This window comes from Microcaecilia unicolor, chromosome 1 (assembly GCF_901765095.1).
Source record: "Microcaecilia unicolor chromosome 1, aMicUni1.1, whole genome shotgun sequence".
Taxonomy (NCBI): domain Eukaryota; kingdom Metazoa; phylum Chordata; class Amphibia; order Gymnophiona; family Siphonopidae; genus Microcaecilia; species Microcaecilia unicolor.
The window spans coordinates 740508247-740580335 of record NC_044031.1 but is presented as its reverse complement, the minus strand read 5'-3'; the positions used below and the strand labels follow the sequence as shown (position 1 = coordinate 740580335).

The 72089-nt window shown below is 44.2% G+C and overlaps 1 long non-coding RNA gene across 1 annotated transcript; it reads left to right on the top strand.

Moving 5' to 3' along the window:
• The first annotated feature begins 42001 nt into the window (after window positions 1-42001).
• Window positions 42002-62121, top strand: LOC115460675. Its single transcript, XR_003940535.1, has 3 exons — window positions 42002-42067; window positions 60479-60531; window positions 61809-62121. It is a non-coding gene; the product is annotated as an uncharacterized LOC115460675 (long non-coding RNA).
• The last annotated feature ends 9968 nt before the right edge of the window (window positions 62122-72089 follow it).

The following is a 72089-nucleotide window of genomic DNA, read 5'->3' as shown; positions in this document are numbered from 1 at the left end:
AGGCCCATCCCCCCGTGTGATCTCGGCTTTTGAAGTATTTGGACTGGGAGCCTGGGTCTCTTCCCATTCCATAGAAAGCTTTGCACTGCGCGATGCAACGCCTTCTCTTCTCTCTGTTTCAAATAAAGTGGTAGCATCTGGAACAAATACAACCATTTGGGAGCTATCATCATGTTGAACAGACCTATTCTGCCTGAAAGCGATAGTGGGCATGCTCTCCACAGTTTCAACAGGCCTCTGGTTTTTGCCAATAAAGGCCTTACATTTGCATCATACAGTGTGTCCAGGGCCCTGGGGATGATCACCCCCAGGTATTGCAGATTACCTGCCGCCCATTGTAGTGGGAATTCTCCTCTCCAGTCTGTTTGCAATGTGTCGTCCAGCGCTAGGGCCCTAGACTTGGTTCTATTAAGGGAATAGCCCGAGAGGGCGCCATATTCTTTGATGGTGTGTAGGAGAGACTCCAGGGAAGCCTGTGGGTTACTCAAGAGAACTACAACATCATCTGCATAGGCTAATACTTTGAGCTCCCTCCCGCCAACCTCTATCCCTGTTATCTTGCGTTGCGCTCTAATTCTGGCCAAAAGGGGCTCCAGCGTCAAAAGAAAAAGTAGTGGGGACAAGGGGCAGCCCTGTCGGGTTCCTCTCCCGATGTCGAACCCTTGAGTCTTGATTCCATTGATTCGAAGCATTGCTTGTGGATTTGCATACAGTGTTTCTATTGCCTCTGTAAACCACCCGTGCAACCCTATGCCCCTCAGTGTTTCGAACAGGAATGTCCACTCTACCTGATCAAATGCACGTTCTGCATCTAAACTGACTACCATTTGTTGTGTTCTTTGGGGGGAGTTAGACATTAATGTTAGTATCATTTTCCGTGTATTCAAGACCGACTGACGACCCCGGACAAAGCCCACCTGATCCTCCTGAACAAGACGGGGCATCCAAGGTGCCAGTCTCTCTGCTAGAATGCGTGATAAGAGCTTAACCTCCACATTTATCAGGGAGATGGGTCTGTATGAACCCGGGTTCAACGCATCTCTATCTTTTTTGGGAATAAGGCTTATAAGTGCTGTATTTGCGTGCAGGGGGAAATGTCCCAGTTCTACCACTGCGTTTAGATAATCAGTCAGGGACCCCACAATCTGTGCGCTCAATAGCTTGTAAAACTCTCCTGAGAGACCATCTGGCCCCGGCGCTGAATAGAGCTTTAATGCGCCTATCGCCTTCTGTAATTCTTTGGCTGACACCGGGGCATTGAGGAGGCCGACCTGATCTGTGGGTAGACTCTCTAATCCCGCCTCTTTTAAGTAACATTTTATATTCTCCCGGTCTTCTGTGTGCCCTTGTTTCCCTTTGTATAGCTTTGCAAAGTGTTGGTAAAAGGTGTCTGCAATCTCTCCGGGGTCATGCGTCACTCTACCCACTTTGGTGCGGAGTGCTGTGATGTGGTGTGGTTTGCGCGCACCCTTCACCAGTCTAGCTACCATCCCTCCCGTTTTATCTCCAAATTTGTGTAGCTTGTATTTTCTGTAAAGGAGGGACCTCATTGTTCGCTCATGCAGCATACTATTAAGTGCTACTCTAGTGGACATTAGTGTGTCATAATTCGTCTGCGTCGGTGTCCCTGCGTACGCCCGTCTCGCTTTTCCAAGCTGCTTTTCCAAAATTATTATTCTCCGGGCAATTTGTCGATTCCGCTTAGTGACGTAGGCTATTGTCTCTCCCCTAAGCACCGCCTTCGCTGCGGACCAAAACAAGATCTCATCTTCCTGGTGTTCTCGGTTATGTGTGACATATTCCTCCCACTTTTGGTGTAGGTATTTTCTGAAGTCGTCTGACTTGTACAAATATGCCGGAAACCTCCACCCCGGGGATTGTTGGAAAAAGGGGGCTGGGTCTAAATCCACCCAAATTAACGAGTGATCCGAGATTTCTTCTGGGCCTATAGAAGCATTTGTTACTCTGGGGAATTCTGTCTGTGATATGAGAATGTAGTCGATTCTAGACTGTGTCTGATGTACCCTGGATGTGTGTGTATAGTCCCTCTCCTCCCCATGTAATATTCTCCAGGGGTCTACCAGTCCCATCTCATGACATAATGTTTCCAGTATCGAGGGTGGAGCCGAGGGTCGCGGTGGCTGGGATTTGGAGCGATCCAAGGCCGCATCCATGACTTGGTTCATATCTCCTGCTAGAATCAAGGGAAGTGTATCAAGCCCCTTGCATTTCGCCAAGACCTCTGCGAAGAAGTCTGCGCCTGCTGCGTTGGGGCCATATGTTGACACTACAAGCATTTCTTTTCCTTGCGCGTTGATCCTAATTCCCACTAGCCTCCCTTCCTGGTCTCTAAATTCTAGTCTAGTAGAGCACATGAGTGATTTGTGAATTAATATTGCTGTTCCTCCTCTCCTACCCGTGGCTGGTGAGCAGAACATTTCTCCCACCCAGTGGCGTTTCAGTTTCTCATGTTCCTCTTGGGACAATCTCGTTTCCTGGAGACAGGCTATCCCCACCCCGTGTCTCTGTAGGGCTGCGAGAATCTTGGTTCTTTTGACTGGGGAGGAGATCCCTCCCACATTCCAGGATATTATACGTATCTTATTCTGCGCATGAACAATGCACTGTTAATGTGTTGTGATGTGTTGTCCACCTTTGTCCCCTGGGCTCCCAGCCCACCCATGGGACTAACCATACTTGTCTCCTTCTTGCCCATCGTGTTCCCAGTTTCCAAAGTATGAGCTGCATGACTCTGTCAGAACCTCTATATCCTGTGTGCGACTCTCGTGTGTGTCCCTCTTTTATTAAGCCCCCCACCCCTAGCTTCCCTTTAGTTCCCTCTTCCTTCTGTGTCCCATCTAGTTTGTGATTCCTAAACATCTAATCTCTTACTTAATAGGGAGCCCCTTCCATGCCCGAAGCCCCCCGCCCTCAAAGGTGCAACGTACTTTTACTCCCTTGTCCCTTGAAAGAAAGCCAACCTTGTAGGAGCTCACTCTTCCTTTCTTTGTTCATTTTGGTCAATCGGGCGTTGTTCCAGCTCTGTAATATATTCATGTGCCGCTTCTGCTGAGTCAAATGTTTTCCAGCGGCCCTCCTGACGAATCTTGAGCACCGCAGGATATACTAGCATAAATCTGGCCTGCAGCGCGTAAAGCCGTCGACATAACGGTGTGAACTTCTTCCGGCGCTCTTGCAGGGAGACCGAGTAGTCCTGAAAAATTCTAATTTGGTGTCCTTCATATTTGGTATCATCGCGTTTTATGCGGTATCCACTCAGTATCTCTTGTTTATGTAAAAAGTTATGCACCTTCAAAATCACCGCGCGCGGGGCCTGGCGACCATCTTGCTTTCGGCCCACGCGATGCACTCTCTCCAGGCACAGGCCGCCCGCGTGGTCTGACAAGGCGAATTCTGTTTTTAACCACTGTTCCACGACTGTTGCCAGCACCGAGTCCCCAATCGATTCAGGTAGGCCGATCAGCCGCAGGTTGCTGCGTCTGCCTCGGTTTTCTAATTCGTCTACCTTATCTGTGAGCGTTGTTATTGTGCTTTCTAGGTGGCGAATCTGCTGTTGCATTGGGGGGTGAATGTCTTCCACCTCGGACACCCTGTGCTCTAGCTCTCCAATCCGGTGTGACTCCTCTGCTAGTCGGGTCTCAAAATTTGCAATTTGCGTCGAGATTCTCTCTAATCTGGGTTCCAGAGCCTGTACCACCGCCGTATTTAGTTGCGTTAGTTGAGCTAGCTGCACCTCCGAAAAGGGCGGGCCACTCTGTGTCTGCGGCGGCTCCATGCCTGGGCCTGTGGCTTTCAGCGAGTCTTTGTCTTTTTTTACTCCTCGCGGCGGCATAATTTTCGCTGATTTTTCCACGTACTTGTCCATCACCCAGTTAGCCGCTGTTTTTGCTTTTTAACTGCACCGGGGCAAGGCGAGATCTCAAAATCTTTGACGATGTCGGGCGTTGGGCCTCGGAGAGCAGGAACTCGCGTCCTACTCTCTCAACGCATCACGTGACCCCCCCGTAATGTTGTTTTATATTAAATTTCTGATTGTCGCAATGATGTAATTGTGATATTAGTATTGAAATAAATGATATAAACATCTAAAAAATAATGGTTGATGGACTTTTCTAACCCCTGCTATGCTAACTGCTTTTACCACATTCTCTGGCAATGAATTCCAGAGCTTAGTTGCATGTTGAGTGAAGAAATATTTTCTCTGATTTGTTCTAAATGTACTACTTAATAATGGCCTTACATGCCCCCTAGCCCTTGTATTTTTCAAAAGAGTAAACAAGTGAATCACGTCTACCCATTCCACTACACTGAGATTCTATAGACCTTTATCATATCTACCCTCAGCCAGCTCTTCTCCAAGCTGAAGAGCCTTAGGGCCCTGATTACTAAGCTACGCTGTAAGCGTGCAAACCTTTTAGTGTGTGTTAAGGTTAGCACACGCTAATGTTTTGCAGGCCTAAAACGTTTGCTTGCCTACAGCGTGGCTTAGTAAACAGGGCCCTTAGCTTTTTAGCCTTTCTTTGTACGGGACTCATTCCATCCCATTTATCATTTTGGTTGCCCTTCTCTGTACCTTTTCTAATTCTACCAACCTATTTCCACCTCTGTTGCCTCTAGGAAATCAGATAAAGCCAAGTGTCTATCTCAAAAATCGAGGTATCTAATCTTAAAGGGACCCTTTTATCAAGCTGTGGGAAAAGGGGCCTTGCAGCAGTGGCGTAGCTACGTGGGGCCGTGGGGGCCTGGGCCCCCGTAGATTTGGCCCTAGATCCCCTGCTGACAACCCTCTTGACCCCCCCCTCAAGCCGCCAACCCGCCCTCGCCTACCTTTGCTGGCGGGGACCCCCAACCCCCGTCAGCCGAGGTCCTCTTCTTCCTTCGTTCTGTTTCTGAGTTTGACGTCCTGCATGTACACGTCAGACTCACAGAAACAGAACGAAATCTTGCGCCGGAAGAAGAGGACCTCGGCTGGCGGGGGTTGGGTGGGGGTTGCGCCAGCAAAGGTAGCCCACGGCGGCGGTGGCGGGGGAGGGTTGGCGGCGGGAGGGGGTCGAGAGGGTCGTCAGCAGGGGGGGGGTCAAAGTTGGTGGTGGTGGTGGCAGCGGTAGGGGGGTCGGCAATGGCGGCAGGGGGTCGGCGGCGCCGGGAGGGGCTAAAATGTGCCCCCTCACCTCAGGCTCTGGACCCTCTCCCGACGAAGTCAGGCTACGCCCCTGCCTTGCAGTAGCATCAGCGCATGTATTTGCCATGCGCCGAAGCCCCTTTTACTGCAGCAGCTAAAAAGCCTGAAAAAAGAAATGGCTGTGCGGTAAGTAAATACTTGCTGCACAGTCATTTCTGGGGAAGCCCTTACTGCCACCCACTGAGGAGGTGGTAAGGGCTCCCATGCTAATCCGGCGGTAAAAATTACAGCTAATTTCCAGGAGCACCGGCAATGGCACACACTGGGGGCATCACTACTGCCAGGGCCCACGTAAAACCAGCAGTTGTGCCGGATTGCCACGTGGCAACCCTTTAGTAAAAGGGCCCCAAAGTTAGAATCTTTTTTACCTAAGAATATAATCTGGAAGTCCAATTGCATTCCATTTTATTTTTTTTGTTGTTACATTTGTACCCCGCACTTTGGGCTCAATGCAGCTTACATGGGGCAATGGAGGGTTAAGTGACTTGCCCAGAGTCACAAGGAGCTGCCTGTGCCTGAAGTGGGAATCGAACTCTGTTCCCCAGGACCAAAGTCCACCACCCTAACCACTAGGCCACTCCTCCACTGTTGCTACTATTTGAGATTCTACATGGAATGTTGCTATTCCACTAGTGTAGAAGTCAGCCCTTGCAGATCACCAATGTGGCCGCTGCGCAGGCTTCTGCTTCTGTGAGTCTGACGTCCTGCACGTACGTGCAGGACGTCAGACTCACAGAAACAGAAGCCTGCGCAGTCCTTCTACATGGAATGTTGCTAGTGGATTAGCAACATTCCGTGTAGAATCTCCAATAGTATCTGTTTTATTTTTGTTACATTTGTACCCAGCGTTTTCCCACTCATGGCAGGCTCAATGCAGCTTACATGGGGCAATGGAGGGTTAAGTGACTTGCCCAGAATCACAAGGAGCTGCCTGTGCCTGAAGTGGGAATTGAACCCAGTTCCCCAGGACCAAAGTCCACCACCCTAACCACTAGGCCACTCCTCCACAGAAAACGATAAACTACTTTTTGATTTCTTAGTTTCTGTTGCATTGAAACTAATACTATCGCATTGGAAAGACGATTCTCAAGTCAATGCTATCCTTTGGTGGAACTGGATTTTATACAAAAAATATGAGCAGTCCGTAATAAACTCTATACCTGGACATAAAATTAGTCATCAGAAATGGAAAACTTTAGATCTTTTTCTCTCATCTACGGCTTAAACTTATAGAACTTTTTTTTGTTTGAACTCAGCTTTGTGTATCTTATTATATTGTACAATACTATATGTTGTTGTTTGATGTGTCTTTCAAAAATTTAAGAAAAATATTATTTAAAAAAAACAGCCTAATGTAAATGCTAGAATCCCAATTGTTTGCAACACAAAGATCTAAAACCCATTCCTACCTGTCATTGATGGCACACCAGTACTCTTCCGACATCCAGAATTTCACACTATCCTACTGACTTGTTGCTACATCCGATACTGATTTCAGCATAAATAATTTATTTAATGGTTTGATCAATTTGTTTCTGAGAAGCATGTAGAAAATATAAAACAGTGAACAGAGCTTAGGGGCCCTTTTACTAAGCCACTTAGGCATCGACACACGCCCCAACGTGCGTCAATGAGGAGTTACTGCCCGGATACCGCGTGGCCCGGGCAGTAATTTCATTTTTGACGCGCGTCCGCTACGCGTGCCAGGAAATCTATTTTATTTTATGGCGCATGGTGAAAATCGGGCGCTAACTCCGACTTGAACATGGGCGATTACCACACGGTTAACGTGAGAGACCTTACCGCTAAGTTAATAGCTGGCGGTAAGGTCTCAGTCCCAAAATGGACGCTCGCCAATTTTTATTTTGCCGCGCGTCCATTTTCGGCCAAAATATTTTTAAAAGGCATTTTTTTTTTACAAGCGCGCTGAAAAATGGATCTGCATGCGCCCAAAACTGGCGCCTACACTAGCGCAGGCCATTTTTCAGCGCCCCTTAGTAAAAGGACCCCCCAGGAGTCTGTTATTGTTTACAGCAAATGTTTGTTGTCTTTGGATTCAGGGACTTGAAAGAAAAAAAGAGTTTGCATCATCCAGAATCGTTGCAGGTTCTTTTGAACGGTGATAATTATTTTGGTGGATTAACAAAACTCACTTTCTATTTTCTTAATATACAAAAATTCCCTATAAACATAACGATACGGCCATTGAAGATAGCTTATGTACTAAAAATGGGATACAATCCTAATTGAATAGATTGAAGTTCCATATCACCAAGAACTGGGTGGTCACCAGAAAGAACTATTTTTCACTATCTTACTTGATTTATATTTCCTTGGATAAGTCATGCTGCGCTGTTCTGTTAGGGAGAGAGAGAGAAATAAAGTGACGTTACGCTACAGAGAAATGAAGCCATCAAAAGCAATTGCAAGGTGCAGCTTTGGTCCAGTGCATTTCATTCTGGACATGGAGAGAGAGAGAAAAAAATGAATCTGTCTGCTTAAAGAAGACACATGAAATGAAAGTAACTGTTACGCTGCTGATTTCACACTTTGTCACTGGAAGCAGGGATGATAGGAATCAAACTATGTAATGGAAAAATGGCTAAAGATCTGATAAACAGAAATCTTTTCAAAGTGAGCCCTCTAGAATCAGAAACAAATCTTGTCTGAGAATTAGATACACCTCTGGATTCATCAGCTTAGAAGACAGCGTTGCTAATCTTTTTCGTATTGGAACCTGATTGTAACTAGGGAGAAAATAAATTTTAAAATGGACTGTGTGGTTTCGAGGGACAGAAATCAGACTGTATCATGTATAGTAACATGGAGGGGGATAATCGAATGAGACGAGCATCTCTAACGGCGCCCATCTCTGAGGACGTCCCTGCGAAAGGGCGGGGCATCCCGTATTACCGAAACAAGATGGACGTCCATCTTTCGTTTCGATAATACGGTCGGGGACTCCCAAATCTCAACATTTAGGTCGACCTAAGAGATGGTCGACCTAAATGTCGAGATCGTCAACCTTAGAGATGGGCGACCTTGGTTTTCGCTGATAATGGAAACCGAGGATGTCCATCTCAAAAATGACCAAATCCAAGGCATTTGGTCGTGGGAGGAGCCAGAATTCGTAGTGCACTGGTCCCCCTCACATGCCAGGACACCAACCAGGCACCCTAGGGGGCACTGCAGTGGACTTCACAAATTGCTCCCAGGTGAACATCTCCCTTACCTTGGGTGCTGAGCCCCCCAACCCCCTCCCAGAACCCACTCCCCACAACTGTACAACACTACCATAGCCCTTATGGGTGAAGGGGGGCACCTAGATGTGGGTACAGTGGGTTTCGGGTGGGTTTTGGAGGGCTCACATTTACCACCACAAGTGTAACAGGTAGGGGGGTATGGGCCTGGGTCCGCCTGCCAGAAGTGCACTGCACCCACTAAAAACTGTTCCAGGGACCTGCATACTGCTGTGATGGAGCTGGGTATGACATTTGAGGCTGGCATAGAGGCTGTAAAAAAATGTTTTTTATTTTTTTTTTGGGTGGGAGGGGGTTGGTGACCACTGGGGGAGTAAGGGGAGGTCATCCCTGATTCTCTCCGGTGGTCATCTGGTCAGTTCGGGCACTTTTTCGTGGCTTGGTCATGAAAAAAAAGGGACCAAGTAAAGTCGGCCAAATGCTCGTCAGGGACGCCCATCTTTTTTCCATTATCGGCCGAGGACGCACATCTCTTAAGCACACCCCAGTCCGGCCTTTGCTACGCCTCTGACAGGCCCCCGTGAACTTTGGTCATCCCCGCGATGGACTGCAGTTGAGGGCACCCAAAATCGGCTTTTGATTATGCTGATTTGGGCGACCGTGAGAGAAGGATGCCCATCTCCCGATTTGTGTTGAAAGATGGGCGCCCTTCTCTTTAGAAAATGCCCCTGATAGTAACATAGTAGATGATGGCAGAGAAAGACCTGTACTGTCCATCCAGTCTGCCCAACAAGATAAACTGATATGTGCTACTTTATATGTATGCCTGACCTTGATTTGTATCTGCAATTTTTAGGGCACAGACCATAGAAGTCTGCCCAGCACTAGCTCCGCCTCCCAACCACTGGTTCTGCCACCCAATCTCTGTTAAGCTTCTGAGGATCCATGTCTTCTGAACAGGATTCCTTTATGTTTATCCAACGCATTTTTGAATTCCATTACCGTTTCCATCTCCACTACCTCCCGCGGGAGGGCATTCCAGGTATCCACCACTCGCTCAGTGAAAAAATACTTCCTGACATTTTTCTTGAGTCTGCCCCCCTTCAACCTCATTTCATGTCTTCTAGTTCTACAGCCTTCCCATCTCCGGAAAAGGTTTGTTTGCAGATTAATACCTTTCAAATATTTGAACGTCTGTATCATATCACCCCTGTTTCTCCTTTCCTCCAGGGTATACATGTTCAGGTCAGCAAGTCTCTCCTCATACATCTTGTAACGCAAATCCCATACAATTTTTGTAGCTTTTCTTTGCACCGCTTCAATTTTTTTTACATCCTTAGCAAGATACGGTCTCCAAAACTGAACACAATACTCCAGGTGGGGCCTCACCAATGACTTGTACAGGGGCATCAACACCTCCTTTCTTCTGCTGGTCCACCTCTCTATATACAGCCTAGCAACCACCGCCTTGTCACACTGTTTTGTCACCTTCAGATCCTCAGATACTATCACCCCAAGATCCCTCTTCCTGTCTGTACATATGAGACTCTCACCGCCTAACACATACGTCTCCCATGGATTTCTACATCCTTAGCAAGATACGGCCTCCAAAACTGAACACAATACTCCAGGTGGGGCCTCACCAACGACTTGTACAGGGGCATCAACACCTCTTTTCTTCTGCTGGTCACACCTCTCTCTATACAGCCTAGCAACTTTCTAGCTACAGCCACCGCCTTGTCACACTGTTTCGTCGCCTTCAGATCCTCAGATACTATCACCCCAAGATCCCTCTCCCCATCCGTACCTATCAGACTCTCCCCGCCTAACACATACGTCTCCCGTGGATTTCTACTCCCTAAGTGCATCACTTTGTATTTCTTTGCATTGAATTTTAATTGCCAAACATTACACCATTTTTCTAGCTTCTGCAGATCCTTTTTCATGTTTTCCACTAACTCTGGGGTGTCCACTCTGTTACAAATCTTGATATCATCTGTAAAAGGGCAAACTTTACCTTCTAATCCTTCGGCAATGTCACTCACAAATATATTGAACAGAATCATCCCCAGCACCGATCCTTGAGGCACTCCACTACTCTCCTTTCCCTCATCCGAGTGAATTCCATTAACCACCACTCTCTGGCATCTGTCTGTCAACCAGTTCCTAATCCAGTTCACCACGTTGGGTCCTCTCTTCAGCCTGTCAAGTTTATTCAAGAGCCTCCTGTGGGGAACCGTGTCAAAAGCTTTGATGAAATCTAAGTAGATTACATCTATAGCACGTCCTTGATTCAATTCTCTGGTCACCCAGTCAAAGAATTCAATGAGATTCATTTGGCACGATTTACCTTAGGCAAAACCAGGTTGTTTCGGATCTTGCAACTTATTGGCTTCCAGGAAATTCACTATCCTTTCCTTCAGCATCGCTTCCATTACTTTTCCATTAACCGAAGTGAGGCTTACTGGCCTGTAGTTTCCAGCTTCTTCCCTATCACCACTTTTGTGAAGAGGGACCACATCCGTTCTTCTCCCATCCCACGGAATCTCTCCCGTCTCCAAGGATTTATTAAACAAATCTTTAAGGTTGTCATGAATGTACCCTGGTTAAGGTAGAGCCATATGTAAAAGATTGGGCTCCACCTAAACCAGGGTCAAACCAACGACAAAAAGGAAAACTTAGAATACCCCAATAGAGGGGTTGCCCTAAAGGCTAGAATAGCTGAGGTACATTTCAAAAATAAGCTGACAGATATGAATCATTCAAGAATTTTGAACAGATTGTGAATACAAATGAAAAGCAGACTTTTAATTGTTTGTATGCAAATGTGAGAAGTCTAAAAAAATAGATTGGAGAGCTAGAATGCATGACACTGAATAAAGATGCAGAGGTAATTAGGTATCATACAAGGGATTTCACTACAAAAAGACTTTCTCAAGCCTATTTCCATACAGTTGCCAAAATCTGGAACGCCCAACCCAAATGTATGTTCAACATTAACTGCTACACAGTGTTTTGCAAAGCCCTAAAAACTATCCTCTTCAAGAAACATACCGTCATAAGCCACCTCATGAGCCTATTTAAAAAAATACAATACACACACACACATTGCCGCAACCCAAAATGATAAGGCATATCAAATTGGTTGAGGATTGGAGCTATGTGTCAAGAACAGCATAGATTTATCAAAACCCCAAGAAAAGCTGAAGACAATGTGTGAATTTAAATGTCAAGAAAATGATCTTCCCTTGTGCTGCAAAATAGATGAACAGTAAAATTTAATAGCGTGCATACAGTACCTACACCAATATACCATTAATAATAATTAGTGTGTACTGGGACTCTCAGAGTGCAACACTATATTGTGAATGCTTGTTTAATGAAACTGGTTGTAAGTGACATCACTTCCTTTTCTGCAGATAACTGAGATGGCGTCTTCTGTAGGATCAGCTGCCATTTTGAAACAGTCCACGCATTTGAACAACATTGGCTTGTCCAGCCTAGAGAGTTCTTGAAGAAGGATCTTAACTCCAAAATGGGGCTCTGTTGGACCCACACTGGTGATACGATTGAAGAACACAATTTAAGATGTCTAGTTAACGAAGGACCTAACCATCTTCCGAAGGCTACTGAAAACAGATCTTTTCAAGAAGGCATACCATAAACTTCCATCTTAAATACTAAACAACAACGCTATACACGATCTATACATAACCGATCTTTTACCTCATGACTGATTAACCTCTTTGATATTTATGATCAAGCACTACCACTTCAACCTTATGCTGAATAGGGACTCTATAATCGATGACCTAATGTATGTTACAATCCAACTTATTCGCAGAAACCTTCATGCAATACCATAATTTATTTTTCTTTAACACATATGTATGCACACGGTATATATATATATACCATGATCTGTTCCATATATGCCATGTTCCATGTATGTTACCATGTATGTATGCACCTTAACACAATACCATTTGTAATTCTGTTACCCGGAAATGGCAACCGCCATTACGGCAAATGTAAGCCACATTGAGCCTGCAAATTGGTGGGAAAATGTGGGATACAAATGCTACAAATAAATAAATAAATAGTTCTCTCTTATACTCCAGATTTATCCTCAGCCTTAGAGTTTCAACTGATGAGAGATTGTTTGTGGACTCTTGATCATTATGTAGCGACATTGTAATTTGCATTAGAGTGACAGTTCAATTTCTTTTTTTTTTTTTTGATTTATTGCATATTAACTCACTGTTACCCAAATTGGAGGCTCTACGATTGAGTAAAACAATGGTATGAAAACCCTTGAATTCAGAGCCATATCAATTATAGGCCTGTTTGGGTTGTAATAATGCCGTAGAATAAATGCTGCTTTATTGACTGCACAGCTTTTTAGAGCAAAAAGAAACTTTGATGTTCCCATCAAGGACAAAACTGGAAAAATTCTACTTACAAGTGAAGAATGAAATGCCAGTTGGGTTGAACATTTTAAGGAAACACTAAATCAGCTGAGCCTGACCATGAGCCTTCATTGCGATCCCTCCACCGATATCAAAAATGTAGACATAATTCTGAGCAACATAACAGAAAAAGAAGTCACACAGGCAATAACAGCACTAAAAAATAAGCAAGGCTGATGGACTAGATCACATCTCAGTCAAGCTGTTGAAAAACAGTGATGATGACATGGTGAAACAACTAACATCATTGTTAAACATTGACTTGGAAAAGGAATGTGTCCCTGAAGACTGGAGACATTACTACTACTACTATTTAGCATTTTTATAGCGCTACAAGGCATACGCAGCGCTGCACAAACATAGAAGAAAGACAGTCCCTGCTCAAAGAGCTTACAATCTAATAGACAAAAAATAAAGTAAGCAAATCAAATCAATTAATGTGTACAGGAAGGAGGAGAGGAGGGTAGGTGGTTACGAGTCAAAAGCAATGTTAAAGAGGTGGGCTTTCAGTCTAGATTTAAAGGTGGCCAAGGATGGGGCAAGACGTAGGGGCTCAGGAAGTTTATTCCAGGCGTAGGGTGCAGCGAGACAGAAGGTGCGAAGTCTGGAGTTGGCAGTAGTGGAGAAGGGAACAGATAAGAAGGATTTATCCATGGAGCGGAGTGCACAGGAAGGGGTGTAGGGAAGGACAAGTGTGGAGAGATACTGGGGAGCAGCAGAGTGAGTACATTTATAGGTTAGTAGAAGGAGTTTGAACAGGATGCGAAAACGGATAGGGAGCCAGTGAAGCGACTTGAGGAGAGGGGTAGTATGAGTAAAGCGACCCTGGCGGAAGATGAGACGGGCAGCAGAGTTTTGAACTGATTGGAGAAGGGAGAGGTGACTAAGTGGGAGGCCAGCAAGAAGCAGATTGCAGTAGTCTAAATGAGAGGTGACAAGGGTGTGGATGAGGGTTTTGGTAGAGTGCTCGGAAAGAAAGGGGCGGATTTTACGGATGTTGTAAAGAAAGAAATGACAGGTCTTGGCGATCTGCTACATATGAGCAGAGAAGGAAAGAGAAGAGTCAAAGATGACCCCAAGGTTTCGAGCTGAGGAGACAGGGAGAATGAGAGAGCCATCAACAGAAATAGAAAACAGGGGGAGCGGGGAGGTGGGTTTGGGGGGGGGGGGAAATGAGAAGCTCGGTTTTGGTCATATTTAATTTCAGGTGGCGTTGAGACATCCAGACAGCAATGTCAGACAAGCAAGCTGAAACTTTGGTTTGGATGCAAGGTGAGATATCAGGGGTAGAAAGGTAGATTTGGGAGTCATCAGCATAGAGATGGTAGGAAAAGCCATGGGATGAGATTAATGAACCAAGGGAAGAAGTGTAGATAGAAAAGAGGAGGGGACCAAGAACAGAACCCTGAGGTACGCCGACAGGCAGAGGGATAGAAGTAGAAGAGGATCCACCAGAGTGAACACTAAAGGTGCGGAGGGAGAGATAGAAAGAGAACATGGCGAGATCGTTAGATTGCTAAAAAAAGAGAGAGACACCACTAGATTCAATAACTAGAGGAGCATTATGTTTTTTTTATCAGACCCAGAGAAGGTTTTTGGCATTGTACTACCCCATCGCCTGAGAGACAAGGTTGAAGAGATTCTGTGAGAGTAACAGTGTGGATTCCTTACAAGACAATCATGTATTGATCAAATTTTCACACTGTTTTACATCATCGAACAAAACATAGAATTCCAAATTTCAAGAAGACATGTGGCAGTGTCCACTGAGAATCAACGTAGAAAATCTTAAGAATATACAGCATCCCATGGTGGTACATAAATATCTTCAATAATATGTATGAGGGATCCCAATGCCGCATTAGAACAGAGGACGGCATAAGCAATAGGCAATTACAGCAGTAAAAATATTCAATGAATAATACAATGTATGGCACAGTATGCTACATTACAATGTCAACACAATATGCAATAAAACATTTTAATAGACAAGCATAGGGTGTAAGCAAAGATGGAACATATACATAAGATAGAATAGCAGGAGTAAGAAAATAAGGGAACTAAATTTAAAGAACGTTGCGCATGAGGATAGAAAAGTGCTTGAATATTATCTTAAGCTAAGGTTGGAGTGGATAAACATGTCCTGCTATAGTATGTGTAGCCAGAGTTTGCACAGGATGGAAGATCAGAGGAGAGACTAGAACTGGAACTGCAGTGGGAACGAGCTTGATGAAGGGGAACTAGTCAGGAACTCAATCTAAGATGAAGCAAGGCAGGAACTAAGAGCTGTAGCTGGAACTGGATGTTGAGCAAGAACCCGAACTGGAGTTTTGGCAGAGACTGGAACCAGAATAGGAACATGGAATTACAGACAGGCAAGAGGAAGAGTTTAACAATGAAAGAAGAGTGGAAGAGTGGCCTAGTGGTTAGAGTACTGGTCTTGCAATCCAGAGGTGGCCAGATTAAATCCCACAGCCGCTCCTTGTGATCTTGGGCAAGTCACTTAACTCTCCATTGCCCTCCATTGCCTCAGGTACAAACTTAGATTGTGAGCCCTCCTGGGACAGAGAAATATCCAGAGTACCTGAATGTAACTCACCTTGAGCTACTACTGAAAAAGGTGTGAGCAAAATCTAAATAAACAGTTGAGATTCTACATGGAATGTTGCTACTATTGAGATTCTGTTGCTACTATTTGACATTCTACATGGAATGTTGCTATTCCACTAGCAACATTCCATGTAGAAGCCTGCCCTTGCAGATCAGCAACGCGGCCGCGCAGGCTTCTGTTTCTGTGAGTCTGACGTCAGACTTACAGAAACAGAAGCCTGCGCGGCCGTGTTGCTGATCTGCAAGGGCAGGCTTCTACATGGAATGTTGCCAGTGGAGGAGTAGCCTAGTGGTTAGTGCAGTGGAACATTGAACGTTGCTACTATTTGAGATTCTACATGGGCTGTTGCTGAGTGGAGGAGTGGTCTAGTGGTTAGAGTACTGGTCTTGCAATCCAGAGGTGGCCAGTTCAAATCCCACTGCTGCTCCTATGTGATCTTGGGCTAGTCACTTAACCCTCAAGTAGACACTTAGATTGTAAGCCCTCCTGGAACAGAGAAATATCTAGAGTACCTTAATGTAACTCACCTTCAGCTACTACTGAAAAAGGTGTGAGCAAAATCTAAATAAAAAGAAGAGAGAAATCTTCTAGTTGCTATGAGCAGCTTCCTGTTCTCAGAGCCCCCTTTTAATTTACTAAAGGAGTACCCATATTCTTCATTCTTAATCCTTTATACTATGGACCTGCTAGCCTCCAGCTTCCTGATTAGCTCTGTTGCTAAGGTTTTGGTCTTTTGACTTCTGGTTGTTACTGGTTTGAGCCCTTTTGGTGCTTCCCCATACACTCATGCCCTGGTGCTCTTGTGGGGCTGCTAACTTCCTCACAGTAGAATGTCGTGCAAAATGTATTCACAAGTTATGCTACTAATTCTTATGGTAATGAGTTGCTTTACATAAATTTACATGCAGTGCAACTCATTACAATGGCTGCATTGTATCTAATTTACGAGCTAGAAATTAACTCATTGAGTATTTGGTAAATAGGCTTATTAATGTGTCTCAGCCACGCTATGCAGCGACCATTTTTTTTGTGGATGAGAAGACAGTTGAGTCTTCATGTCATGTGTCATCAATATTTTCAACGTTGTGTTGAAACTGTCAAACTACAAGGCTACATTAGGCTGCTTTATTTCTAGCATGTTCACCACCCCCTTGACAGCCGAGACAGCAACTAATTTTTTTGCAGCTAGCATCGAATGACAGCAATTTCATGCTGCCAAGAAGTTTTTGTCTAACTTATAGTTCAGTAGCAACAAAGCACAAGTTTTCCACATTGCATAGTAAAATGTTAAAGGAATACAAATGTCATGTACTTGGAGGTACAGGTCCTGATATTCACAGTTTATAGATTGTGGGAAGTTTTAAAAATTAAGAGATAAGGTGCTGTTTGTCACTGTATTGGTGTACTCAGTTTGATGCATAATTCACACAGGGGGCTGTGAGTAGTGCTACTAGAAGTGTTAAACTGTGAGCTGTGAACTATTTAGACTGATACAGAAGCTCCAGAGCCACCAAGAAACAGAGCTGGGCCTGGAACAGGGCCACCGCTGCTCCTGCCCCCCGTTTGGGCCACCGCTATCCCCTTACCTTCTTGCATCTTATCTTCTCCTCCCGCAGTCTGTCACTGTCGCTGTTCCTGTGTGCCGGGATTCAGGTTATCGCATTAATGCAATCACCTGGATCCCGACATACAGCAGCAAGAAAGAGACAGACCCTGGTGCTGAGCCCCCCTGGGAGGCCGGGCCTGGGGACTCTTGCCTGCCTCTGCCCTCCCCTCTCGGCGGCCATGAGAAGATCATCATTTTAGAAGACATATGGAAATAGCAGCATTTACACATGTAGATTGGCTTTGTGTCTAAATGACTACTTTAGAAAAACACTATCTACACATGTATATGGCGGGGATGCAGAGATTTCAAGGGTAATATAGTCTAGGTGTGGTTTGGGAGTCCAAAAATCTATACAGTGGGGGAAATAAGTATTTGATCCCTTGCTGATTTTGTAAGTGTGCCCACTGACAAAGACATGAGCAGCCCATAATTGAAGGGTAGGTTATTGGTAACAGTGAGAGGTAGCACATCACAAATTAAATCCGGAAAATCACATTGTGGAAAGTATATGAATTTATTTGCATTCTGCAGAGGGAAATAAGTATTTGATCCCTCTGGCAAACAAGACCTAATACTTGGTGGCAAAACCCTTGTTGGCAAGCACAGCGGTCAGACGTCTTCTGTAGTTGATGATGAGGTTTGCACACATGTCAGGAGGAATTTTGGTCCACTCCTCTTTGCAGATCATCTCTAAATCATTAAGAGTTCTGGGCTGTCGCTTGGCAACTCGCAGCTTCAGCTCCCTCCATAAGTTTTCAATGGGATTAAGGTCTGGTGACTGGCTAGGCCACTCCATGACCCTAATGTGCTTCTTCCTGAGCCACTCCTTTGTTGCCTTGGCTGTATGTTTTGGGTCATTGTCGTGCTGGAAGACCCAGCCACGACCCATTTTTAAGGCCCTGGCGGAGGGAAGGAGGTTGTCACTCAGAATTGTACGGTACATGGCCCCATCCATTCTCCCATTGATGCGGTGAAGTAGTCCTGTGCCCTTAGCAGAGAAACACCCCCAAAACATAACATTTCCACCTCCATGCTTGACAGTGGGGACGGTGTTCTTTGGGTCATAGGCAGCATTTCTCTTCCTCCAAACACGGCGAGTTGAGTTCATGCCAAAGAGCTCAATTTTTGTCTCATCTGACCACAGCACCTTTTCCCAATCACTCTCGGCATCATCCAGGTGTTCACTGGCAAACTTCAGACGGGCCGTCACATGTGCCTTCCGGAGCAGGGGGACCTTGCGGGCACTGCAGGATTGCAATCCGTTATGTCGTAATGTGTTACCAATGGTTTTCGTGGTGACAGTGGTCCCAGCTGCCTTGAGATCATTGACAAGTTCCCCCCTTGTAGTTGTAGGCTGATTTCTAACCTTCCTCATGATCAAGGATACCCCACGAGGTGAGATTTTGCGTGGAGCCCCAGATCTTTGTCGATTGACAGTCATTTTGTACTTCTTCCATTTTCTTACTATGGCACCAACAGTTGTCTCCTTCTCGCCCAGCGTCTTACTGATGGTTTTGTAGCCCATTCCAGCCTTGTGCAGGTGTATGATCTTGTCCCTGACATCCTTAGACAGCTCCTTGCTCTTGGCCATTTTGTAGAGGTTAGAGTCTGACTGATTCACTGAGTCTGTGGACAGGTGTCTTTCATACAGGTGACCATTGCCGACAGCTGTCTGTCATGCAGGTAACGAGTTGATTTGGAGCATCTACCTGGTCTGTAGGGGCCAGATCTCTTACTGGTTGGTGGGGGATCAAATACTTATTTCCCTCTGCAGAATGCAAATAAATTCATATACTTTCCACAATGTGATTTTCCGGATTTAATTTGTGATGTGCTATCTCTCACTGTTACCAATAACCTACCCTTCAATTATGGGCTGCTCATGTCTTTGTCAGTGGGCACACTTACAAAATCAGCAAGGGATCAAATACTTATTTCCCCCACTGTATATGCATTTCACATTTTACAGTGGAATACACATTTATGTGGCATAATTTCCTTATTAGCTTTTGCACCTCATCTGAGTCCTGCATAAATGTCATAAAAACTGTTCATTCCAGGGGTTAAGAGAATATTTGATGTTAAATAAGGGGAGGAGTTATCAAGGTGCAGTAAAAGGAGAGTTTTTACCACACCTTGATGTACTATGGGTATCACCAACCTGTGAGTTCTTAGTACTGCAGGTTACTAACTCCTGTGGTGAATGAATAACTCTGCTTGTGAGCAGCCTCACAAGCAGCATTATTCCAGCACCCCAGGAGCATTGTACATCAAAGCCATGGCCCAATGCTCCCGACAGTGGCATAGCCACAGAGGAACCTGGGGGGAGCCTGGGCCTCCCACTTTGGGTCATGCACCCCCAAAATTGCAGCACTGTTACTATGGCTGGTGGGGAACCCCAAGTCTAGGCAAGATTTCAGTTGTGCCTCCCCCCCCACCAGGGTGGCTCAAAGCCCTAACCCTGTAGTTCGGCATCTCCCATTCCCCTTCATACCACCCAGGGTTTACAGCATCTTCTCTTCCCCTCCCCAAGATGATCAGCATCACCCCTTGCCATCTTTATTGCCTCCTCCCTCAAGTAGCTAGTATCTCCTCTCCACCCCCTTTCCCCTAGGTGGTGAGCATCTCCCCTTCCACTTTATCAGTGCTTCTCAACCCTGTCCTAGAGGCATGCCTAGCCATTTGAGCTTTTAGGATTACTATAATGAATATGCTTGGAATACATTTGCATGTACTGGAGACCCAGTATGTGCAAATCTATCTGATACATATACATTGTGGTAAATCCTGAAATTCTGACTGGCTTGGTGCCTCCAGCAAAGGGTTGAGAGCACTGCCCTATCTACATATCCCTCTCATGGCCAACATTGTTCCTTTCCCTCTAACTTCTCCTCCAATTGGCCAGCATTTCATCTCCCCTTTCCTACCATCACCCCGCACCCAGCATCTCTCCTCCTTTCCATCCCTACTTTTAGGTCTGCCAAGACCTACCTCCTCCTGGACTGACCAGAAGGTTAAATAAGATCTGGTACTGCACTTGCCCTGTAAACATAGGCCCATGCTGAAGCACTGCAGTATTCTGCCCCTCTACAGGAGGAAACATAGAAACATGACAGCAGATAAGGGCCAAATGGTCCATCTAGTCTGACCATCCTCAGTAACCATTATCTCCTCCTTTCTCGAAGAGATCCCACATGCCTGCAAAGTAGTACATTTAAAACAAATCAGAGAAAATATTTCTTCACTCAATGTATAAATAAACTCCTGAATTCATTGCCAGAGAATGTGGTAAAAGCAGTTACCTTAGTGGAGTTTAAAAAAGGGTTGGATATCTTCCTAAAAGAAAAGTCATAAGTACATAAGTACATAAGTAGTGCCATACTGGGAAAGACCAAAGGTCCATCTAGCCCAGCATCCTGTCACCGACAGTGGCCAATCCAGGTCAAGGGCACCTGGCACGCTCCCCAAACGTAAAAACATTCCAGACAAGTTATACCTAAAAATGAGGAATTTTTCCAGTCCATTTAATAGCGGTCTATGGACTTGTCCTTTAGGAATCTATCTAACCCCTTTTTAAACTCCGTCAAGCTAACCGCCCGTACCACGTTCTCCGGCAATGAATTCCAGAGTCTAATTACACGTTGGGTGAAGAAAAATTTTCTCCGATTCGTTTTAAATTTACCACACTGTAGCTTCAACTCATGCCCTCTAGTCCTAGTATTTTTGGATAGCGTGAACAGTCGCTTCACATCCACCCGATCCATTCCACTCATTATTTTATACACTTCTATCATATCTCCCCTCAGCCGTCTCTTCTCCAAGCTGAAAAGCCCTAGCCTTCTCAGCCTCTCTTCATAGGAAAGTCGTCCCATCCCCACTATCATTTTCGTCGCCCTTCGCTGTACCTTTTCCAATTCTACTATATCTTTTTTGAGATACGGAGACCAGTACTGAACACAATACTCCAGGTGCGGTCGCACCATGGAGCGATACAACGGCATTATAACATCCGCACACCTGGACTCCATACCCTTCCTAATAACACCCAACATTCTATTCGCTTTCCTAGCCGCAGCAGCACACTGAGCAGAAGGTTTCAGCGTATCATCGACGACGACACCCAGATCCCTTTCTTGATCTGTAACTCCTAACGCGGAACCTTGCAAGACGTAGCTATAATTCGGGTTCCTCTTACCCACATGCATCACTTTGCACTTGTCAACATTGAACTTCATCTGCCACTTGCACGCCCATTCTCCCAGTCTCGCAAGGTCCTCCTGTAATCGTTCACATTCCTCCTGCGACTTGACGACCCTGAATAATTTTGTGTCATCGGCGAATTTAATTACCTCACTAGTTATTCCCATCTCTAGGTCATTTATAAATACATTAAAAAGCAACGGACCCAGCACAGACCCCTGCGGGACCCCACTAACTACCCTCCTCCACTGAGAATACTGGCCACGCAATCCTACTCTCTGCTTCCTATCTTTCAACCAGTTCTTAATCCATAATAATACCCTACCTCCGATTCCATGACTCTGCAATTTCTTCAGGAGTCTTTCGTGCGGCACTTTGTCAAACGCCTTCTGAAAATCCAGATATACAATATCAACCGGCTCCCCATTGTCCACATGTTTGCTTACCCCCTCAAAAAAATGCATTAGATTGGTGAGGCAAGACTTCCCTTCACTAAATCCGTGCTGACTTTGTCTCATCAGTCCATGTTTTTGTATATGCTCTGCAATTTTATTCTTAATAATAGCCTCCACCATCTTGCCCGGCACCGACGTCAGACTCACCGGTCTATAATTTCCCGGATCTCCTCTGGAACCTTTCTTAAAAATCGGAGTAACATTGGCTACCCTCCAGTCTTCCGGTATTACACTCGATTTTAGGGACAGATTGCATATTTCTAACAGTAGCTCCGCAAGTTCATTTTTTAGTTCTATTAATACTCTGGGATGAATACCATCAGGTCCCGGTGATTTACTACTCTTCAGCTTGCTGAACTGACCCATTACATCCTCCAAGGTTACAGAGAATTTGTTTAGTTTCTCCGACTCCCCCGCTTCAAATATTCTTTCCGGCACCGGTGTCCCCCCCAAATCCTCCTCGGTGAAGACCGAAGCAAAGAATTCATTTAATTTCTCCGCTACGGCTTTGTCCTCCTTGATCGCCCCTTTAACACCATTTTCGTCCAGCGGCCCAACCGACTCTTTGGCCGGTTTCCTGCTTTTAATGTATCTAAAAAAGTTTTACTATGTATTTTTGCTTCCAACGCTAATTTCTTCTCAAAGTCCTTTTTTGCCCTCCTTATCTCCGCTATTGCAGTGCAATCCGCTTAAGTGCAAGGGTCTGGGACCAAAGCAATATATGCAGTTAACCGAAGCGTGCACTTAACTGTTGTGACCCAAAGAAGCTTGACATCTGATAAACATATGTACAGTACTGTTTATTATACGTACAGTATACAGTCTCCGTTAACTGACGTTATACAGTCTCCGTTAACTGACATTAGGCTTACTTGAAGTAATCAGTCATAGTCCTCTGTACACTCTTGTGTCTGTGAGTTTCATAGATTACATCTGCCAGACGGTAAAAACTGTCATAGCACTGACATCCAGTGGCCTCCAGATAGGCCCGCACGGTGTTGATACTCTCCAGCGCTCTTGCAAAAGTAACAGGAGGTTGTTCAATTTCGTCAGGATGTGCCTCGCTGCTCATTTCATCATCTGTTTCATCATCAGCCGTTGCCTGCGTGTAGGCGCATATCTCGACATCAGTGCTGTCATCAGCTGTTTGTAGATCGTAATCAATAGCTACGTAGTGATGAAACTCCTCTTCAGTAACACCGGCTGGGATGTCAATAGCCTGTTCATCTGACGCGTTTGCAACAGTTGCATCTGTTTCGTCCCTCTCCACATCCTTAACAAAGCTTGCCCGCTTGTAGCAGCTCACAATGGTTGCCTGTGTAACATGATTCCAGGCTTCTTTCTGCATATGTAGGGAATCCAACAGTGATAGATTATAAGCCAGTTAAACAGCATGTTTATCCTTGCCAGTCTGGTCATCCATAATGCTAATCAGACGACGTAGCACAAGAGCCCGATAATGTTGTTTGAAATTGGCTATTATGTCCTGATCCATAGGTTGGATCAGAGAGGTAGTGTTTGGTGGCAGGAAGACCACCTTGACGTTAGACATCCTGACATCATCCCTGTGTGCAGCACAATTATCACAAAGCAACAAAATCTGATGCTTTTGTGCCCACATTCTAGTGTCTAACATCTTTAGCCACTGCTTCCAAATTTCCCCAGTCATCCATGAATTTGCGCTAGCCTCATATGACACAGGAAGTCGCTTAACATTCTTGAAGCAACGGGGCTATTTGCTCTTTCCAATGACGAGTGGTTCCAACGTCTCACTCCCTTCCATATTGCAGCAAAGGAGGATCGTCAGTCGGTCCTTCGACGTTTTACTGCCTGTAGTTTTGGCTTGTTTGAATGAAAGCGTTCCATCAGGAATCACTTGCCAGTAGAGACCATTTTTGTCAGCATTGAAAATATCACGAGGTGCAAACTCGTTCAAGATGGTAGGAAGAACTGAAACAACCCAATTTTCAGCACCAAAATCATCAGCGTCTTGTTTTTCACCATGCTGTTTCTTGAATTTTATGTTGTTCCTCTCCTTCCATCTTTCCAACCATCCAACAGTGGCATTGAATTCAGTTAGTCCAAGATTTTCAGCTAGCTGATACTGACAGGAAGCTGTCTGCTCCTGACTTGAGAAAACCACCGAAGAAGAGCATCTTCTACATCCTCAGTTTTTCCCGCCTGTTTACGTTTCCTGTGTGGATTTGTATTGTTTTGCCAGTCTTCCAGAAGCTGATCTTTCTGCTTCAAGAATCGTGAAATGTGACTAGAATTGACACCATATTCTTTAGCAATAGATGCTTGACTTTGTTTTCTAATTTTTAAAGAACTTAATTCGTTCAGCCAGTGTTAAAGTCTTACAGTTGCGCGATGTCGACGACGACTCCAGTGTACACTCTAACAATTTTCTTTCGCTTATTCTGCCTTTGGCAGTTAACCAATGAGATTTCAAATTTATCGCCCCTTTGTCACGTGCCAATCGTCTTCCATATTCCGTGCGTGCACTTATGCGGAGTTTTTCCTGCAGAGGAGCGGTCTTAAACCATGCATATAAGCGAATCTTGCACTTATCAGTGGTGCGCTAAACCGAAGTTTGTCCCCATAGAAAATGATGGCGCCAAAAACGGGACCGAAGTACGGCATGCAGTTAAACAGAGCATGCGCTTATCCGATGTGCACTTAAATGGAGTGCACTGTATTAAGATGGACTTGGGAAAATCCACTGCTTATTTCTAGGTTATTCTGTTCACAATTAACAGTAATGTTCTACTACAATTTAGTACATATACAACAAACTACTAAGTAGAACGAATGTGCGTATGTTGTGTACACAGTACTTTTATGTTCGTAGGCAAGTCTCATAAAGTCGCTGGGGTTTCACTGTGATTTCTTGCACACCCTTATTTGTATGTTGTATATTTCTAGGATAAGCAGCATAAAATATATTGTACTGTTTTGAGATCTTGACAGGTACTTGTGACCTGGATTGGTCACTGTTAGAAACAGGATACTGGGCTTGATGGACCTTTGATCTATCCTGGTATGGCAATGCTTATGTTCTTATGTTATGCCTGCCCCATGCTTTCTTAAATTCAGACACAGTCCTTGTCTCCACGACCACCACCAGGAGGCCATTCTACGTGTCCACCACCCTTTCCATGAAAAAGTGTTTCCTTAGATTACTCCTAAATCTATAACCTCTTAATTTCATTCTATGCCCTCTCATTCCAGAGTTTTCCTTCATTTGAAAAAGACTCATCTTCTATACATTAATGGCATAGACATATTTAAATGTCTCTATCATATCCCCTCTCTTCCGCCTTTCTTCCAGAGTATACATATTGAGGTCTATCAGTTTGTCCCAATATGCTTTGTAGCTGTCTTCTGGACCGACTCCATCCTATTTATATCTTTTTGAAGGTGCAGTCTCCAGAATTGCACACAGTATTCCAAATGGGGCCTCACTAGAGACTTATACAAGGGAACTATCACCTCTTTTTTACTGTTGGCCATTCCTCTCCCTATGTACCCGAGCAGCCTTCTGGCTTTGACTGTTACCTTTTCTATCTGTTTGGCCACTTTAAGTTCATCAGATATGATCACCCCAAGTCCCGCTCTTCTTTTGTACACATAAGTATTTCACCCTCTATACTATGTCATTCCCTTGGAATTTTGCAACCCAAGTACATGACCCTGCATTTTTTAGCGTTAAATCTTAGTTGCCAATTTCTGGACCATTCCTCATGCTTCACTAGATCCCTCCTCATTCTATGCACACCCTTTGGAGTGTCTACCCTATTACAGAATTTGGTATCATGGAACCCCCAAGCAAAGGGAGCAGCAAGGGAACTACAAGTCCCAGGATCCTGAGGGAGAGGAGGGGGATTGGCTGAAGAGGAATAATCAGGAGGGAGAGGACCAGCTGGGGACCATAAAGGGAGAGGAGACCATGGAATGGGAAGTGGAGAAAAAGGTCGGAGAAGAGATCCAAGCCCAAGATGACTGGGGAAGTGAGCCCATGGAGATTGCTGCTCTAGCTCAGGTACATGGGAAGAAGTTGAAAGGCTTCATAACAAACCTTCTTCAAGGCTGTGGAAAGCTTGTAGGAAAAGTTAAGCAGCTGTTCCACTCAAGGGGGAGAGAGGTGCCGTGCTGTAAAGCAGTGAATGATTTCAGCTGTGGCCAGAAGTCAGACCCAGGAACCTGGCCATGCTGGGGAAGCAGTGAGTAATTTAAACTGTGTCCAGAAGTGGTGCCATGCTGGGGAAACAGTGAGTGACTTGAACTGTGTTCAGACACTGCCATGCTGGTGAAACAGTGAGTGATTTAAAACTGTGTCCAGGAATCAGGCCATGCTGGGGAAGCAGTGAATGATTTAAACTGTATCCAGAAACTGTGGCTGGCGGGGGGAAGGAGCAAGGGGTGATATGTGCTGTAACCAAGGACTGTTTCTGGAAGAGGAAATGTCTTAGCCTTGCTGATGGAATAAAGCGGTTTTAAGCATATTTTGGGAGTCTGCTTCTGGGAGAGCTGTGTCCAGGGAAGGGCCCTTCCAGGGTCAGCCGAGTTCATACCTGCAGGAAGGCCTGAAGGTGGTGGCCTGCTGACAATAGTCATTCTACAATATCACTCACAAAGATGTTAAAAAGAGCTGGCTCAAGGACTAATCCCTCTGATACACCACTGATAACTTCCTTTTCGTCTGAGCAAACTACATTTACCACTACTCACTGTCTCCTTCCATTTAACCAGTTCTTTAACCTAGTCAGTCACTTTAGGGCCCATTTAACAGTCACCACAGAACTGTATCAAAGGCTTTGCTAAAATCTAAGTATACCACATCTAGCACCCCTCCCATATCCAACTGTTTGTTCACCCAGTCAAGGAAATCAAAATATAGTAACATAGTAGATGACGGCAGAGAAAGACCTGCACGTTCCATCCAGTCTGCCCAACAAGATACAGTGGGGGAAATAAGTATTTGATCCCTTGCTGATTTTGTAAGTTTGCCCACTGACAAAGACATGAGCAGCCCATAATTGAAGGGTAGGTTATTGGTAACAGTGAGAGATAGCACATCACAAATTAAATCCGGAAAATCACATTGTGGAAAGTATATGAATTTATTTGCATTCTGCAGAGGGAAATAAGTATTTGATCCCCCACCAACCAGTAAGAGATCTGGCCCCTACAGACCAGGTAGATGCTCCAAATCAACTCGTTACCTGCATGACAGACAGCTGTCGGCAATGGTCACCTGTATGAAAGACACCTGTCCACAGACTCAGTGAATCAGTCAGACTCTAACCTCTACAAAATGGCCAAGAGCAAGGAGCTGTCTAAGGATGTCAGGGACAAGATCATACACCTGCACAAGGCTGGAATGGGCTACAAAACCATCAGTAAGACGCTGGGCGAGAAGGAGACAACTGTTGGTGCCATAGTAAGAAAATGGAAGAAGTACAAAATGACTGTCAATCGACAAAGATCTGGGGCTCCACGCAAAATCTCACCTCGTGGGGTATCCTTGATCATGAGGAAGGTTAGAAATCAGCCTACAACTACAAGGGGGGAACTTGTCAATGATCTCAAGGCAGCTGGGACCACTGTCACCACGAAAACCATTGGTAACACATTACGACATAACGGATTGCAATCCTGCAGTGCCCGCAAGGTCCCCCTGCTCCGGAAGGCACATGTGACGGCCCGTCTGAAGTTTGCCAGTGTACACCTGGATGATGCCGAGAGTGATTGGGAGAAGGTGCTGTGGTCAGATGAGACAAAAATTGAGCTCTTTGGCATGAACTCAACTCGCCGTGTTTGGAGGAAGAGAAATGCTGCCTATGACCCAAAGAACACCGTCCCCACTGTCAAGCATGGAGGTGGAAATGTTATGTTTTGGGGGTGTTTCTCTGCTAAGGGCACAGGACTACTTCACCGCATCAATGGGAGAATGGATGGGGCCATGTACCGTACAATTCTGAGTGACAACCTCCTTCCCTCCGCCAGGGCCTTAAAAATGGGTCGTGGCTGGGTCTTCCAGCACGACAATGACCCAAAACATACAGCCAAGGCAACAAAGGAGTGGCTCAGGAAGAAGCACATTAGGGTCATGGAGTGGCCTAGCCAGTCACCAGACCTTAATCCCATTGAAAACTTATGGAGGGAGCTGAAGCTGCGAGTTGCCAAGCGACAGCCCAGAACTCTTAATGATTTAGAGATGATCTGCAAAGAGGAGTGGACCAAAATTCCTCCTGACATGTGTGCAAACCTCATCGTCAACTACAGAAGACGTCTGACCGCTGTGCTTGCCAACAAGGGTTTTGCCACCAAGTATTAGGTCTTGTTTGCCAGAGGGATTAAATACTTATTTCCCTCTGCAGAATGCAAATAAATTCATATACTTTCCACAATGTGATTTTCCGGATTTAATTTGTGATGTGCTATCTCTCACTGTTACCAATAACCTACCCTTCAATTATGGGCTGCTCATGTCTTTGTCAGTGGGCAAACTTACAAAATCAGCAAGGGATCAAATACTTATTTCCCCCACTGTAACTCATATGTGCTACTTTTTATGTATACTTGACCTTGATTAGTATCTGCCATTTTCACGGCACAGACCGAAGAAATCTGCCCAACACTAGCCCTGCCTCCCAACCACCAGCTCCGCCCCCACCACCGGCTCTGCCACCCAATCTCCGCTAAGCTTCTGAGGATCCATTCCTTCTGAACAGGATTCCTTTATGTTTATCCCACGCATTTTTGAATTCCGTTACCGTTTTCATCTCCACCACCTCCTGCGGGAGGGCATTCCAAGCATCCACCACTCTCTCCATGAAAAAAATACTACCTGACATTTTTCTTGAGTCTGCCCCCCTTCAATCTCATTTCATGTCCTCTAGTTCTACCGCCTTCCCATCTCTGGAAAAGGTTTGTTTGCGGATTAATACCTTTCAAATATTTGAACGTTTGTATCATATCACCCCTGTTTCTCCTTTCCTCCAGGGTATACATGTACAGGTCAGCAAGTCTCTCCTCATACATCTTGTAACGCAAATCACATACCATATTTGTAGCTTTTCTTTGCACCGCTTCAATTCTTTTTACATCCTTAGCAAGATACGACCTACAAAACTGAACACAATATTCCAGGTGGGGCCTCACCAACGACTTATACAGGGGCATCAACACTTTCTTTCTTCTGCTGGTGACACCTCTCTCTAAACAGCCTAGCAACCTTCTAGCTACGGCCACCGCCTTGTCACACTGTTTCATCGCCTTCAGATCCTCAAATACTATCACCCCAAGATCCCTCTCCCCGTCTGTACATATCAGACTCTTACCGCCTAACACATACGTCTCCCATGGATTTCTACTCCCTAAGTGCATCACTTTGCATTTCTTTGCATTGCATTTTAATTGCCAAACCTTAGACCATTCTGCTAGCTTCTACAGATCCTTTTTCATGTTTTCCACTCTGTTATAAATCTTAGTATCATCCGCAAAAAGGCAAACTTTACCTTCTAACCCTTTGGCAATGTCACTCACAAATATATGGAACAGAATTGGCCCCAGCACCGATCCCTGAGACACTCCACTACTCACCTTTCCCTCATCCGAGCGAATTCCATTAACCACCACCCTCTGGCGTCTGTCCGTCAACCAGTTCCTAATCCAGTTCACCACGTCAGGTCCTATCTTCAGCCTGTCCAGTTTATTTAAGAGCCTCCTGTGGGGAACCGTGTCAAAAGCTTTGCTGAAATCTAAGTAGATTACGTCTATAGCACGTCTCTGATTCAATTCTCCGGTCACCCAGTCAAAGAATTCAATGAGATTCTTTTGGTACAATTTTCCTTTGGTAAAACTGTGCTGTCTCGGTTCTTGCAACTTATTGTCTTCCAAGAGATTCACTATCCTTTCCTTCAGCATCGCTTCCATTACTTTTCCAATAACCGAAGTGAGGCTTACCGGCCTGTAGTTTCCAGTTTCTTCCCTATCACCACTTTTGTGAAGAGAGACCACCTCTGCTGTTCTCCAATCCCACGGAACCTCTCCTGTCTCCAAGGATTTATTAAACAAATCTTTAAGAGGACCCACCAGAACCTCTCTGATCTCCCTCAATATCCTGGGGTGGATCCCGTCCGGTCCCATGGCTTTGTCCACCTTTAGATTTCCTAGTTGTTCATACACACTCTTGTCCGTGAACAGTGTTCTATCCACTCCATTCTCATATGTACTTTTGCCAGTCAATCGCGGTCCTTCTCCAGGATTTTCTTCTGTGAAAACAGAACAAAAGTATCTACTTAGCAAATTTGCCTTTTCTTCATCATTATCTATGTAGCGGTTCGCAGCATCTTTCAGTCTCACAATTCCCTTTTTAGTCATTCTCCTTTCACTAACATACTTGTCTGACAATACCTGCTTGTAGTGAAACCATGCTGCCTCAGGTTCTGCAGTCCACTTGATTCTAGAAACTTCATAATCATCTGCTTTAGAAGAGTATCCATTAGTTTACTCACCACTGAGATCAGTCTATCACGCCTGTAATTTCCATCCTCCTCCTTACTTCCACTGTTGTGCAGAGGGGCCACATCTGCCTTTCTCCAATCCTCCGTAACCACTCCATAATCTAAGGAAGCATTAAAAAGATCAGACAACTTCTCTAAATTCCTTGAGTACCCTCGGATGTAACCCATCAGGCCCCATCACTTTGTCTATTTTTAGTTTAACTTGCTCCTCACGAACAGAGACTTATGAGAATCGGCCCTAGTCTATCACAAATCCATTCCCATTAGCATTTTGTTTTCTGCTGTCCTGCTCCTGGTCTGTCATCTGTGAACACAGAACAGAAATAACTGTTACGCAGTTCAACTTTATCCTTATCAGCTTCTACATATTTCTCCCCTTCACCCTTGAACCTCACAATGCCATTTTGGCACTTCCTCCTATCACTTAGGAAGTTTACCATGAAGGAGGCAGGACAAGGCAATGCTTCAGCACGGGCCTGTGCTTACAAGGCCCAGATACCACCGGCTCTTTTTTTAACCTTTGGTTTAGCCTGGAAGAAGGTAGAAGGTGGCAGCAGCAGGTCAGGCAACGAAGAGGAAATATGGGGAAGGCTGTCACAGAGGCACACTACCTCCTTCAAAGTTGTGCAATCCTAGGTGGGCACCTAGAGTTGGCCCTGATGAAGTCATCCCCATAGTCAAGGTGTTACAGGAGAAGTTGGAGCAAATCTTAAACAATCATACATCTCTTGCTTACTAGATGGTTCAGTTAGGCTTTCTCCCTATACCTAGATCCAATAGCTTATTTAAACATAAAGACTACTGTGATTAGTCACTAATATTGATTCTGTCTATCCTTCTTTTGAATCCTTGTGATGCAAATTAATTAATTTGATGTATTTATTCAGCAAACTTCAGTACCACCTTTTCCAAGAAAGCCACAAAGTGGTTCATGTCAAATTCTGAAAAAAATTGCAGGAGAAAGGCTTTTTTAGCCCTGAGAATGGAAACTTTAGCCTTGGGGGCATCCTTTTATCTTAACTATCCATGTAAATGTGTAGTTAAATATATGGGACCAAAAAATTTTTTTTTCTACCAGAACAATTGCGTGCCTTTATAGATATAAAAAAAGTGACCACAGGTAGTAATCTAGTAAATTTAGATTTTAATGTAAAGGGCAGGTGTTAAGCATTCCTGATAGATATTCTTCTAAGCTTCTCTCCTGAGCTTTTCCTTTGAGCACGTCACCCCAATTGTGGTCTAATGAGGAATGATATTTTTTCATGGTTTATTTATTTATTTATTTGTAGCATTTGTATCCCACATTTTCCCACCTATTTGCAGGCTCAATTTGGCTTACATTATGCCGTAATGGCGATCGCCATTCCGGAATGAGAAATATAGAATATTATTACATTTAAAGTACAAGTTAAAGGAGTAGATATACAGTTCAATTCAGGCATAATGTTATGATGGGAAATGTGAGCCCTTGTGCCCCGACTGAGCACGGCGAAGATGGAGTGACGCCGCACTCGGTCAGGCAGCCAGACAACCCCTAGCTTCAACTGGGAAGCGACTGCCATTCCCTGAGAGTTGAGCCCTCAGGTGCGGGCAGCCACCAGGACTTCTGGAACCGGCAGGGTTGCACGGCCACCGACCCGACAGGCGAAAGCAAACACAGTCCAGGAAAAAAGGGGTCAGCAGTGCAGCGAGTAATCAGGAAACAGTCCGAGGTCTGGGCAGGCAGCAACATAATGCGAAGTCAAGAAACAATCCAAGGTCTGGTACACAGGAAAACACTGGAACAAGGTAGCTGTCAGGAACATGGGACGAGAACCATGACCTCTATGCAGCAGAAGCCAAAGCATGGAAGGACTGGAAGCAGGGCTTTAAATAGTACAGGAATTAGGCTCAACCATGTGCAGCTGTTCCAAGATGGCTGCCCCCATCAGAGGAGATGCTCTACGCCCAAATATGGGCTTCCTTCCTGAAGCAGCTGAGCTCCAAGATGGCTGCCACCACCTGAGACGCCCATCACCAAGATGGCCACCCTAACCTGGAGATACCCACATCCAAGATGGCCGCCGCATCCTCGAATGCCCATACCCTGCGCAAGCAGACTGCACTTCTGGAGGAGTGTAGCAGAGTGTAACAATTAAAGATCAAGGGTAAATGTAGAAGATTCAACAGTAATAATGTTAATAAAGTAAACAAATAAAAAGAGTTCAATATTAACTTGTTCAGATAAAGTTTTGATGTCTGGTCATTTTTAAAGGATCTTTTAGGTAAGTCTCTTTGAACAAAAGTCTTTAGTAGTTTACGGAAATCTGTCAAAACGTGCATAGTATTTATGGCAGTTGGTAATGCATTCCACAGTTGCGTGCTGATATAGGAGAAGCTGGATGCATAAATTGATTTATATTTAAGTCCTTTGCAACTGGGGTAATGGAGGTTCAAGAAAGTGCGTGATGATGGTAAGTCTATGAGGTCTGACATGTAGAACGGGGCCTCTCCATGAATAATATTATGAACCAGAGTACAAGTTTTGAATACGATTCGATCTTTTAATGGGAGCCAATGTAATTTTTCTCTTAGGGGTTTGGTGCTTTCGTATTTCGCTTTTCCAAATATGAGTCTAGCTGCAGTGTTTTGGGCAGTCTGGAGTTTTTTTTAATGATTTGTGCTGACTTATATTTGTCTGTTTTTCTTGCTCAAGTGTTTAACTTGTAAAGACTTTGTTTGAATAATAATAAATAAAATTAAAAAAAATTGCAGCAACATCACGATTTTTAACAGCTTTTTTTTTATTTTTTAAATAAAAATCCAGATTCATCTTAATCATAACACAGCTTCATTGACTATGCTTTGCATTGCTTTCAAAAAGGCCAATAAATAGCTCACCTATAGTTTTTAAGTCCGGTGACAGTAATTTCCAAAGCACTGAGTCTCTGCAAGGGAAGGTCCTTTGTTGTAAACTTATTAATAAGATCTGATTCGGAACATGCAATAACACTTGCTCAAATGAACGTAAGCACTGTCTGGGGACATAGCAGCAGATGCAAGATGAAAGATACGGTGGGGCTTCATGACAAACAATTTTGTGAAGCAGGAACAAAACCTTTAATTCAATTTGTTGATTGAATACTGGTGTGTTTTGATCAATAAGCAGGCTCCTGAAATAATACTAGCTGCTGTATTTTGCACAAGCTGGAATCTTTGAAGTTAGTTTTTAAGGAAGATACAACTGTAAGGAGACCTTTTTCTCTCAAATATGGTTATAGATATGTGGAGGAGCATTTTCAATATTTCTAAATCTGAGTTTGCACATTCTGCTGAAAACCATCCAAAAATCAAGTACATAAGTAATGCCATACTGGGAAAAGACCAAGGGTCCATCGAGCCCAGCATACTGTCCACGACAGCGGCCAATCCAGGCCAAGGGCACTTGGCAAGCTTCCCAAACGTACAAACATTCTATACAATCAAGCCATTGTGACATCACTAATGAGGTTGGCTCTTATTGGTGGCTCTTATTAGTGGAATGAGCCACTATGACATCACAATAGGTTAAATCACTGCTCTATGTAATGAAAGTGAGCCAAGTAGAGGACATACTGTAAGTACATAAGTAAAGCCACACTGGGAAAAGACCAAGGGTCCATCGAGCCCAGCATCCTGTCCACGACAGCGGCCAATCCAGGCCAAGGGCACTTGGCAAGCTTCCCAAACATACAAACATTCTATACATGTGATTCCCGGAATTGTGGATTTTTCCCAAGTCCATTTAGTAGTGGTTTATGGACTTGTCCTTTAGGAAACCGTCTAACCCTTTTTTAAACTCTGCTAAGCTAACCGCCTTCACCACGTTCTCCGACAACGAATTCCAGAGTTTAATTATGCGTTGGGTGAAGAAAACTTTTCTCCGATTTGTTTTAAATTTACTACACTGTAGTTTCATGCCCCCTAGTCCTAGTATTTTTGGAAAGCGTGAACGGACGCTTCACATCCACCTGTTCCACTCCACTCATTATTTTATATGCCTCTATCATGTCTCCCCTCAGCCGTCTCTTCTCCAAACTGAAAAGCCCTAGCCTCCTTAGTGGCGAACACAGCTATTTTTGAACCTGAAAAACCTCTTTCTTTTTGTTTTGAAAATGGTCATTTGGTAGATATTTTTGTGCTCTGTGCGTCTATATTTTTGGACCATTTTTGTAAAGAATCCAAGGGAAAAATGAACAAAAACAAGCCATTGGGATATATGGGGGGGGGGGGGGAGGCAGTATTCTTATTAGACTGGCCACACAGACATCCCATCAGAACAGTGGTGCACCCTAGAGGGCACTGAAGCGGACTTCACATAAAATGTCCCAGATTGACATCTCAATTACTGAAAAAGTGAAGGAAAACACATCGCTCTCAATTAAAGGAGGAAAAAAGATCTCATAATACTGTGGCAGTGAACGGCACAACGCTCCTCTCTTTCTGCGGCTCTTTTTGGCCTACAGTGAAAAAGTAATCATGGATCAAAATCCTCCTAAAAATTTTTTTTAACAAAATTATTGATTAATTTCAACAAAATAATTATCCACTTGATCAAGCACGACTCAGTAAAAAAAAAAAAAAAATCACATCCAGTATTATCCAGAAAGCACATCACTAAAGATCGAAAATTGAACTTATCTGAGTAGTGCTGCGTGTGATGCATGGCTCCACTCCAGGTATATAGCTCAAAACAGTGCGGTCCTGATGAACCCGTTTCACATTAGCTTCATCAGGAAACCCACTGGTGGTAGCACTGAGCATTTACGGCACCTTTTTGTAATTTAGTCGTGATTGAAACAGGTCTACACCAAAATGTCTCATTTTTAGCCCTGGACGTTTTTGCTTTGTTACATTACGGCAGAAAAATGTCCAAGATTTGGGAACACCCTAAACCTTCCCCCAACACACCCCCTTGTGATTCGGATGCACTGCATAGAAAAATGTCTTAGAAATGGGTTTTGAAAATAGCAATTTGGATGTTTTGTCAAAAAAAAAAAAGTTCATCTGACGCTTTGTGCCGCTATTTGGACGTTTTTCTGTTTCGAAAATCAGCCACAACATGTTATAAATAAATAAAATAAAATTCCTTGTATAAGGAACATGAGAAATGCCAGTGTTCTTGCTGCCTTGCCCCCTACTCCCTCTCTATCTCTCTAAATCAACTACTGTGGTACTTACTGGCTATTGGAGCTGTCCAGTATGTAGTCTTCAGTCTAGTGCACCTCTTGTTTTAAGCTGAACTCCTAACAATCCAACTAAGATAAGACCTGATCTTGTTAAGCCATGGGCCACTAATATCCTAACAGCAATCCAAGCATAAGCTTCAGTTGGAAGGATTTAGGTGTCTGCACCAAGCAGCTCTGAGGAAATGTCTTCTGTACGTTATACTTCCTGGATCCATCAGATGGAGGAGAACTAGTACTGAATTCAAGGTAGGCCGGCGAGGGGCATGCCGAGCAGTCGCACATAACACGGCGGCTGCTGCCCGGCAGCTCCTGCGTCAGAGCGACCCTTCCTTTCCGGCTTCCCCATCGGCGATTGAGATGACGCGGCAGGAGACCCCCTTGCCGTTGGTTGGGAAGCCGGAAGGGGCAGGGCTACAGGGGAAAGCATAAAAGCTGCCAACGAGGGCTAGGGAGCCTCTTGTTGGCAGCGAGCGGCGCGGTGTGTTTATTCAGTGCAGCTACTGCTTTGATCCTCTCTTTTTCTTAGTATCTTCATACCACAGATCCTGCCCCTTTGCCGTCTCACAGTAACTAGGATGTTCTTGCCAATGTTGGGGCTGCTTTTCTCCTCTCACAGTGCCTGGGGTATTCATGCCCCTATTAATTCTGCTTTACCTCTTTTTCAGTACCTTGAAATATCATGCCATTGGAAGTGTTTTTGCTCTCTCTCATACTTCCCTGAGATGTTCTTGCCTCTACTTAGTCACTTTGCCCTTTCTGCTGTTCTAGTCTGCGAGGGAATCTGTGGAACCATTAGATCACAAAGGAGCAAAAGGGGTGCTCAGGGAGGACAAGGTCATAGTGGAGAAACTGAATGAATTCTTTGCTTCTGTCTTTACGGAAGATGTAAGAGATCTGCCTGTACCAGAAATAGTTTTCAAGGAAGATGATGCAGAGGAGCTGAAAGAAGTCTCAGTGGACCTGGAAGATGTACTGAACCAAATTGACAAATTCAAGAGTAGTAAATCACCTGGACCGCATGACGTACATCCAAAGTTACTCAAAGAACTCAAGCATGAAATTGATGATCTGCTGTTAGTAATATGCACCCTGTCGTTAAAATCGTCGGTAGTACCTGAGGATTGGAGGGTGGCCAATGTGACACCGATTTTCAAAAAGGGTTCGGGGGTGATCCAGGAAATTACAAAGCAAAATAGTGGAAACTATTATAAAGAATAAAATTACAGAACACGTAGACAAACATGTTTAATGGGACAGAGTCAGCATGGGTTCAGCCAAGGGAAGTCTTGCCTCACCAATTTGCTTCATTTTTTGAAGACATAAATAAACATGTGGATAAAGGTGAGCCGTGATGCAGTGTTTCTAGATTTTCAGAAAGCTTTTGATAAAGTTTCTCATGACAGACACCTGAGAAAATTAAAGAGTCATGGGATAGGAGGCAATGTTCTGGTGTGGATTAGGAATTAATTATTGGACAGAAAACAGAGGGTAGGGTTAAAAGATCATTTCTCTCAATGGAGGAGGGTGAACAGTGGAGTTCCTAGGGATCTGTATGGGGACCGGTACTATTTAAAATATTTATAAATGATATGGAAACTGGAACGACAAGTGAGGTGATTAAATTTGCAGATGATACAAAACTAGTCAAGGTTGTCAAAACATGTGCGGACTGTGAAATATTGCAGGAAGACCGTAGGAAATTGGAAGACTGGGCATCCAAATAGCAGATGAAATTTAATGTGGACAAATGCAAGGTGATACACATTGGAAAGAATAATCCAAATCAGTTACCTGATGCTAGGGTCCACCTTGGGGGTCAGCACTCAAGAAAAAGGTCTAGGTGTCGCTATAGATAATACGCTGAAATCTTCTGCTCAGTGTGCGGCAGTGTCCAAAAAAGCAAACAGGATGTTAGGAATTATTAGGAAAGGGATGGTGAATAAGACTGAAAATAGTATAATGCCTCTGTATCGCTCCATGTTGCGACTGCACCTTGACTATTGAGTTCAGTTCTGGTTGCCGTATCTCAAAAAAGATATAGTGGAATTAGAAAATTTTCAAAGAAAAGCAACCAAAATGATAAAAGGGATGAAACTCCTCTCGTATGAGGAAAGGCTAAAGAGGTCAGCACTCTTCAGCTTGGGAAAAGAAATGGATGAGGGGAGATATGATTGAGGTCTACAAAATCCTGAGTGGTGTAGAATGAGTAGAAGTAAAATCAATGTTTTACTCGTTCTAAAAGTACAAAGACTAGGGGACACTTATGGAAGTTGCATGGAAATATTTTTACAACAAATAGGAGGAAATATTTTTTCACTCAACGAATAGTTAAGCTCTGGAAATCTTTGCCGGAAGATGCGGTAACAGCGATTTGCATATCTGGGTTTAAAAAAGGTTTGAACAAATTCCTGGAGGAAAAGTCCATAGTCTGCTATTGAGACAGACATGGGGAAGCAACTGCTTGCCCCGGGATTTGTAACATGGAATGTTGCTGCTAATTGGGTTTCTGCCAGGTACTTGTGACCTGGCTTGGCCACTGTTTGGAAAACAGGATACCAGGCTAGATGGACCATTGGTCTGACCCAGTATGGCTACTCTTATGTTCTAATGTTCACTTTCTAATGTTTGGACACTTTTCACCTCTCACAGGGTTGTTGGACACTGAGGACTAGATTCTATATATGTCGCTGAAAAAAATCAGCATGGAAAAAAATGGGCCGCCCATGCCCCTCCCATGACCATGCTCCCTTTTGAGAGCCATGTGTTACAATTTACATTCACCACTTTACAGAATATACATAGAAAGTTACGAACGTTTTGTTATTATTGCCAATTGTTGCTTGTTATTGGCCAATTATCAGCGCCACTTGGCTTGTTAAACAATTAAGTTGCACACACAATCTGCGCATGTAATTTTAGTCGCCATATATAGAATTGGGGGGTTTAAGGGCAATTCTATGAATTTGCATGTGAATTTACATGCCCCTTTGCATGCATAAATGCAGGGAACTAGCACGAATATGCATGACTAAGATGCAAGTAGATGTTATCGCATGTAACTGCAAGAGGGGTTTACATGTAGGAGGAACATAGATGGGACATGGGCATGTCTCCTAATTAAAGGGCTATTTTTACCAAAGCTGAGCATGTGCTAATGGATATTAGCATGCACTTAAACTGTCCCCCTGATATTTAGCTAGCAACAGTGAGCATTTTCCTGACTGCCACCAGCTTTTCCCCCAGATATTCACTACTGGGCCCTGACAGGCTTTGGTATTGAATATCTGGGGGATTCAGGAGCTGCCTAAGTCAATAGTCAGCCCTTGCCCGCATAAGCCAAACTGCTTAAAGATAGGACTGCTATTTATGCGGCCCAATTTAAGCAGTTTACATATGTGGTGAGGAGCAGCATGACACCCCCCCCCCCCCCCCCGGTGCAATGACACCCCCCTTTCCGGCACATCAAGCGCCCCCCCCCCCCCCCCGGGTGCATTCTTGGCTACTGGAGGGTGCAGAGAGCAGCCGCGTGCCTGTCGGCTCCACTGGCTCCCTGCTCCCTCTGCCCCGGAAGTAACCTGTTCTGGGGCAGAGGGAGCAGGGAACCAGCAGAGCCGACAGGTGCGTGGCTGCTCTCTGCACCCTTCAGCAGCGTGCACCCGGGGTGGACCGCCCCCACTGCCCTGCCCTTGCTACGCCACTGCATCAGGTCTATGGCTGGTGTACACTGATGTCAACTTATATCACTATTCTGTCATAGAATCTAGGTGCCAGATGCCATTCTAAAACAGGTGCTCCCTGAACTGCACCAGGATACCCCCCCCCCACTCATAGAATTACCTCCAAAAGTTGAATGTATATAAATGCCAATATTCATGTACGAGATTCCAGAGATATGTACATAGATTATAGTATTCAGTAAATTATGTTAAGTTTGTGCTCCGACTATGCTCCACCCAGTTTCCACCCATACTTTGGAAGAAAAGCAGGAGAGGAGATATGATAGAGACATTTAAATACCTATGTGGCATAAATGCACAGGAGGTGAAGCTCTTTCAATCGAAAGGAATCTCTGGAATGAGGGGGCATAGAATGAAGGTGAAAGGGGCAGTATTGTACCAAAGGTGGGGCAGTGGGAGTGGTCCACCCTGGGCGCATACTGCAGGAGCGTGCAGGGAGCATCTGCGCAGCTGTTGGCTCTGCCGGTTCTCTGCTCCCTCTGATATTACTTCCTGTTCCGGGGCAAGGAACCGGCGGAGCCGACATTCACGCAGCTGCTCCCAGCACCCCCAGGAGGTACCCGAGGGAGAGGGGGGTTGGAGATGATGCACCGGGGGGAGGTGATGCACGGGGGGGGGGGTGCGCGGCTGCCGCGGCACCCAGGGGAGGTGTGCAGCGGCGATCCGCCACAGGTGGCAGCCAACCAAGGAACACCACTGGAAAGGGGATAGAATTAACCTGAGGAAATACTTCTTCCATGGTGAATTCATAGAATGGCCTCCTGTGCTGGAGACAAAAAGAGTATCTGAATTCAAGAGAGTTTGGGATCTCTAAGAGAGTGATAGGGAGAGTAGATGACATAGAAGGGCAGACTAGATAGAAAAACGTAGGCAGATAAAGACCATATGGCCTATGTTTTGTATAAATATGGTACAAGCCTGAGGCCTACTACCCAGCCTGGGACCTGCTGGAAGAGCTTGGCCCAGCCCAAGGGTTGCTGGGAAATACAGGCCAAGGGAGGATTGATTTCAAAAGAGCATTTTCTTACTGTGACTTTAGTTTGATAGTGTGGAGTGACGAAAATAGATTTTGACCGCAGAGATAGCTGGGAGGGACCTTGTACCAGGTGCATGAAAAAGCAGAAGTGAGAAAGAACATTTGTGGACAAAAACAGCTGCCCGTCTGCCGGAAAAAGATGGGGGACTTTTTTCAAGGGTAAAAATACCAGAATCTGCGGTTAAGAGAAAAAAAGCTGTTATTCGGCCACCTGGGCCATCTGTGCAGAAGTAGTTTTTTTAGAACTCCATAGAACCTAATGTGATGGGGAGAGTATAAATATGGTTGACAGCCTCCCTATAAGGGAGGAGTCTGACGAGTCCGTGGCTAGAGGTAGACCTGTGTCACCCTATCGGAGATCTCCCCATAAGAATATCGTGTTTATGTAACCTGCCTTGGGTGAGTAATAAATCATAAATCCTTTAATTGAACCTGCCTCTCATTCTCTTTATTAATATCTGTTAATGATTCCTTGGTTTACTTAAAAAGTAAGTGAATTATTCTATTCAGAGATGGAGTCAGATTGGAGAACTAATCAGCCTTCTCGGGGTTCTCGCTGGTACTGGACAGGTCTATTCCAGTACCGGGCAGAACCTAGGAGATAATTAACCCCACAAAAAAATTCAGTTTTTATGTGAATGTCCACCTACGAGCTACACACAATAGAATGTATGCGCATTGCTACAGAATAGAATGTAGCCTGACTTCTGGCATTTATACGTATATCTGCACAGATATGAGTGTATATGTCAGTATTCTTGTTATTTATCCTCATATTTGTCAAGTGCCTTCTTTACAGAATTACCGTAGGTCTTTGGTGCCTCTTTGCTGCTGCCTCTGCTGCTGCTGCCTGTCTGCACGTTTCATGACAATCCCAATGGTAGAGTCAAGACTTGAAGGAAACACGTCTCCTGTTGTCTTTAATTAATTTAAAAAGTAACAGAATGAAATAAACAAAATAGCTTGAAATTTTAAGGAAACAATAGAAAAGAGCAAATGAAATGGAATAACAAATGAAAACAATATTTCTCCCTTACTCATCCCTAATTCCTACCAGTGGCGTAGCCAAAGGTGGGCCTGGGTGGGCCGGGGCCCACCCATTTAGTGCTCGGGCCCACCCAACTGTAGCACACATTTAGCGGTAGCTGATGGGGATCTCAAGCTTGGCCAGCTGAAGACTTCCTCCTGATGGTGACAAAAACGCTACTCTCCACGATACTGGCACCTGCACACGCTCAGTTTTCAGCGCATGCCTGCTGCATACTGCCAAGGTGGAAAGAAGCATTTTCCTGCCAGCTGAAATATTTTTTTGGTGGTGGTTGGAAGGGGGGAGAACACTTGGTGCCCACCCACTTCTTGCCTAGGCCCACCCAAAATTTGTTGTCTGGCTACGCCCCTGATTCCTACTGTTCCTTCCCCTTTTCTTATTTTTGCTGCTGTGTTTTGGGCATGTAAATATTTCTAAGAATCAAGTTTCAGTGAGCATGATGTGACGATGATAAGCCCTCTCAACTATTGTGCTTGCTGCTTTTGGAAAAGTAGTTAAAGTGGCAAAAAGTATAAAAGCACAAAAGGCCATTTCCAACTTATAAATTCCACCCTTACTTTGGCGGACAACCCCTTGGATTTGGGTATCATTCAACGATCTAAAAATCATGAAGACAGAATCAATTAATAATTAATCATGTCTCCCAGAGGAAGGAATTTAATCACTGAATCGCTGGCAAGGTGAGCCTTCTGCATGATGAACCAACTGTGATAGCATGAGCAAGGGCCGAGGGCTGAGCCTTCACAGAACAGCCGGACCAGGTATGGAATTTAAATAAGAATTACTTCTTAAACCAAAATGTACTGAAGTGTCTTTACCGCACAGGCAAGCTGGCTTGCACATATAGTTGCTTATAAAATTGGAGAAAAGTCCTCCCAGGGTTAGTTACTTGCAGAACTCAAAATGCAGGATACAGCTTTTCTCTAACCCAGGCCCACCCCTAGTCTGGCCACACAAGGTCAAACTTTCCAGGAAAAAGACTTCCTATTTGGCAGTGTTCTATTCCCTCGTATTTATAGTGGAAGCAAATGTGGAGGGCAGTTCCCTTCTTCTCTCGGGCTTATCTTCAGACACTGCGGCCCTTCCTGGGAACCCCCTGAGGACCCTTCCTCCGTGTTCTGGACCTCTCCGTTCTGTTCCCCCCTCTAGGGATTTTAATTCTGTCTCAACCTGGGCCCTGCCTTCCTGGCTCAGCAGTCTAGCTGTGCTGCTTGAACCATGCCCTAGCTGTTATACACTGAAGTCTCTAGCCTCTTAAGGTAATCCTGTGAGGGGGTGTTATTAAGGGAGACTAGCAACTTCCTATACATTCCCTCATATCAACAAAAAGGTATAGTTATTAACAATTATCAGCGCCACTTGGCTTGCTAAACAATTAAATTGCACACACAATCTGCGCATGTAATTTTAGTCACCATATATAGAATCAGGGGGGGTTAAGGGCAATTCTATGAATTTGCATGTGAATTTACATGCCCCTTTGCATGCATAAATGCAGGGAAATAGCATGAATATGCATGACTAAGATGCAAGTAGATGCTATCGCATGTAACTGCAAGAGGGGTATACATGTAGGAGGAGCATGGATGGGACATGGGCTCTTTTTACCAAAGCTGAGCATGTGCTAATGGATATTAGCATGCACTAAAAACTGTCCCCCTGATATTTAGCTAGCAGCAGTGAGCGTTTTCCTGACTGCCACCAGCTTTTCCCCCCAGATATTCACTACCGGGCCCTGACAGGTATTGAATATCTGGGGGATTCAGGAGCTGCCTAAGTCAATAGTCAGCCCTTGCCCGCATAAGCCAAACCACTTAAAGATAGGACTGCTATTTATGCGGCCCAATTTAAGCAGTTTACATATGTGGTGAGGAGCTAAATATTGGTTACTTCCTGTTCCGGGGCAGAGGGAGCAGCAGGGAACAAGCGGACTCGGAGCCAACAAGCGTGCGGCACCCCCCCCCCCCCCCCCAGCAGGTAAAAATGCACCCGGTGGGTGTAATTTCACCGGGGGGGGGCGCGCGCTGTACCCGGGGGGGGGGGCGCATTGGCGATCTGCCTCGGGTGTCAGCCAGCCTAGGAACGCCACTGGTGGTATGGGAAATAACCTGTCCACCACCAATCCCTAACTTCCCACAGACATGGACCTTCCCACACCCCTGATGCCCCTCAAACAAGAACAGCCCCTAATATTCCTCCTGGCACCTATCAGGGAGTTTCATGGAGAATAGGGGAGAAAGTAGAAGCTCCTGCCCTCTCCATGGCCACCAGGGAAAACCCCAACAGGTGCTGGAAGGATTAAGGGCTTCCTATTGAGTTTAGGGGGTGGGAGAGTTCATGTTTGGGGGAGGCTCCCAAGGCCTCCCCTATGCCACTGATGTAAAGTCAAACAAACTGCCCAGCATTTCTCAAACCAAGATTTCAAACCACTAGTAACTTATTCTGAAAACATCTCTTCAATCAAAAATAATTCATTCTACATGCTTACTCTACATCTATATTTTATATGATAAATTATGACTACTCAGGTATTTCCCTCTCTACTTCACTATCTAGTCGGTAGGAGCTTCCAAGACAGTCATTACTATACAAATATATAACAAATCCAGTTGCCTACACACAAAAGACCTTAATATCTCCAAATCTTGTTAACATCATTACCAATTGCCGTTGGATAGATTGAGATAAAGGAGACACAGATGAGCAATTCGCCCTATGCAAGCAGAGCTTTGTACCTTTAATGGAGAAGAACCATTGTCCGTCTTACATGGCAGTTTTCTAAAGACTGATCTGACCTGTGACCCTGAAAGTACTTGAGGGGAGACGGAAAAGTGCAATGGAAACACCAATTAAGGAAGACACTAAATGCAAACAAGCATCCCCCTACTTTATTCCAATAATGTTTGGCAAGCACCTTAGTCATGGTTGCACAACAGTCAATGTGAGATGAGCAGAAGAAAAAAGGTAATTTACTGCATGAAGTAGCAGTGTTATGGTCTAGTCAGCCGCGTAAATGCTTATTTCACCTCAATCACAGCACGCTGCCAGAGAGAGGTTGACTTGAGCCGCTGACTGTTGTTATATGCATGTAGGTTACAAAGGCAGTTGGCAGGATTTGTGTCCTTGGGCGTCAGAGCGATGTGTCGACCTTACTGACTCCTTCTCATCACTGGGACAGAGGGGCGATAGTGTCAGGCACCATTTAGGAAAGAAAACCTTCAAATGTGAGTGACCTTAGCAGCATAAGCTGAAGATTTCCAGTAGCACAACGACCAGCTTTAAAAAGACCTAAATAGACATATACGCCTTCACATATGCCTTCTATTGATTTGCAGTCCCCCTTCTCCCTCTATCTCATTAACCCTTCTTTTTCTGTCCATCTACAAAATTAATAAGATTGTTGACAAGAAAGGGCTATGCTTTCTGCTGCTAGAAAAAAAAAATCATTTGTCTTTTTTTAATCCCCAAAATAAGCCTAAATACTACAGACTGTAGATTTCATACAAGGATAATCAGTTTATTATCTGTCAGGGAATTAGCAATTTCCAGTGATCCATTTGTCTGTGTTTGTAAATTACTGTGTGCACCTTTCACTTTTCCATTCCCTCTCGTCAGTGTATGCTTGCTCTGAATCTTTCACTTCAGATTTGATAAAAGTCCAATAAAAGCTATATCTTTCTCCATCCACATCTCTTTTGTCTGTGTTGTCATGTAAGAAATACATTATTTTTTTTTGTACTTCTTGCGCTGAAGAAATAGGACGACAACGTAATGCAGTGTTCTTCAATTCAAGGCCCGCGGGGACAGTGGCAGCCTTTGGAAACCTCTAGGGTGGCCATTCTCCTCCCCCGAGCTGGCACCTCCCCATACTTTCCTCCTCCATCCCCTCCCCCCCCCCCCCCCATGGTTATTCAACCACTTGCATGCCTTCACTGGCAGCGATTAAGACAGACTAGGGCCTTCCTTCTGAAATACCATCTTAAATAATCTACTTCTAAATAAAAGCATCAATGGAATATTCTTCCAAAGCTCCAGTTGTATCCATACCCTACTGCCACACTCATATTCAATCTATACAGCTCATCCAAGTTTCTAGGGACCTACACCCCCAAATATTTGAATTTCTCAGGTTCCCATTATAAGGGAAAAACTTGTCTCCAGTGTTCTGGCAAGGACAGGCACAAGGTCATGACCATAGATTTTTTGAGATTCATTTTCAAACCTGCAAATTGTGATGTGGCCTGTCTATGAACTGTAAAATATCATCCACAAACACACTAATCTTTAACATTTGGTCTCCCACCCAGATCCTCATGACCTTTTTCTTTTGTCTGATCTATATTGCCAATGGTTCCAATAAATGCAACAGAAAACACCCTTGCCTAGTCACCATCCCATCATTGTCATCATCACTTCAACTTCCCTCAGACAAGGAGACCCCTGTAATACCATCTTATGCCATATATTCACCAGCCACCCTCCCCAAACCCCAGAATGCTGCCCTCCACCCCTTCACACCCAATGACTTGTCTGCCTTCCCTCCCTAACCAATTACTCTTAGCTCCTCTGGAGATCAAGAAGTGTCCCATCAGTAACCCTATCAGGATTCTTAGGTACCTGCTCCCTGCACGGGAACGGGGTTCTAAGGGATCCTGCAGAGATGGAAGCAGTTCTGTGGGGTTCCTGCGGGGACAGAAGCAATTCTTCATGGTTCCCATGGGGACAGGAGCAGTCCCTGTGGGGTTCCCGTGGAAGCATAAGCTACATCTGCACCACCCTCTCACCTACCAAATACCAAGTTCTTTGAGTGCTGTCTCCTCCTCCTTGCTTTAACAGTACAAATGTGGAAAGTCTTCCATTAAGGAGATGTTAGAGACACAAATGATGACAGAATTCAAAATGGCGTGGGATGAACATAGAGGATCTCTAATTAGAAAATGGGAGTTATAAAAAACCCTAAACTTAAATAGCTACATGTGTGTGGATGTGTTGAGTGATGCTTAGATGGTGACTCTGGCTGTGATGAACAAGGGCTGATACAGGGCAGACTTGTATGGTCAGTGTCTCATATATGGCAATCTGGTTTAGAATGGGCTGGAAAGGGCTTAGACAGCAACTTCAGTGGCTGGAACATGAGGACAGTGCTGGACAGACTTTTATGGTCTGCGTCAGGCAAATCAGAAGACGAATAGGCTGGAGTGGGCTTTGACTGCAACTCCAGCAGTTGGAACATAAGAATAGGGCCCGGCAGACTACTATGGTCTATGTTTCAGAAACACCAAAGAAAGACCATAATCAAGTATATAATAGCAAGCTCATTGTTGATTTAATCATGAATTAATAAAGCGTGTGACTATTGGGAAGACTGGATGGACCGTTCAGGTCTTTATCTGCCACCACTTACCATGTTACTATTAATCCTAATCCTCTCTGGCCCTGGGCTGATGCACAAACTTCAACTCTGACACAGACATGAGCATCAGATGTCACCTGGCCTACTGGCGCCTGCATGTGGCGACCTCTCAGCACACAGTGCCAGTGAATCAGAGACAAGTCTTACATGTGCGCTCCAGAGTGTTCCAACTTCCAACCTTTCCTTGCCTGCAGTACTGCTGCGCAAACCCAGAGAGAGACTGAGAAAGACGACCGGAATTTTCTTTAATGTAGGGACAGGTTAAATTATTACGGGGACGAGTGGGGATGGGTTAAATTCTTGCAGGGATGGGTGGGAATGGGTAAGATTCCATCAGGGACCTCAGGAATTGATAAGATTTCTGTCCCCGTGCAACTCTCAAATATGTATGCATATGAGTTAGGCACAGGGGCTTTTTTTGAGGGGGTACTTGGGGGTACTGAGTACCGGCACCTTTTCCACTGTCTGCTAAACTTGACCCTTTGTTCTCGTATTTTAATGAAAGAGCTCAGGTTCTACATACAAATTCTGCCTCGTCATAGATTCTATGACTGGTTGCAGGGGTCCTGGCTATTGTAGGGTGGGTCCCTCAATGATCATTCCACCCCTGAAGGGCGGCCTGACATTTGAGTACCGGCACCTTTTTTGCTAGACAAAATGCACTGGTTAGGCACTATATATAGTGTTAACATTTAATGTCACAAAATACCTAGCCACCCGCCTGGGGCTACCCTGTGGCCACTTAGAGGGTCTATCCCCAAAGTCCACCACTGTCAATATATATCTTTTCCCAGTCCAGCTAGAGACAGCTAGAGGCCCCACTATATCCATAGTAACATAGTAAATGACGGCAGATAAAGACCTGTACGGTCCATCTAGTCTGCCCAGCAAGATAAACTCATTTTACACAGTATGGAGTGGAGGAGTGGTCTAGTGGTTAGGGTGGTGGGCTTTGGTCCTGGGGAACTGAGGAACTGAGTTCGATTCCCACTTCAGGCACAGTCAGCTCCTTGTGACTCTGGGCAAGTCACTTAACCCTCCATTGCCCCATGTAAGCCACATTGAGCCTGCCATGAGTGGGAAAGTGCAGGGTACAAATGTAACAAAAATAAAACAGATACTATTGGAGATTCTACATGGAATGTTGCTATTCCACTAGCAACATTCCATGTAGAAGGCTGTGCAGGCTTCTGTTTCTGTGAGTCTGACGTCCTGCACGTACGTGCAGGACGTCAGACTCACAGAAGCAGAAGCCTGTGCAGCCACATTGGTGATCTGCAAGGGCTGACTTCTACACTAGTGGAATAGCAACATTCCATGTAGAATCTCAAATAGTAGCAACAGTGGAGGAGTGGCCTAGTGGTTAGGGTGGTGGACTTTGGTCCTGAGGAACTGAGTTCGATTCCCACTTCAGGCACAGGCAGCTCCTTGTGACTCTGGGCAAGTCACTTAACCCTCCATTGCCCCAGGTACAAATAAGTACCTGTATACAATATGTAAGCCACATTAAGCCTGCCATGAGTGGGAAAGCGTGGGGTACAAATGTAACAAAAAATTTAAAAAAATGTGATACTTTATGTGTATATCCGAGTTTGATTTGTCCTACAGCTATTCTTTCAAAGGGCTCACTGATAATGATAATGGGTACAGGATTCGGGGGTGATCTTGGATCTTACGCACTCTTTGGCACACATCACATATTCAACAATAGTCAGCTACGGCTCGAGATATTCCCGGCCAGTAGAAGTTCTGTGTCAATCTAGTGTGTGTGCGTGCCACCCCCTGATGTCAGGAAAAGTGGACAGAGATTTAATTGAAGATATTCAAAATATAGCTGTGAAAAGGGAAGTATAACTAATAGGTGATTTTAATATGCCAGATGTTGACTGGGGTCTTTTAAAAGCAGGAAGTTCCTGATTTCTCTACAGGGGGGGACTATTTCAGCATTTGCTAATGGAACTCACGTAGTACGAGCCATATTGGACTTAGTGCTAGCGAATAGGGAGAATGTTTCTGAGGATATAGAAGGTGATCATCTGGTATCCAGTGTGGTTTAATATTAAGGCAGATGTGGAGAGGGTTCATTCAAAAGTGAAGGTTCTAGACATTTAAAAAAAACTCCTTTGATATTCAGCTGGCAGCGGTCAGTGTTTTATTAAATGCCGATCATTGCCAGCTAAATTATTCCCTGATATTCAGTGCCAGGCCATGTCAGGGCACCGGCACTGAGTATCGGGGGATAATTTGTGGCTGGCAGGCAGGCGGCCGGAATTTATGTGGGCCTGGCCAATATTTTGTAAACAACCAAACAAAGCAAACACTGGGCCTTCAGGATTGAGAAAAATGTAGTTCTTTATTTATAATGGAGACCCGACACGGTCTGTGTTTCGGCGTACAAAGTACCACTGTACCAGTGACTTCACAGTGAGAATCCTGAAAGGTAATATAACCTGATTGTTTATTCCACATCTTTGTCAACTTATTATCTTGCTGACCTATAGGAGTCCCTTGACCCCTGATGCAGGCGTTTGTACGCCGAAACACGGACCGTGTCGGGTCTCCATTATAAATAAAGAACTACATTTTTCTCAGTCCTGAAGGCCCAGTTTTTGCTTTGTTTGGTTGTTCTTGTATACTGTATTCCCTCTCTTTTGTGACAATATTTTGTAAAGTCAGAAACTCTGCAAGTGGAAAGAAGTTTCCTATTTATGTATGTATGTATATATGTATTTATTTAGGGGTCCTTTTACTAAGGTGCACTGAAAAATGGCTTGTAGTAGTGTAGGCGCGGGTTTTGGCTACGTGCCAATCCATTTTTCAGCACGCCTGTAAAAAAAGCCCCCTTTTAAAAATTGTTCCCCAAAAATAGACGTTCGGCAAAATCAAAATTGCCGCGTGTCCATTTTGGGTCTGAGACGTTACCGCCAGCCATTGACCTAGCGGTAAAGTCTCACGCGGTAATGACCTATGTGTGCCAAATGCCACTTGGCGCGCGTGCACGTAGCGGACGCGTGCCAAAAATGAAATTACCGCAAGGGCCACACGGTAGCCGTGTGGTGACTCAGTTTTGGCTCGCATTGGGCACGCGTAGATGCTTACGCCCCCTTATTTATTGGAAAGGATAGAAGGAACGAAAGTCAACAGTTTATCAGATAGTAAAAGAATGACAGGTAAAATCAGAACAAAAATCAAATCAATTCTGACAATGTACAGCTGAGCTCTGAAAGCACTCAGAAGTCTTCCGTTCTTTCTTTTTACCAAACTGCTCTATACAATTGTCCCTCCTCCAAAGATACACAGTCTATTAGTCACCAGATTCAATGCAACCAGACTGATTAGATAATTCACCAGCACAGAAGGTTCAAAACACAGTTCTGATATTAAAAGTACCTTTTAAGACAATTTTAGCATAGAAGTATGAAAGCACAGTGCAAGAGAGCAATTTTAAGTTAGGCAATTAGTAAGTACATAAGTACATAAGTAGTGCCATACTGGGAAAGACCAAAGGTCCATCTAGCCCAGCATCCTGTCACCGACAGTGGCCAATCCAGGTCAAGGGCACCTGGCACGCTCCCCAAACGTAAAAACATTCCAGACAAGTTATACCTAAAAATGAGGAATTTTTCCAGTCCATTTAATAGCGGTCTATGGACTTGTCCTTTAGGAATCTATCTAACCCCTTTTTAAACTCCGTCAAGCTAACCGCCCGTACCACGTTCTCCGGCAATGAATTCCAGAGTCTAATTACACGTTGGGTGAAGAAAAATTTTCTCCGATTCGTTTTAAATTTACCACACTGTAGCTTCAACTCATGCCCTCTAGTCCTAGTATTTTTGGATAGCGTGAACAGTCGCTTCACATCCACCCGATCCATTCCACTCATTATTTTATACACTTCTATCATATCTCCCCTCAGCCGTCTCTTCTCCAAGCTGAAAAGCCCTAGCCTTCTCAGCCTCTCTTCATAGGAAAGTCGTCCCATCCCCACTATCATTTTCGTCGCCCTTCGCTGTACCTTTTCCAATTCTACTATATCTTTTTTGAGATACGGAGACCAGTACTGAACACAATACTCCAGGTGCGGTCGCACCATGGAGCGATACAACGGCATTATAACATCCGCACACCTGGACTCCATACCCTTCTTAATAACACCCAACATTCTATTCGCTTTCCTAGCCACAGCAGCACACTGAGCAGAAGGTTTCAGCGTATCATCGACGACGACACCCAGATCCCTTTCTTGATCCGTAACTCCTAACGCGGAACCTTTCAAGACGTAGCTATAATTCGGGTTCCTCTTACCCACATGCATCACTTTGCACTTGTCAACATTGAACTTCATCTGCCACTTGCACGCCCATTCTCCCAGTCTCGCAAGGTCCTCCTGTAATCGTTCACATTCCTCCTGCGACTTGACGACCCTGAATAATTTTGTGTCATCGGCGAATTTAATTACCTCACTAGTTATTCCCATCTCTAGGTCATTTATAAATACATTAAAAAGCAACGGACCCAGCACAGACCCCTGCGGGACCCCACTAACTACCCTCCTCCACTGAGAATACTGGCCACGCAATCCTACTCTCTGCTTCCTATCTTTCAACCAGTTTTTAATCCATAATAATACCCTACCTCCGATTCCATGACTCTGCAATTTCTTCAGGAGTCTTTCGTGCGGCACTTTGTCAAACGCCTTCTGAAAATCCAGATATACAATATCAACCGGCTCCCCATTGTCCACATGTTTGCTTACCCCCTCAAAAAAATGCATTAGATTGGTGAGGCAAGACTTCCCTTCACGAATTCAGAGATACAGAAACTTTTAAAGTCAGAAACTCTGCAAGTGGAAAGAGAGGTTTCCTTTTACATAGATAGATAGGAGAGAAGGAAGGAAAGTCAGAAGTTTATCCAAAATAATGAGTGGAGTGGAACAGGAGGATGTGAAGCGTCTGTTCACGCTTTCCAAAAATACTAGGACTAGGGGGCATGCGATGAAACTACAGTGTAGTAAATTTAAAACAAATCGGAGAAAATTTTTCTTCACCCAACGTGTAATTAAACTCTGGAATTCGTTTCCGGAGAAAGTGGTGAAGGCGGTTAGCTTAGCAGAGTTTAAAAAGGGGTTGGACGGTTTCCTAAAGGACAAGTCCATAAACAACTACTAAACGGACTTGGAAAACTCCAAAATTCCAGGAATAACATGTATAGAATGTTTGTACGTTTGGGAAGCTTGCCAGGTGCCCTTGACCTGGATTGGCCGCTGTCATGGACAGGATGCTGGGCTCGATGGACCCTTGGTCTTTTCCCAGTATGGCATTACTTATGTACTAGATATTGAGGGGGGGCCTTTTACTAAAGCTTAACTCAAGTTATTTGCAGCAGCGCCCATAGGAATAAAATGGGCCCAGCTGAAGATAACTCGAGCTAAGCTTTAGAAAAAGACCCCTAAGAGAATGACAAGTAAAATCAGAATAGAAATCAAACCATGTCTGACAATGCACAGCTGAGCTCTGAAAGCACTCAATAGTCTTCTGTTCTTTCTTTTTACCAAACTGCTCTATACAATTGCCCAGGCAAAACAGCAAAAGTAGAGGCTGACAAATGCGCAAACCAATAGGGAGATAATCTCAAAAAACAGTTTATTCAGAATATTCATATCAATATCAAGGACCCGACACGGTCCGTGTTTCGGCGCCAAAGCGCCTGCCTCAGGGGTCACAATCAGTTGGCTGTTCCTTTGTTCTCTCTGTGGATTAACTTGCATACATAAAGGAATTCAAGCCTATCAGCTTCTTCTCAGAGAAAGTTGATTGTGACCCCTGAGGCAGGCGCTTTGGCGCCGAAACACGGACCGTGTCGGGTCCTTGATATTGATATGAATGTTCTGAATAAACTGGTTTTTGAGATTATCTCCCTATTGGTTTGCGCATTTGTCAGCCTCTACTTTTGCTGTTTTGCTTTGACTTTCCGTGGAGGCTCCTCCTGTCTTCTTGGATTTGCTATACAATTGCCCCTCATTCTGGCTTCCAGGATGGTAGGGACTTTGGTTAGTCCTCTTAATTTTTTACTAATTTTGGTGGTCTCTTTCCTGCTACAGTGGGTTCATGAATAAGTTCACTATAACATGTACCTGCAGCATGTATGTACTATTAGTATTACCTTTAGTCCTAGGGGTTACGCTGTGTATAGACACTGCTTTACCCTGGGTGAAGTGCAGTTAGTATGACTATTTCTTTTATCTTAATGTAATACTTGAATTCTAGTGAGATTTGGTGTAGATTTTATACAGTGGGGCCACCAGCTGAAGATATTCAGCAAAATTTCGCAAGAACACTTGTTTTCTCCCTCCCAGTGATCCGTAAAAACTCACCAATTTCATTGCCAAATTTTACACCCTGCTCTCTGCCAACCTCTAGGAGTTCTTGCAGTGTGAGGAAGACGTGCGTGCAATAAAGAAACTCCTCTTTCAACAGGTTGTCTGTTTATCCAACTTGTTAAAAGACAGGACCTTGAGGAATTATTCACCCCTGTAATACCTAGACCACCTGTATAAATACATGTGAACTCTACAGACTGTCTGCACTGTGGACTTTTGGCCCTCCCTATACTGCTGAGCTTGGATTGACGCAACTTCGGACTCACTTCAGTCAGAATTTGCATGCATACATCTACGCCAGGTTAATGCATAGCTGCTGAGATCTTATTTGCAGTTTTCCAACCGTTTTTCATTTTATTTGGTGCTTTCTTTTCCTTTTTGGTTTAATTCATTCAACAGTACGCACTACTTCATTGCATTTTTTGAATTCATGCTATTTTCTGTCTCTCTCCTTTGCTATTTTTACGAATGGTTTCTTTCCAGTTTTTAATTGACGTTATTTAATTGTTTTTTTTTAAATTTAAGTTGTAAACCTTCCTGTGATGTTTGCAGGAAGGGCGGTATATTGAATCTAAAAAAAAATATAACCTGTAAACCATGTCAAAATAGATCCGTCTCTCTACAATATACTATAACTCCCAACCTACAGGGACACTGAGGGCTATTTTGATTGTTTTTTTGTCAAGAAAATATAATAATCTGCCAGTTAACACAGAACATCAACTCATTCAGTAAGAGACATTTGTTGTTAGATTACAAACTGTTTTGTTGCTATTTGTATTCATGATTGCTTATTTTCCTTTGGCGTCCATGGCTTGGTCACCCTCTGGGAGGAAGCAGTCTACAAATATGAAAATAAAGAAAGAAACCCCATTCCCAATGGGAATAGCCACAGGGGTCTTTTAAAACCAGTCTGTGCATGGGAAAGTTTAGCCAGTGTTTAAACAGAGAAAAAGCTGTTAAAAATTTAATAGGGGTATTACCTAACCGAGTGAAAAAAGATGGTTTCTTCCTGCTTGTTTTCCTATTTTCCCCTACCCGTGAAAAAGTTTTTAAAATGTCAAAACCACTCCCCTGGGAAGCCTGCAAGCTTTACAACTGCAGCCGAACTCCAGTCTGGGCTTATTCCAACTTTGAGCAGGATAAATATATTTAGGCCTGAGGGACTCCAGAGGTGAATAAAAGGCACATATGTCTTTGAGCAAATAAATCTTTGCAGGCATATTTGTGGACAGAGCAGAGGGCATCAATGGATCACCGTTGGCGACTTCTCTTCCTGTATGTTCCAAATTGCTTTTGTTGGGCTACGACAAATATTTTCATGTCAAAATAATGTGCGTTTAGAATAGCTTTCCCACTAGTTTCACTGCAAAAGCCAAAAAGAATTTGAGTGGTTTGAACTCCGTAATGAAGAAAGGTAGCAGTTGTATGTCCATTTGGACCTAATTACTAAGGGGTCCTTTTACTAAGCCGCGTAAGCGTCTACGTGCGCCAAAATGGAGTTACTGCTCAGTTACCATGTGGCTCTTGCAGTAATTTCATTTTTGGTGCACATCCGATACGTGCATCTGAAAAATATTTCTTATTTTTAGATGGGTAATGGATGCGCGCCAAGCGGCATTTGACGCATGTAGGTCATTACCACCTGGATTCTTTACCGCTAGGTCAATGGCTGGTGGTAAGGTCTCAGACCCAAAATGGACGCGAAGCAATTTTGATTTTGTCGTACGTCCATTTTCGGCCAAAAAAAAGAGGCCTTTTTCACAGGCGTGCTGAAAAATGGCAATATCTGTCACATACACACGTCAATTATAATATTTTATAATCTATAGCCTCGATACTCAATACGATTTAACTAGCCAGAAATGGCTCCTGACCAGTAAAATTGCCTTTTTGCGGCTAAGCAATAATTTTCAGTGGCACTTAACCGGTTAGTGTCAATGAACATAACCACTTAGGGCCAGATTCTATATAAGGCACCAAAAAAATCCCACCCAGGCCCACCCGTAGCTACACACCTGACGAAGGCGGATAGTTTTAGACGCTGGGGATAGCAACTAAGCGTATTCTATACACCGCGCCTAAATTTAAGCACCAGTTATAGAATACACTTAGGCGGAAATGTTTACTGCGTGGATTTTTTTGGTGCCACCCAATCTCAGCTTAGGACCACCCAGTTTTCCCTGCTCCTCCAATCAATGCACAGCCAGCCTTTGAGTTCTGCCATAGCCACATGCTTTTAGGCAGCCGACAGGAAAGAGAAGATCTCCAGAATGCATCCATCTTTCTCTCCTTCCAGCATCGCGGCACCAGGTATCGCCCCCGCCCTCCAATCCCCCGATGCGCCAATAGCCTCAGCAAGAAACCAGTACACACGCTGCTTTAGACCTGCCCCCAGAAACCTTTCTTTCTCCTTCAACTTCCTGTTCCCGTGTATGCGGGAAGTTGTAGGAGAGAGAAGGGCTTCCAGGGACAGGTCTAAAGCAATGTTTGTACTGCTTTCTCGATGAAGCTGCTGGCGACTCAAGGGATTGCAAGACTAGGGGGAGGGGATGATACCGGGTGGCATGGGGCTGGAGGGAGAGAAAGAACTGGAAGATTCTAGTGCTGTGGCGGCAGCGGGGAGGTTGCTGGAAGGAAATTGAGAGAGACGGGGCGAGACCAGCTGGCAAAGGGTTAAAAAAATGAGACCACCAGGGGGGAGAGTAAGAGAGAGATGGAGAAGGAGCAGAAGATGGATGGGACTAGGGGGTGTGAGGGAAGGGAGAGGGAGCAGAAGATGAATGGGTAAGGGAAAAAGCCTCTGATTCAAGCCTAACCTCCAACCCAATAGTTATAGGTTAATAACAAGGGTGGAGTTTTTGTGTATGTAAATGTTGGGTATATTTTCGTCATAGGCAAAAAACCCTTTGATATATATAAATGCTATCTCCACAGAATATATGAGGGATCCAAATAAAGCATGAAAGAATCAAATCCAAACTTAGCTTTCAAGTGCGAGTGCAGGAAAATGTGTGAGTCATTGGTTCAGCACGCCGACTCTGGCCATAGTTTCGCTAGAGAAGTGCTGTATCAAGGCATGAGTAACCAGAAGTAATCACTCACGAACAAACTTCCTCTAGCCCCCAGTTTCAACCCCAGCCCTTTTCTCCCACCAGTCCTGAGCTTCAGCCCCAGCCACTTCTCCCTGTCCCCTTTTCAGCCCCGTTCCAGTACTAGCCCCCTTATCCCACCTACCCTCCTTTTCAGCCCCCAGTTCCAGTCCCCTTCATCCACGTGCCTTGCATTAGGGCCCTCCTTTTCAGCCCCAGACCCATTCTCCCACCTGCCCTGGCATGGCCCCCTTCTCAGACCCCAGTTCCAGCTCCAGGCCCCTTCTCCCATCTGAACCCCTCTCCCAGACCCAGTCCCCTTCTCCCATCTGAGCCCCCCCCAGACCCAGTCCGTCCCCTTCTCCCATCTGAGCCCCCCACTCAGTCCCAGTCCCTTTCTCCCATCTGAGCCCCCCAGACCGAGTCCCCTTCTCCCATACGAGTCCCCCCAGACCCAGTCCCTTTCTCCCATCTGAGCTTCCCCCCTCCCCAACCCAGTCCCCACCTGCCTACCAGCTCCGTCGACAGACGACCCTCTTCTCCTGCCACCAGGCCGGCACCCAGCCTTTAAAAAAAAATATGTGAAGCGCCTCGCGTCTGCTCTGCCGTAAATGAAGCAAATCGCCTCATCACGTCAGCCCTTCCCTCACTGTGTCCCGCCTTCGTGGAAAAAGGAAGTTACATCAGAGGGCAGGACACAGTGAGGGAAGGGCCAATGCGATGAGGCAATTTGCTTCATTTACAGCAGAGCAGACTCGAGGCGCTTCACAGGTTTTTTTTTTAAAGGCTGGGTGCCGGCCGGGTGGTAGGAGAAGAGGGTCGTCTGTCAACGGAGCTGGTGGTAGGCAAGTGGGGACTGCGGCACCAGCGGAGCACCCCCCCCCCCACCTGCTGACACCCGGTGAGGACCGCCCCCACCACCCCGCCCTTGGTACGCCACTGCTCTAGAATGACCCCTACAGCAGTGCTTCTCAACTCAGTCATCAGGGCGAACCCTGCCAGTCAGGTTTTTAGGATATCCACGATGAATATGCATGAGACAGATTTGCGTGCACTGCTTTCTTGGTATGTAAATCCATCTTATTCATTGTGGATATCCCGTTAATCCAACTGGCCAGGTGTGTCCTAAGGACCAGGTTGAGAATTACTGCCCTAGAGCATTGTAGCTGAGAAACTACTGGCAGAAAAGTAGCAACAGTTTTCAACAGCTGCCTAGAATGTTAAGTTACGAAAAAACGGGGAAAGCAGAAATGTCATGAAGAACTTTGATAAGTAAAACAAAAGCTCAGGAATTCATATTCAAGATTAACATTCTATAGCGTCGTTGAGATATTTCCCACCAGAGTCTCAAAAACTTGACGGACGGATGGAATCAAGACAGCAAGGCAACTGTTCTGTATGGACCCCATGTTAATCTTACATTGCATTGGAAAGCATTGGTAGAGGCGATGCGTAGGTTAGTCAGTATCTGGATTACCTTCTAGAAGTAAAAATCTATGAAAGTAATGACTGATTAACTTCTGCATCCTGTAAAATATATATATATATTTCTGTTTAAGACGTTGACCTGTGTTTTTAATGGGGGCGGAACTGCCCCTATGGTGTACTGGACAGCCGTCCAGAGGCCAGAGAGGAGTCTCCCTGAAGGCTTATATCTATTTCAGTTATGCGTTTATCTGACTCTCGGTCTCTATGTGTGGGTTGTATGATTATTTTACTAACCATTTTTATGCCCAAGATTAATTAGTCTTTTAGATATTATATAAGGAAAAGATAAGAAAGATAGATTGTAGACATAGTAAACATGGTAAACATAGTAGATGATGGCAGAAAAAGACCTGCACGGTCCATCCAGTCTGCCCAACAAGATAAATTCATATGTGCTACTTTTTTATTTGTACTGTCCTCTTCAGTGCACAGACCGTATAAGTCTGGCCAGCCCTATCCCTGCCTCCCAACCACCAACCCCGCCTCCCAACCACCAGCTCTGGCACAGTCCCTATAAGTCTGCCCAGCACTATCCCCGCCTCCCAACTACCAGTCCCGCCTCCCACCACCAGCTCTGGCACAGACTGTATAAGTCTGCCCAGCACTATCCTCACCTCCCAACTACCAGTCCCGCCTCCCACCACCGGCTCTGGCACAGACCATATAAGTCTGCCCAGCATTATCCCTGCCTCCCACCACCGGCTCTGGCACAGACCATATAAGTCTGCCCAGCACTATCCCTGCCTCCCACCACCAGCTCTGGCACAGACTGTATAAGTCTGCCCAGCATTATCCCTGCCTCCCACCACTGGCTCTGGCACAGACCGTATAAGTCTGCCCAGATATTTTTATTATTTCTTACCGAACCAGTATAAGACAGCCAAGAACATCAATCAGACCACTGGTCAATCCGACAGCATCTCTGGATGGAATTGGAATCTTCTCCGACCCCACCCAGAAATGTTCTCTCTTATATACATTTTTGGGTGCATGCAAACCTATGGGTCTGTATTCAACTTAATGCAAATCTTGTTTTTTTCCAACTCGCTCAACCGCAACCCCGGTACCGCCTCTATTTCATCAGAAAATTTCCCCACTCTGACACCTGGCATGATGGGGTTTTTTTCTCTAACAAACACTTTTTTTTTTTCTAACTCAGATGAAGAAATTGGGGAAATTCCACTCCATAACTGCCACGTTAGAGTTTCCATTTTGTCTTTGAGCATCCATCTTATCTTCAGATTATTCAAGCCCTAATCTGGTCCTTAGGCTGGGCCCTGCTTTTCCAGCAGACTTTGGCAGGCTAAGCCAATTTAACTTTACCTTGGCCTAGTTTCTAATAGACCAGACCCTTCAAACTTGGCCTCCCACCATTCCAGTGGGGTCTTCTAACTGTACCATAAATAAACACCTGTTTCCTGATCTAGTATAGATCTTTCATCTCCCGTTTGCATGACTTGCAAGCTCATTGAGCTAAATCAACAGTAATGAAAGTCCTTGATAACAGAGATTTGTCTTGATTCACATGTGGAATGTTGAGGCAACATACGTATGTCTCCCAGTGCAGTCTTGGAGGTGCAATTTCCCATTCTCTTACAGAGCCTGTCTCAGTGATCCTGAATGCTAATAGACTACAAATGCATTAACTAACATGAAAAACATAACTCCCTAATAAATAATTTGTATGCCTGTTTTATTCATTTTACAGTTAGAGACACTGAAACAATCTTGCATCTCCCAGTCCTGTGGGGTCAATTCAGGTTAGGAAAATCAAATTGTCTTCTATCAACTTTCTGCTTCAGCACAGGATATGAAATACTCATTAAATACTTACAGATACAGACAGTTAGGGACAAGTTAACTCTCTTTTGACCTGATTCAATTAGACTCTGTCTTTAGCCAAAGTCTCATAAGATCTCATCTGCTCACTTGGACTTTTGCTCCCTTCCTAGCCTAAATGTTCTCACTATGAATTCGTCCTTTGTGAAAATTTACTAGCTAAAGTAATGAGAGGCAAAACTTACAGAATAAAACTTGGACAGTTATAATTTTGCAGAAATGTTTAATATTTGACCAACCAGTCCAGGGGTGGGCTACCTTTATACACTGAGGATCGCATGAAAATCAATACTATTCCTGGTGGGCTATAACCAGGGCTTTTTTTGAGGGGGTACTTGGGGGTACTGAGTACTGGCACCTTTTCCTTTGTCTGCTAAAATTGACCCATGGTCCCCAAGTTTTAATGAAAGAGCTCAGGCCCTACACACCAATTCTGCCTTGTCATAGATTCTGTGACTGGTTGCAGGGGGCCTGGCTATTGTGGGGTGGGCCCCTCAGTGATTACCCTACACCTGAAGGGTAGCCTGGCATTTGAGTACCGGCACCTTTTTTGCTAGAACAAATGCACTGGCTATAACATTGCATAATGTCTGGACTGGAAATGTATAGAGCTGCTTAGACCTTCTGTTATAAATAAATAAGTAAAACTTTAACTAAAAGTGATGGGAAAAAAACTGCTGGAGTGGTTATTCTGAAAATATTTGAGATGCAGTATTTAAAATCACCAAAACTCTGGTTAATGACATTTTCTGTGTATAATTCCCATTGTCTTGTGGACCTCATAAAATTCAGTGGAAGGCTGAATTCAGCCTGCAGGCTGCCAACCTGTAACTAATCTAAAGATAGATTCTATAATAACCCCTTGCTCTGTACTCAAGAACCCCTTATTACCTAAAGATTTACTTCTGTCACTAAACAGACCATCTTGTAAGAACGTGACATTGTGCTTTTTCGTTTGTAGATCTACCTGACTTTGGGTCAACTACGGTTATTACAGAATACAGCAGCTGAAATGTAAGAGATAGAATAGGGCGATAGCTTGTTGGGTCACCTTGCATTGCCTCCATGTAGATGTAAGGATTCTTTTTAAACTACTGACGTGTTTTTAAGATGTTGCATAATATTAGACCAGGTTATTTTGGCGACAGCTTTGCGAAGTATGTTTCATCAAAACATTTTGTGCGCAAACTGAGAAACATCTGGCCATTCTTTCAATAAAAGGCATAAAATTGGTGCCCAGACAGAACAAACTTTTTTTTAGGAACAGACCCATGGGTTCAGAATGGTTTATCAGAAGATACCAGATCAAGGTCACCTTTCTTTCTGTTTAAAAAAATGGCATTTAGATAGATTGCAATAGAATTTCTTTTTCTGTGAGATTTTATTGAATTTTAAGTATATAATAACAGCACAGTTGCAATAAAAGGCAATGAAGTGTAGAATACAAAAATGTGCAACTAAGTTCAAATTGAACAAGAAAGCACTAATGCAGTTTTATGTTAGATTTTTTTTCTTACATTTGTACCCCGTGCTTTCCCACTCATAGCAGGTTCAATGTGGCTTACATATTATATACAGGTACTTATTTGTACCTAGCGCAATGAAGGGTTAAGTGACTTGTCCAGAGTCACAAGGAGCGTCCTGTGCCTGCAGTGGGAATCAAACCCAGTTCCCCAGGACCAAAGTCCACCACGCTAACCATTAGGCCACTCCTCCACTAGCAGCATTCCATGTAGAATCCTGATCAGCAATGTGGCCACACAGGCTTCTGTTTCTGTGAGTCTGACGTCGTACGTACGTGCAGGATGTCAGACTCACAGAAACAGAAGCCTGCGCAGCCGATCTGAAAGGGCAGGCTTCTACATGGAATGTTGCTAGTGGAATAGCAACATTAACATTCCATCTAGAATCTCCAAAAGTAGCAACATTCCAGAATCTCCAATAGTAGCAACAGAATCTCACATAGTACCAACATTGTTTGTTTGTTACATTTGTACCCCACACTTTCCCACCCATAGCAGGTTCAATGCAGCTTACATATTATATACAGGTACTTATTTGTACCTGGGGCAATGGAGGGTTAAGTGACTTGCCCAGAGTCACAAGGAGCTGCCTGTGCCTGAAGTGGGAATCGAATCCAGTTCCCCAGGACCAAAGTCCACCACCCTAACCACTAGGCCACTCCTCCACTTGAGCTTAGTTTGCTGATTAGCTTTTATGAATTTTGTAATTTTATTTTCATTGCGTTTTAATTTGCATTTCATTAGGATTTTATTTTGTACACTGCTCAGGTCTCAAACTTGGATATGAAGCCATGTATAAACATCCACAATCATCTTAATTTCAGGAAATCACTCAAGACCACCTTGTTCGGAAAGACCTACCCCAAGGATCCAACATAAGTCCATATATTCTGCAACACAGCAAATTAATGGACCGTATTGACCACTTTTACCCTTTCACCTTTTGCCCTTATACCCCATTTTTTTTTTTAATCTCCCTGTCCTCTACACTATGTTATCTGTATAGTTACCGGATTGGCGACTGCCTTTACGGTTTGATGTTAGCCACATTGAGCCTGCAAATTGGTGGGAAAATGTGGGGTACAAGTGTGTTAAATAAATAAATAAACATTGCATTGAATTAAAATTGTTGGATTTTAGAAAGAAGGTGAAAGTGGGTGGGATAGGGGCAGAAGTGAGTTCACTGAAAATACATGAAAAGAATTCCCTTAAGAAAACCACTTTAATAACTTTCTAAATACTAATTTGGGGACAGAATTTGATGACTTTGGGTAAACTCGGCAAGCTGGAATTCAACAGTGCACAAGAGGTAAAATGCCCAAAGCGTGTTCCACCCTCCACCATCAAAATGCTTGGTAAAGAGGAAAGAAATTACCATGAGGGTATTGTGGAAGAGTCTTTCAACGCAACTCATTTACAGTACCATCGCTGAAAAAATCATCATGTTTCTCCTTTTTTTGTCTCCTTTTCTGTGATGATATACATGGTCTGTACGTGGTTTTTTACCTGCATGCCTATCTGCATGTTGATCCCCAGATCAGGCTGTTAAATGTACAGACTAAGGGTGTACAGAAGCATTTCCATCTCAGACTCTATTGTATAGGAATAACTCCTGAATAAACGTATGTGAAGTTTCCATAGCAGTGACCCTTGAAACACATAATAAGCAGAACTCAGAAACTGACTTGCAATGTTCCTTTACTGATCATCAATGGAATACTTTTTGGGCTAAAACAAGCAAACCCATTGCTTCCTCAACCTTCCTTCGATCGCTTTTTTTTCTCCATCATAGGGTCTTATGGACTCCTCAGAAAATGAAGGTGGCTGGTTTGTCGAAGGATAATTCCTGTTGGTCATGTAATGGGCAAAAGGGAACTCTTCTCCACTTACTCTTTGAATGCTAATCATTTTTGGACCAAAGTATGGCAAATTATCTCATCCATATTCAACTTTACTGAAATTCTAACCCCTGCAAAGATACTATTTGGTTCAATAAAGTCGGATCGTTTTTTTGGATGGGCATGATTCCAAACTTTTTGACACATTGGTAGCAATAACTCTCAAATATATTTTATTCAATTGGAAGAATAATTCAAAACTCAACATTCATTTTGGGTGGAATAATGTTATACTTATTCATAAATATTGTACAGCCTACACTGGTCACTTCCAGATGTCTAATAACAAAGTTTGGTTAACCCTGCAGCAATATTTGGAATCAAATACTGATAGGTAGTCATCTGAGCACAACCATCTGATCCCCTTTTCCCCTTTCTTCATTTTCCCCTCTGTCCTTTGTTTATTTTTTCCCTCCAAATTATCATTTATTTTTATGCCTCTTCCATTTTTGTATACCTGTTGTATACTTAATTCGATTTTATGATCTATACCAGTATTGTAGTTATAGGTTTGATATCTTATGGTTCTTCTTATGGAATGGCAGTTACTTTGTACTTTGGAATGCATTTGGATGGATGTTACACTTAAAACTAATAAAAATAATAAAAAATGAAAAAAAAAATACCACTATAAAATTGAATTACAGAAGTGGCTGTTTTGGGGAACATTTATGTTATTTTCAAACTTCTGCATTGAGAAAGAGAGAGACTGGGAGAAGGATGCACTGGGGATTCTTTTTCTGGGTTTATGGATTAACTACCGTATATAGCACGCCTAGCGTTCCGTGCCTGAATCTAAGCGTATTCCATAACAACGTGTGTAGCTTAATTGGCTTAACAAGCTAATCAGTGTTGATAACAGCAATTAACAAGCAATAATGAGCAGTAATTGGCAATAATTAGAATTTACATGGACAACTCTTTAAACCTATACTGTAATGAGCAGCACCTATATTCTAATGCGTGCAGTTCAAAAGAACATGGTTACGGGCAGGGAAATGGGTGTTTCATGGGCATTCCAAAATTTACACGTGTAGTTATAGAATATGGCCCAGTGCACGTAAATCTACGCAAAGGGATTTAGGTCATGTTTTTGTTGGCCTAAATGGAAGCGCTTAGCTTTTAGTGAACACGCTAGGAATGCCACTGGTTTTGTGATAAGTGTTTTCTCACATGTTAAGTGCATGTTGCGGCATTAACATCCTTTAGTAAAAGGGCCACTAAGTTTTGGTCACATTGGATCCATAAAAGGAACAAGAACTGAGTGCAAGATACAAGGGGTCCTTTTACTAAGCTACAGTAAGCATTATCACGTGCTTAGCGCAGTTTAAAAGGGCTTACCGTGGAGCATGCCAAGGCGTCCTGTGGTAAGTTTCAAATGTGCACATACTACCCACGTGTTAAAAAATATTTTTTGCCTGAGGGGACATGTCTGGGGCATTGCTATGCGCTAACTGATTAGCTCAGGATTAGAGCATGAGCCTTTACCGTCTCCACACGCTAATTTTTGCGAATAGTTGTGCACTGATGGCAATGTTAGCGCATGAACAAATCAAACTGGACTGAAACAATATCAATCAAAGAAAATCAATAAATATAAATTGCATCTTTTATAATAGATCTCTGTGTTGGAACTTGCCTCTGTATTTTTTTTTTTTCAAATAGCTCTCTGGAATGCAAGTTATACTCTCTTTAGAAACTTTCACTTTCTAACGGAGGAAAAGACTTCAGAAATCATGCACAGTGCTCTCGCACTATTTCTATTTGCAGACTATCTATCTATCTAGCTAGCTAGCTACTTATCATTTCTAAAGCGCTACAAGGCATACGCAGCGCTGTACACCATACACAAAAGACAGTCCCTGCTCAAAGAGCTTACAATCTAGATAAGACAGGTAAACAGACAGAACAATTAAGGGTAAGGGAATAAAGAGGTGAGGATAAAGGACAGGGCAAGTGAGTTAGGAGTCAAAAGTAGTGGTAAAGAGGTGGGTTTTGAGTTTGGACTTGAAAACGGCTAAAGACGAGGCTAGACTACAGGCTCAGGAAGTCTATTCCAGGCGTGAGGTGCAGCGAGATAAAAGGAACGGAGTCTTGAATTAGCAGTAGAGGAGAAAGGGACTGGCAAAGGAAAGACTGCTTCCTTTCCTTTGCCAGTGATTGACCACTCTGTTTAGGATAAGGTGCAGAGTCGTCATCAGTCTAAAAAACCTCCTTGTAATTTTAAAGATATGCTGTATAAATTGTTTTTCATTTAATCATCACGTTTTTAGTTTTTTGTTCTTTTACACTTATCTGAGTTGTGGCATATGCAGTCGGGAACGCTCTAAATGAGCCATTTGCAGTTTCACTGTACCGGCCGTGTGTACTTACATGTGCTACTGGCAGGATCAACCAGTTATACCTGGTTGATACTGCCAGAAACATATGCTTGTCTCAAAGATAAAGCCATGCATGTGTAAGTACACATGGCCAGTACAGTGAAACTGCGAATGGCTCATTAGAGCGTTCCCGACTGCATATGCCACAACTCAGATAAGTGTAAAAGAACAAAAAACTAAAAACGTGATGATTAAATGAAAAACAATTTATACAGCATATCTTTAAAATTACAAGGAGGTTTTTTAGACTGATGACGACTCTGCACCTTATCCTAAACAGAGTGGTCAATCACTGGCAAAGGAAAGGAGGCAGTCTGCAAACAGAAACAGTGCGCGAGCACTGTGCAGAATTTCTGAAGTCTTTTCCTCCGTTAGAAAGTGAAAGTTTCTAAAGAGAGTATAACTTGCATTCTAGAGTGCTATCTTGTATAATAGCCAATGATGTAAGAACTGCCCTTTGATTATCCGTATACTTTTAAAAAAACCATAGTCGAGAAAAAGTCTCAACGTTTTGAGCATCGATTCAGCCTCCCCGCAGCCATGTTAGAAGCCAGTTTACTGCAAAATGCTTGTGAATCCCCTGACACAGCATGAAGCGAAACAGAAATTTCTCTATCAGGAATTTGAGCTAGAATGACAAGAGCTGAGTTGGAAATGCAGCTGAGCTTATAAAACAGGAAGACATTGTGAACAGCTTTGAGGCAGGTAAGTGAGGGTGCATTTACTTTTTATAATTTGGATTCAACGCTCTGTTGTAGCAGCTTTACAGAGAGTTACTGTTGGTTTGAACTGCACTGTTTGGGCTATAGTCACTTGCTAAATTAGATTATAGTCACTTGATGCCCCTCTACAAGTCGTTGGTGAGGCCCCACCTGGAGTATTGTGTTCAGTTTTGGAGACCGTATCTTGCTAAAGATGAAAAAAGACTGGAAGCGGTGCAAAGAAAAGCTACAAAAATGGTTTGGGATTTGCGTTGCAAATCGTACGAGGAGAGACTTCCTAACCTGAACATGTATACCTTGAAGGAAAGGAGAAACAGGGGTGACATGATACAGATGTTCAAAAATTTGAAAAGTATTAATCCGCAAACAAACCTTTTCTGGAGACGGGGAGGCGGTAGAACTAGAGGGCATGAATTGAGGTTGAAGGGGGGCAGACTCAGGACTAATGTCAGGAAGTATTTTTTCACGGAGAGGGTAGTAGATACGTGGAATGCCCTCCTGTGGGAGGTGCTGGAGATGAAAACAGTAATGGAATTCAAACATGCATGATAAACACAAAGGAATCCTGTTTAGATGGAATGGATCCATGGAATCTTAGCGGAGATTGGGTGGCAAAACTGGTTATTGGGATGCAAAACCAGTGCTGGACAGACTTCTACGGTCTACGCCCTGAGAATGGCAAGGACAAATCAAACTGAGGTACACATATAAAGTATCTCATACCATGTACAATGAGTTTATATTACTACTACTACTACTACTACTACTACTATTTAGCATTTCTATAGCGCTACAAGGCACACGCAGCGCTGCACAAACATAGAAGAAAGACAGTCCCTGCTCAAAGAGCTTACAATCTAGTTGACAAAAAATAAAGTAAGCAAATCAAATCAATTATTGTGTACAGGAAGGAGGAGGGTAGGTGGAGGCAGGTGGTTACAAGTGGTTACGAGTCAAAAGCAATGTTAAAGAGGTGGGCAGACTGGATGGACCGCACAGGTCTTTATCTGCCGTCATTTACTGTGTTACCACGTTGCATAGTGGAGGTTTTCGTTTTGTCCTGTGATGCTTTGCTTTGCTTTAAGTTCATTTAAGCTGACATTGCTACATAAGAGCTGCTTGAACTAAGCAAACACTGAGGGTTTTTTTTTTCTCCATTATGGCCTTTTAAGTATATGAATAATCAAATTCCAGTTCTTCCCTCATTGGCTATTATAACAGAAACATTAGCAAATGGCCATTAATTTAGAAAATGAAAAAATCGGTCATTTTCAGCTACGGTAGAAATGGCCTTAGTATGCAGGAAAGGCCCGCTCATGAAGGCCACTTTCAACTGCAGCTTTGTAAAAAGACCCCAGGATAAGCCAGCAGAAAGATGAGCGAGCACTAGGGGAAGTGGCATTTTTCTGATGTTTATTCACTAAACAGCTATTTTAACTTTTTGGTACTGGGGGTCTTTGATCAATGTTTATCAGGTAAAACCTATCAAGAGCCCTAATTATAGTTGATTATGTTATGAGTCGTTCTTTAGGGCCAAATATTGGATGGTATTGAACCTGTAATCAAGACAAGCAGATCACCACCCCAACTCATTTCTATATTACATATTTTCAGTGAAAAAAATCCGTTTTGACATTTGGTGAAATGTTATATGTAGGGCAAAGTCCAATATGACTGAGATTTATACATCCAACAAATTCTCTTTTCAAGCATGACATCCTTATAGGAAGGCAACTACCTACTCAAATGCATAATTTATCTACCTAACTGTAATTACATTATTCCCTCCAATAAGTCAAAAAAAATCTTACACAAGAGTAATTTCAGCAAGGTGAAAGGCAGGCAAATTTCACTAAAACACTGCATCTTAAATAGACAGGTTAAAATTCTTATTTATGTGACTCCGTTGGCATCTATCGGACCATGTATAATGGAAGAGAAAAGATGACTTTGAAACGAATTCAACAGGAAACTTCTATCTTTGGTCAGAAAGCAGGTAAGTTTTCCAAGCACTATGGTCAGTGGGCACGAAATAGTTGACTGTCCCATCGCATAATATTTTTGGGGTTAGATTTGGGTAAAACAAAATGCACAATGATTCATTACATTAGCAAAGGAGTGAGATCTTCTCAGCCTACACTTCTTCAATATGGACATATGAAGAAAAGAAAACATCAGAGCTGCCAAGGGGGCCGATCCACACAGTAGGAGATTTAAGGTCCACCCCAGCCCACACCAGCTCTGCCCTAGCCCTGTCCCACCCCGCCCATTGCTCTACCCAGTTCCATGCACAACTTCACCCATTTCTCTGTCCTCAGCATAGCTGATTCAAGGCCAGCAGCTATAGGAGTGGTCTCCCTATCCAGCGGCAGCAGGAAATGCTATCATGAAATGTCATATCCTGCTACCATGGGGTGTAGGATCAGCAGTAACAGGAGATGGTGTTTTATGAAGGCTCTTCCTGCTGTCGCTGGACGGGAGGCCACTCAGCGGGAGATCACGATTTCTCGGTGGGAAATGACCAGAGAAAGCAAGAGTTGGCAGGTCTGAAATATGGAGGAGGAAAGTTACTAAACTGAGGTCAAAGTGGAATTACATAGAGACATAGAAAACAGAGAAAATGACAGTAGATATAAATACTATCGCCTATCCAGTCTGCCCATCCATACCATCTACTATCCTTTCCTTTCCTTTACAGATTCTCTGTGCTTGTCCCATACGTTCTTTATTGTTTCCACCACTCCACTAGGAGGCCTTTCCACACTTCCACTACCCCAGCACCAGCTCAAAGATTGTGGTGCCCTGATCCAAATTGCTTTGGTACCCACCCCCTTCGACTTCTACCCTCATTGGTTCCCTATGGTTTGGTATCTCTCTTTCTCTCCCCCACCCCACTGGTCTGGCATCTGTTCCACCCTCCCTTGGTCCAGGGTCTCTCTACCTCTCCCTGATTTCTACCTCCAACCACTGATACAGCTCTCAGAATTATGGAGTCTCTGTGCCCTGGGGCAACACTTCTGAACATCTGACGGTGAGTAAATTATCTGTGTTTATTCAAAAAAGGAAACTTCAGAAAATAAAGCGAATTCAGGTGTGTGCTAGTGTGCCAAGGTTATACTTCAAGATATTGAGACTTTACAGTTAACAAGTCTTAAGAGGCTTGACAGTAAATATATTCAAGGTAAATTCAAGTCACTTAACCCTCCATTGCCTCAGGTACAAACTTAGATTGTGAGCCCTCCTGGGACAGAGAAATATCCAGAGTCCCTGAATGTAACTCACCTTGAGCTACTACTGAAATCTAAATAAATAAAATAAATATAAGCCCTTAATTCAGTCGCTTTTTCTCTCTCTCCCTTCTGCTGGCTCTCCCTCACTGGTCCGGCATTACACCTTCTCTCTCTCTTCTCTCCTCCCCACAGCCCTATTAAATTTACATGGATTGCCAGCAGCAGCCAAATGATGACAGGCTGTCTTTGGCCAGCCCCTGGGTTTTCCCTCTGCCATTTCCTCTGATGCAATTCCTGTGGTTGGGATGCAGCAGAGGGACAACCTAGGGGCTGGCCAAAGACAGCCTGTCTTAATGCTGGCAACCTATGTAAAATTTACAGCACCAGGTGAAGGGAGAGAGGATGTTTGAGGAGAAGGGGCAGCAGACAGAGCCAGAGGATAGAAGGAGAGAGAAATGCCAGGAGAGGAAGAGAAGGTTTAACCATGGGACCAGATGAAGCTCTGGTGGTGGTCAAAGGCTGGGGATTTTGGCACCCTGGTCCAATAGTTAGGCCAGCCCTGCACTACCCTTTCCATAAAGAAGTATTTCCTTAGATTACTCCTTCATCCTATGCCCCCTCTTTCAACATGAAGCTTTCTTTACTGAAAGAGATTTGCTTCCTGTGTATTTATGCAACAGAGGTATTTAAACATCTCTATCATATCTCTCCTCTACCACCTTTCTTCCAAAGTACACATATTGAGATTTTTAAGTCTGCCCCCATACACTTTATGAAAAAAAAAAAAAAACATTTTAGTAACTGTCTTCTGAACTGACTTATCCATAGGCACTATCACCTCCTTTTTCCTGCTAGACATTCCTCTGCCTACGCACCCAAGCATCCTTCTGGCTTTTGCCGTTGCCTTTGCCACTTTCCACTCAACCAGTTTCTAACCCATTTAGTCACTTCAAGGCTCATACTAAGGGTACTCAGTTTATTTATAGCAAGTAAAAAAAAGCCCGTTTCTCATTGAAATGAAACGGGCGCTAGCAAGGTAATGACCTTCTGCCATTAATGTTCTCCCCCCTCCTCTAACCCCTCCCCCCTCGTCTCAGGACCCCCCTGTTGTCTCAGGACCCCTCCCCCTGTCATCGCAGCACCCCCTCCCCCTCTCTCTCTTGTCTCAGGACCCCCCCCCTCGTCTCAGGACCCCCCTCTATCCGGGATCCCCCTCTCCTCCGATGTCTACGCCCCCCTCCTCCCATTTCCGCCAACCAGCGCCTCCCTCCCTCTGTCTCTGTGGCCTCCGACAGCAAGGAGGACGTGTGCGGGTGCCCCAGCCCTTCGTACATGGCAGCTGCTGTTTAAAAAGTTTTACTTCCTGCTCGTCCGGCAACACTGAAGTGCAGCAAGTACAGATGCCGCTTGTTTCAGCTGTTCCTCTGGTCCCGCCCTCATTTCCTGTTTGCAGAAGGGCGGGACCACAGGAACTGCAGAAACAGAAGCGAAACCACAGAGTTCCCTCGAGGGCAGGGCAGTGATCTGGAGTGCGATTACGAACCCTACGAACACTACACGGCTTCACTGCCACGCTGCCATGGAGTCAGCTTCAGAACGTTGCAGGTGCAAATTATTATATTAGATTTGCCTATGTAGAACCATGTTAAAGGCACTGTTAACATCTAAGTACACCACATCTAGTGCTCTCCCTTGTTCCAACTGTCTGGTGACCCAGTCAAAGAAGTTAATCACAATTGTCTAAGAAGACCTATTTCTAGTAAAACCATGCTACCTCAGGTTCTACAATCAGTCGGATTCCAGAAACCTTGCTATCCTGTTTCTTAGAAGCACTTCTATTAATTTGCTCACCACAGAGGTCAGACTAACTGGCCTGTAGTTCCTAACCTCCTCTTTACTTCCATTTTTGTGGAGAGAGACCACATTGCCCTTCTCCAGTACTCCAGGACCACTCTAGACTCTGAAGAAGCACTGAAAAGGAGAGTGGCCTAGTGGTTAGGGTGGTGGACTTTGGTCCTGGGGAAACTGAGTTTGATTCCCACTTCAGGCACAGGCAGCTCCTTGTGACTCTGGGCAAGTCACTTAACCCTCCATTACCCCATGTAAGCCGCATTGAGCCTGCCATGAGTGGGAAAGCGCGGGGTACAAATGTAACAAAAATAAAATAGATACTATTGGAGATTCTACATGGAATGTTGCTATTCCACTAGCAACATTCCATGTAGAAGGCTGCACAGGCTTCTATGAGTCTGACGTCCTGCACGTACATGCAGGACGTCAGACTCACAGAAGCAGAAGCCTGCGCGGCCACATTGGTGATCTGCAAGGGCCGACTTCTACATGGAATGTTGCTAGTGGAGGAGTGGCCTAGTGGTTAGGGTGGTGGACTTTGCTCCTGAGGAACTGAGTTGGATTCCCACTTCAGGCACAGGCAGCTCCTTGTGACTCTGGGCAAGTCACTTAACCCTCCATTGCCCCATGTAAGCCGCATTGAGCCTGCCATGAGTGGGAAAGCACGGGGCACAAATGTAACAAAACAAAAAAAAAAAACAATGGAGTTGCCAGAACTTCCTTCCCTAAGTTCTTTCAATACCCTTGCATGTATCCCATCGCTTTGTGTACCTTTAGTTTAGATAGCTCCTCAAAAACACAGCCTTTTGAAAATTGTCTCCCCCTCCCCACCATTTTATTTTGTTAGCTATTTTTTTTCATTTGCATCTTGGTCTTACTACTTCACCGCAACTTAGTTAAATGTGGGAGTCAGTAACCAGTGCTAACTCGGTATTGCAGGTTACTGATTTCTGCAATCAACTTCATA